The sequence below is a fragment of the Epinephelus fuscoguttatus genome, linkage group LG7 (assembly GCF_011397635.1).
Source record: "Epinephelus fuscoguttatus linkage group LG7, E.fuscoguttatus.final_Chr_v1".
NCBI classification, from domain to species: domain Eukaryota; kingdom Metazoa; phylum Chordata; class Actinopteri; order Perciformes; family Serranidae; genus Epinephelus; species Epinephelus fuscoguttatus.
Window position 1 is genome coordinate 736,340 of NC_064758.1, and position 72,089 is coordinate 808,428.

Consider the following 72,089-nt stretch of genomic DNA (forward strand, 5'->3'; position numbering starts at 1 on the left):
AAATGTATGGCTTTATTCTAATAACACTGACAGTTTTTTTCAAAATACTTCAGCTTAGGAAAAACAGGAAGAATTTTCAAGATTAAAGTATATAGTGTTGTTCACAACTTTTAAAAACTGTATCATGCATACAGTATTATGACTAATAAATCAACTTTTGCTTTTAAAATTCAACTGTATTATATCACCAATATCCTCACAGATTAATGACTCTTTCTTGAAATATTCTACGTTTTTAATTGGAAAACCAAAGGTATTCTTATAACATTACAGCTGCATTTGTCTCAAAAAGGGTGAGGCTTTATTTCTTTAAGATTTCCTTCATCCTCACTGTGGCCTTAGTCCTTTCATTATCATTAACTCTGCATATTAACCTCCATACCCTGACATTACAGTATTTACTAAATTATTACAGTCTTGCCATTAAAAGTGGTAGTCATCGTTATCATAATTCTTTGTAAAAAATCCAGTGAACCTTGGGTTTATTATATCCTTTATTTTCTAAAACACTGAGCAGTGTATCTGTAAAACACAACAATGTCATAAAATCACAGTTCATTCAATCTGTATGAAACAAAGTCCTCCTGAACTGTCTCTCAGACATAATATTTGGACTGGAATTTAGCAACTTTTACAATTCAGGTATAAATGTATATACCTTCCTATGGAGTAATATATATATATATATATATATATATATATATATATATATATTTATGATCTGTGTGAAGAAACAGAAGCAGCAGCAAATCTGTCGAATACAGCTCAGAAAAATAGAATATACACAAAAAATTAGTATTTTAACATACATTTGTTTTAAATATTGTGCCTTTCTATAAATACAGTAAAAATAAAATGTAAATAAAACAGAAATGTATCTGTGAATATCATTTATTGATTATGCAGTACATATACAGACCTGAGCTAAAATATACAGTAAATATGACTTTGTAGCTCTGCAGGTGCGACACTCTGACCTGTGGATTCTGTTATCATGAGGCCCATCTTTTCAAGAAAAATACATAAATTGGTTGAAATTAATAATGACAGAATAACAATTAACAAAGAGAGGTAAAAAAGAAAGAAAAAAAGGATAACTTAAGCAAAGAGTTAAAGTTAAAGGTTTTTTTTTGGTTATTCTTTATCCACTGTGAGGGTCCAAGGTCCTGTTGCAAATTGTAATTTGTGATATTGGACTTTATAAATTAAATTGAAAGCTTGAATTGAATCATTATTATCATGAGTTATTACATACATGTAAATATTGTTGGTTCTGAGGAGTTGCCAGTCAGGCAGTGGACACTCAGCAAATGATCTGTCTCAGCAAATAAACCCCCCAAATCAGATTACAAGTCATTTGTATTTGGCTTTTACATACACTTTGTACATATTAAACAAACATGATACAACATGCTAATCAGTAATGTTTTGGAACAGTATTGGTGGGAGGATTTTGAGGGGATTTTGTAACCTTTAGACTGAGCTAGGCAAGCTGTTTCCACATTTCTACTGTTTGTGCTAAGTTGAGCTAACCAGTTCTATTTAACAGACAGATATGAAAGTGGTATCAATCATCTTAAGTAACTCTGCAAAAAAAACAAACGTGCTTTTTCTCTAAAATATTAAAATATTTGCTGTATAAATGAGGGTGAAATTTGTCTGTAAGTACCATTGTGATTTACTTAAAAACTGACAGATACCCAGTGAGAAAAGGGGTGGAAGCGCTGCGTGGATCTTCAAGTAAAATCACGGGTCCCCACACTCTGGGACAAGTTGGTTCAGAGCCATCTGCCCTCCACCCTCTCAGGGTCCTCCTGGCTGCAACGTCCAGTCAGCAACTTCAGGTGTGGCAGCTGCCATCATTGCATGAATATCATCAAAACTGACAGATTCAAAGATGTCTTCAGTGAAAAAATCTACCATTTTAAAAGCTTTGCCAACTGTAATACTACTTATGTGGTTTATAGACTTGAATGTGAGTGTGGCTGCTTTTATATTGGATGAACGAAACGTAGGCTTAAGGATAGATTGGCTGAACATAAATATGCTATACGTACTAACAATCCTAACTATCCCGTGGCCAATCATTTCAAAGCTGCTGGACATACAAACTGTAACTCATTGAGAATTATGGCCATTGAGGTCATCAACAAGTCTTTCAGAGGAGGGGACAGACTTAAACATCTTCTCCAGCAAGAAACCTTCTGGAGACTCTGAGAGCGACCACCTTTCCAGGTCTGAATGAAGACACTGACTTCTCTCCATTCCTATGAGTTCATAGCAGATGGTTCTGTACTCTACCCAGTTATTCTGGTTCCATCTAGTGTACTTAGTGTTCTTTATAGGGCTTCTGTAAAGTTCCTCTTTTATGCTCCTTGTCTTTTTGTAAACTATGAGTATCCTCCCTCTGTAAAATAAGTATTCTCTTCCTTTGGTCTACAGTTGACATCACCCTTGGAGGGCATTGTTCCCTCCCAGGATTCCCTCTGGACATTGCCTCCAGGCACTGCTTCCAGTTAATTTCAAAGTTTTTCTCCTTTTTTTCTCTATTTTCAGTGTTATTATTACTTTTTATTTTTTATTTTTTTATTGGATACCCAATCATTGTTGTTATGATTATTTTGTTTTTGATATTTTCACATTTTATTTAATTTTTCATGGGTTCGTATAACTGTCTGCAGATGCCATTCAGCGGTTTAAGTCATATCTGGAGGAACGACAACAATGTGTCAAGGTAAATGGGGAAAAATCCCAACTTCTCACCAACAACATGGGCGTACCACAGGGGTCCATACTTGGACCACTGTTGTTCACTATGTACATTAATGACCTGCCGCTAAGTTGTCCAGGTGTCAGCTGCCAAATGTACGCTGATGATACTGTCATCTATGTATCTGCTAAAACAGCTAGCAAAGCAGCTGACCACCTGACACAAGCACTTGAGAAAGTCACTAATTGGCTTGAGTTGTCTCATTTAACCCTGAATGTTAAGAAAACTGTTTCTATGTGCATTTCTATCCGCAATAAGCCTATGTGCGACTTGTTTGAGGTGAAGATTAAAAATGAAATAATTACTGAGGTGAATGAGGTCAAATATTTGGGGATTATATTAGATAAGAACTTAAAATTTGATAAACAAGTACAGTACATCTGCAAGAAGGTTAAACCAAACCTCAACTGTTTTCGTTTTATCCGAAGAGACCTGTCATGCAAAGCTGCACATCTTTACATGCATGCTATGATTTTCTCCCATTTGTCATACTGTATCACGTCATGGTCACAAGCTTCTCAAGTCACTCTGAAACCCGTAGTAGCAATATATAAGCAAGCAATAAAAATTATGGATCAAAAACCCATGAGATGGCACCACTGTGGCATCCTGAGAAAACACAACCTTCTTGCATTTGAAAATCTCATAATTTACATAAATATCAGACTGGTTTTTAAATGTCTTTATAACTATGTATCACCCCTGTTTTCTGCACTGATAAAAAGACGTTTGAGCTCAAGTCAAATGAACACACGAGCCTCCTACAATGGTGACTGCATTGTTCCCAGGTGTACAACATCATTTGGACAATCTGCCTTCTCAGTAAAAGGCGTTAACCTATGGAACACTCTACCCACTCACCTGAAACTGGAGACTGATACAATTGCTTTTAACAGAGGACTAAAAGCATGGTTAAAAGCAAAACAACAATGTTCACATGTATAAATATGGACTTAGTTTAATATTGTTACTAATACCACGGTTGCGATCATGAATTTTGTTTGTTTTATCTCCTACTGCTGATCATATGCTCTGTGATCTTTGAATACTACTGTTTGCAATCATAACATCTGTTTGTTTTATCCCATTTGTTAATTATATGCTCTGTGTTTTCAGAAAAGCCGCCTATGGACTGGTGTTGAAAATTAGCACGTGTGCTACACACACCTAAGCAAAGGCATCTGGTCTGTCCACTGGGACAGTCTCAATTTAATTGTGATGTCCATATCAAATAAAATAAACCTTCCTACCTACCTGTCAGTGTTCTGTCACTGATTGATGATGTAAGCAGCCTACCAGCAAGACACAGGTGTGCCCCATGTTCTAATCACTAATTGATGTCACATTGTCAGTATGTATTATATACTTGTGTTCAGACTGTTTGGACCTCAACCCTGATGAAGGCTCATTTGAGGAGCTGAAACACGTTGGTCCCTGTTTTTAACTTTGTACCAGCCATGCCACAATAAAGGCTTTTTAACTTTTTTCTAAAACAGAGCTTCCTTGGTTTTTCAAGTGTTTGTCCTGCATTTAACTCTGACTGCTTCCCTTTTTGGTATGTGCAAGGATTCAACTTGATACATTTTTTGAAACTGACAGATACCCTTTTTACAACACATTCTATTTAGTCATGGACTTTCCATGTCGATATATGATGTCCAAGGTACCCTGGGTGTGTTGGTTGTTGATGTTGTGGGATGTTGTGTCAACTTCAGCCTGTTACGTGCATTGTCTGTTTTCAAAATTCATTATTTATCTGATCGTTTTTAGTTCGTTCATGTTAATGATGAATCATCTCTACGTACTAAAGTTTGCTTTGGAGTTCCACAAGGTTCTGTGCTCGGACCAATCCTATTCACTCTATATATGCTTCCCTTAGGTAACATCATTAGAAATCACTCTGTAAATTGCCATTGTTATGCGGACGATACACAATTGTATTTATCGATAATTTTGTACAACATCTTTTGTTTCAAAGAAGAGGAGAACTTGGATGTATTTTACGTGCCTTTATTCACAACACTGAAAAAGCTCATCTGAACAATGAAAATAGTAGTATATATAACCCCACCCCCAGTTAATCAGTTCATTGATAACTTCTGTGTGAACGGCAGGCGTCACTGAAGGGGTGCGCTTGTTTTAGGCACCGTTAAAGCTGTAACAGACTCCCAGCTGATGAGGCTGACAGAGGGTAGCTCATCACAAATCCAGCTCCAGAGGATAAAGAAGTTGTACAGGTCTTCTTACAGGAAGTCTGGAAGGTAATATGACAAGGCAGTAACGTACCTTTCCATCTCTGCCCACATAAACTTCACGCATTCTTCCCATTTTCCAGAAACTTTTGGGCAGTTTTTCCTCATGGATTAACACCACAGCTCCAGGTTTTAACTCCGTGACCTTTTTTACTGGAGAAGAGCAATGAGCAGAACGTAGCTCAAGGAGATATTCCTTTTTCCATCTCGTCCAAAATTTGTTCATCAACAACCGTCAGTATTTCCACCTTTTTGTTCATAGACATCGTTCGGTGTCAGGGACCGCTGATGTCTTCCCAGCTGATGGGAGCGCAGTGAGACGCTGGCCAATCAGAAAGTGAGAAGGAGTCAGTGGTTCAGGTTCTTTGCTGCTGGTGTGGGTGAAGGTAATAGGACGTGAATTAACAACTGCTTCCACTTCTGTCAAAACTGTTTCGATTTCTTCATACCTCAGGGATGCTTTTCCAATCACTTTGCGCAGGCAGGTCTTCACAGACCTCACCATTCTCTCCCACATTCCACCCCACCAAGCAGCTCTTTCTGCAATGAACCTCCAAGTGATTCTTGTTTTAGCGAAGAATTCCTGCAACTCTTTAGAGGACAGGGAATCCCATAATACTTTTAACTCCTTATGAGCTTGTTTGACCATTTTTGCATTGTCAGAATATATGATTTTACACAATCCTCTGTGTGACACAAAACGTCTGAATGCCAGCAAAAACTTTTCAGTTGTCAAGTCAGTCACTAATTCAAGATGAAGAGCTCGGGTTACTCCACAGGTGAAAAGAGCAATGTAGACTTTGTTTTGGTCTTTAGTGTACAGAGGGCTGGCAAAATCCACTCCTGTTATTTCAAATGGAGGTGCTTCCTCGATGCGCTGCACAGGTAAGGGAGCTGAAATCTATGAGCGGCTTTGACTTTATATTTACGACAGATTAAGCAAGCATGCACCAACTTTTTTGTCAGCTGTCTTCCTTTAATTAACCAGAAGCGCTCTCTCACCTGGTTGAGGATGTCCTGTAGCCCAGAATGCAGCACCTGCTGATGACAGTTTTTTACTATCAACTCAGATAATGTTGAATTTGTCAGGAGGATAGAGGGGTGCTTTTGCTCAAATTTTAAGACGGACATTTGTAACCTGCCTCCCACTCTCAGCACTCCTTTTTCATCCAAAAAGGGGTTTAAAGGCTTGACTTTTGAGTGAAAGTTTACTTCTTGCCCTTTCTTCAGTTTAGCAGTTTCCTCAGGGAAACTCTGACTCTGTGTCACATGGATCCAGTAAAGCTCTGCGTCCGCGATCTCCTCAGCTGTTTATGCTCCTGTGTGTTTTGGTTGTGTTCTGGTGTTGTGAGTGAATTTTCGGACCCAGGCAGTTACATGTAAGACTTTGTCAAGGTCACTGTGTTTTTTTATCTGCAATATTTCTCTTTTAGCTGGACTTTCAGCACTGGTCAAACTGGTAATTTCCAGAGCAGTTAGATTTTCTTTTACAGCATAATCATTTTCATGTGGCTCGGCGTCATTGTGACAATAATTAATTTCTCTCTTTGAGCCACTCTGCCACTTTCTTGCAATTTGGTTACACTTATTCCTCTTGTTGCAACATCTGCAGGATTGTCTTTTCCACTGCAGAAATTCCACTCTGCAGGTTCTGTAAAACTCTGGATTTCTCTGACTCGGTTTTCTACAAAGGGTTTCCACTGTTTCGCAGAACTCTTTATCCAGTGTAAAGTTATCATACAGTCACTCCACATTTTCACTTGGCTCTTATCCATATCAAGGTGCGTAATAATATACTGACTGAGTCTAACTCCAATTAGCGCACCGAGAAGTTTAAGTCTGGGTAACGTAACTTTTTTAAGTGGCGCTACTCTTGTTTTAGATGTGATAAGGGTTACTGTGCACTCACCATTTTCAGGGATGACTTTCAGGTAAGCAGCTGCGCAGCATGCACTTTCACTTGCATCACTGAAGACGTGCACTTCTTTTTTTCTCTGATCTGTGAGCGCAACATGGTAACATCTGGGGATGTTTATTTTTCTGATGTTGGGCAATTCTGAGCTCCACTGCTGCCAAAGATGTAATAGATCCTCAGGTAACTCACTGTCTCACTCAAGTCCACATTCCCACATCTGTTGAAAGAGGCATTTTACTCTGATTGTGAATGGAGAGAGGAATCCAATAGAATCAAAGATACTTGTAACAGCTTATAACACCCCTCTTTTTGTGTTCCGTAAGTCAAAAACAAAGTCATCTTGTTCAGTTGTCCCTGTCAGTCCAAGAACTTTTAACACATCATTTTTCACTTCAACATTTCCACTCACTGTGTTTTCCATTTTTTCATCCCACAGGTTTTTTAGCTCCTCAGCATTCGTGCTCCATTTACACAGATTCATCCCTGCATCTTTCAGGATACTTTTGGCTTGCATGGAGAGGTCGGCGGCTGCCTGTAAGCTGGGAGCATTGCAGATTAAATCATCAACGTACAGACATTTATCAAGTATTGATGTCACAGTGGGATATTGTTGCTGATATTTTTTCAAATGATGTCTGATAGTTGCTGCCAACAGAAGGGGACTGGGGGATGCGCCAAAAGGTACTCGGGTCATGCGCATGATGGTTCCATCAGCCTTTTCACGGAGTTTTGGCAAGTTGTTTAACCAGAGGAATCTTAATGCATCTCTGTCTTGCTCTCTGACTGAGATCTGTAGAAAAGCTTTCGTGATGTCAGCCATAAATGCCACTTTATGTTGTCTGAACTTTAACAAAATACTTAATAAGTCAGGATTCAGATTTGGGCCCGTCATTAAGCAGTCATTCAGAGACAGACAACCAGCTGCATGGGACCGGCACAGTTGGGAAAAGCCCATGGCTTCCCTCTATTATGCTCGCCAATGTGCGTTCGTTACACAATAAACTGGACGAACTACAGGCAAACATATCATGCCAGTGGGTGTACAAGGAGGCCAGCCTGATCTGTCTCACTGAAACCTGGCTTGACAACACGATCGCGGACTCCGAGCTCTTGCTGGACGGATTCGGTACTCCGCTCAGATTGGACCGGGACACTGTGAGTTGTCAGAAGAAACACGGGGGCGGGTTGTGTGTGTATTTCAATAAAGACTGGGGCAGAACTGCTGATGTGAAAGACTCTTGTTGTACACCTGATCTGGAGATGCTGGCTGTGTCATTCAGACCCAAGTATCTTCCCCGGGAGTTTGGTCAGCTGGCTCTAGTTCTTGTCTACATCCCTCCCTCTGGCAACATCATACGCGCGTCAGAGGCTATAGCTGCTTGCGTCCACCAGATTGAAAGTGCATCCCCAGACTCCCCTGTTCTCATTTTAGGGGATTTTAATGGCTGCAGGCTAAATAAGACTCTTCCAACTTACCAACAGTATGTTACATGCGCTACCAGAGGTGACAAAACAATCGACCTCTGTTATGGAAATATAAAGAACGCATATATAGCATACAAAAAACCACCTGTTAGTACTGCAGACCATAATGCTGTCCATCTGATCCCTGCCTATCGCACAAAGCTGCAGAGAGAGGGCGTGGCCAAGAAGTTGGTGAAAAGGTGGAACGGGGATGCAGTTGAGACTCTACAGGGCTGCTTCCAATGCACGGACTGGGACGTGTTCACTGATAGGAGCAGCCTTGAGGATGCCACTGAGGTGGTTACCCACTATATCACCTTCTGTGAGGGAATGATTGTCCCTACAAAAACTGTAAAGGTGTTTTCTAACAACAAGCCCTGGATCACAAAAGCCCTGAAAAAAACTCTAAATGAAAAGAAGATAGTATTCAACTCAGGAAACAGAATCAAGTCTAAACTCATCCAGAACAGACTGAACAAAGAAATAAAAGCAGCCAAGAGAGGGTACAAGGAGAGGGTCGAGAAACTTTTTCAGGAAGGCAATGCCAGGGACGCCTGGCAAGGCGTTAAAACACTGGCTGGACTCCCCAACAATTCAGCATCATTAAATACAGGGACAAGAGACCCGTTAACATGGCAGAGGACCTTAATCAATTCTACTGCAGGTTTGACCAGTCTGACTTCTCACAGGAGAGGAAGGAGCTAATAGCTGAGCTCACTCCAGTGACATCCACCGAAGTAAACCTGGAGCTGCAACAGGTAGAGGTAGAGCTCATGCTAAAGAGGATGAAACCAAACAAAGCACCAGGACCTGACCAGATCTGTGGGCGGCTGCTGAAGTCCTGCTGTAGTCAGCTGGCTGGTGTTTTTTGCCATCTCTTCAACTGCTCCCTGGCTGAACATTCAATCCCGTCACTCTGGAAATACTCCATCATTTGTCCAGTAGCCAAAAAGAGCAATCCCACCTGCGATAATGACTATCGGCCAGTAGCATAAACATCTCTGGTAATGAAAGGCTTTGAAAGGCTTATTCTTTCCCAGCTTTGGAAGGAGGTCAGTATGCATGCTGACCCCCTTCAGTTTGCATATAAACAACACAGGGGTGTGGATGATGCTGTACTGACGCTGCTGTTTCCACAGGAGCCCCACAGGGCTCTGTAATTTCACCTGTCTTGTACACTCTGTACACTGATGACTGTAGAAGCACTAACCCAGGTATAACATACATTAAATATTCTGATGACACTGTGATCATGGATATCACAAACACACCAGGACAACTACAGTCTGAGATGGACATTTTTGCAGAGTGGTGCAGGCGGAACTGCCTTGACCTCAACTCTTCAAAAACTAAGGAAGTGGTTGTCGACTTCCGCAATAACCCCACCATCATCCCCACCCTGTCAGTTAATAACCAGCTGATAGAGAGGGTTGAGTCATACAGATACCTCGGGACAATAATTGATCACAGACTCACCTTTCAATCAAATAGTGAAACCATCTTTTCCAAATGTCAGCAGCGTCTCTTCTTCTTGGGAAAGCTTCGCAGACTCCAGGTTCATCAGTCAGTCCTGACAGCTTTTTACAAATGCTTCATTGAATCTGTACTCACCTTCAACATATCAGCCTGGTTTGGTTCACTATCTAACATCCATCGCAACCCACTAAACAAAATCATAACAATGAGCAGTAAAATAATCGGACTGGAGCAGGAATCACTCATCAACATTTACAACAGAAGGGTTAAACTAAAAGGTACACACATAGCCTCAGATATCACTCACACACTGCACAGCCACTACAGTCTGCTACCTTCAGGCCAGAGATACAGATCACTTGCATTCAGGACTAAGAGAGCCATGTCAAGCTTTGTACCCACATTCATCCGGCTCATGAATGCCTGACCTATGTGTGTATATGTGTATGTATGTGTACATGTAATTTGTATGTATATATATGTACATGGCTCATGAATGTCTGATTTATGTATGTACATGGTTGTTTACACCACTCCTTTAACTTGACCATGGATTGCTTTTATGTATTTATTTACTATCCATATTTTTAACAATTGTTTTTATCATTACCTATTCATCATCATTCTCATTGTGCTGGCAAGCTTTCTTCTCTCCAATTTTTGACTGTTAACTGATGGTTGATTGTTGGTATTTGCTGAATGCATGCGGTATATTATGTTGCGTTGCTGGTTATGTGAACTGTACACGCACTGATGCTCTGCACAAACGAAGTTCCTAACGGATAAATAAAGTTCTTTGAATTGAATTGAATTGAATTGAAAGAAGCATCAAACACCACCCTGAGCTTTGTGGTTAAACGCTCTTCTTTACTGACAGCTCTGTGGGGGAGATAGTACGTGGGATTTTCAGTGGCAATATTTTTCACACTCTCCACGATGCCCTGACTGACATAATCTTGAAGTACATCAGTGTACTGATCATAAAGTGGCACGTTACTTTGAAACTTTTTAACAAGCTAATCAAAACATCTTTTGGCAACATCATAATTAGAGGACAGATCATTGTATTCATTCTTCGAAGGTAAGCTCACCTCATATCTTGAATCTTTAAACTGGACAGACTTTTCAAACAGCTGCGGCGTCTCCTCGTCAGTTTTCTTTGATTCTCGTTCTGTGACAATCCCAATGGATTCAGTTTTCCAGAAGGAGCGCAGTGCGTGATTTATTTGTTCATCTAGTCCAACACTCACGTTAAGGAGTTCCCACCTCTGTGTGTTCTGTTTCAGGTGTGGCATTAAGCATGCACACGGTGCCTTGGATAAGCCATCCAAACTTACTGTCTAGCGCTACCATTGATTCAGAGAGGCACTCAACTTTTCCAGTCACAACTTCCCAGTAATGATCACCTCCGATTAGGACTCCCAGCTCCTGCATTTCCATTCCGCTCACAGCTGTGTCAGCTAGTTGCATGCCTTTGCACTCCAGTCCTCTGCGTAATTCTTCTCCTGCTACTCTCATTATGGAGGAGCACATGCAAGGTGTTTCTAAAACGACTAAATCTACACTTTGGCCATTTCTGATGTTACTTAGTCTTAATTTCACTTGATTACCAATAATATTTTGTGGTACATGTGGTACATGTAACTTTAGAGTCTCCTCACCTATTTTGGGGAGGTTTAGCGCACGGGAGATGTCTTTCCGCACAAAGCTTCGTTGGCTCCCCCTGTCTAATAAACAGCAAGTGAGCTGGTGTTTTACTGGGGTCTCTATCCAAACTGTGGCAGTCTGTAGAAGAACAGTCTCTCATTTAGAATCACTGGGAGAAACTGAAATCACTGCATCTGCTGGCTCATTTTCTTTTGTGAACTCATTTCCATAACTACACAGGGCTTTGTGATGGCGTCGGTTACATTTCTCACAAGAAATGCCTTTTGTTCTGCAATCTTTGGCTACAAGTCTTGTTCCAAAACACACAAAGCATCTTCCTTGTTCACTCACAACAGGCCTGTGCGTAATCGATGTACACTGTCTGCTAAACCTTCTGGTTCTTCTCCTTATCTGGTTAATGTCAGCACTCTCAGAGGTAATCATGTCCCCCTCATCCTCCTGCCAACCTCAACTGTGCACTACTAAATGTAAGATTTCTCTCTAACAAGACCTTTCATATTAACAACATTATTACTAAATATGGTTTGCATTTCTTCTTCCTCACTGAGTGCTGGCTGTCTTCCACTGCCAATGTTGTTCTTAGTGAGGCGTCACCCCCTGACTATAGCTTTTTATTTTCTGCTAGGCAAGACCAATCAGGGGGTGGTCTTGCAGTCATCTGCTCAAACTCATTTTCATGTACTGTATGCTCATTTGGTGCTGCGTCATCTTTTGAGTACCTGGCCATGGTCATTGGAACCCACCAACATGTTTTGGCATTGGTTATTTATAGACCACCTAGGCATAACCCCAATTTCTTATTTGAATTTTCTGAGCTCCTATCAATTGCTTTGACTAAATATGACAACATAGTCCTCCTGGGCGATCTGAACTTCCATATTAATGACAGTTCTGATTCCAAAGCACCTGAATTTCTGGATCTTCTCTCTAGTTTTGATTTATCCAACATGTCAAAAATGCCACCCACAATCGTGGTAATACATTGGATCTTGTTTTTACGAAAGGCGTCACTGTTGGCATTTCATCCATATTGCAGTTCCCTGTCTCTGACCATTCCTGTATCTTTTTTAATATTGCGTCCTGTGTGCTGAGTGTACACTCTGAAACTAACCCCCGCTCCTTTCGCCATATGAATGACCATGTTAAGTCCCTTTTAGCTGACAGTCTGCCTGATAAACTTGAATCAGCTTCCTCATGAACGTGTCTCTCAACTGCCTCACTGATAACATAAATAGTGCAATGCTAGAAACACTTGAGTCTTTCGCCACTCTTAAAACCAGTAAAGGCATGTGAACTAAATCTGTGCCCTGGCTCTCAGACCACACTTGCTCGCTAAAGCGGACTTGTCGCAGACTTGAACACAGGTGGCGTGCTATTAAATCTGAATCCTCTCGCCTTGCCTGGTCCCACGGTTTTAAATGTTATAAACGTGCACTTTCTGCTGCTAGGACGGCTTATTTTTCCAAGTTGATTGAGATGAATAAGAATAATCAGCGGGACGACCGGTAAGCTGACCCGGTCGTCCCCTGTTTTAAGCTCATCTTTTACTGCTGATGAGTTTTTCACTGATAAAATCTCTTTAATCAGAAATGAGATTATTAATCAGCACCCCTCTAGCAACATAGTTGATCTACACCCTGAGACCCTGTTCACCAGCTCTCTTTCACAGTTTGAACCAATCTCCTCTGAGGCCTTACTAGCCTCACTGGTAGCAGCCTTTAAGCCCACTACGAGCACATCAGACCCTATCCCATCTGCCCTCTTTAAGGAAGTCTTTCACATCTTAAATGGTCCTACACGCACCATCTTCAACATGTCTCTATCCGAGGGGTCTGTCCCATTAGCATATAAATCTGCAATCATTAAACCGCTCCTCAAAAAACCCAACTCTGACCCACTGGTTCTTGCCAACTATTGACCTGTCTCCACTCTTCCTTTTTCATCTAAAATACTTGAGAGAATTGTTGCCAATCAGCTGACTGCTCATCTTGCCACTAATAATTAATTAATTCATTCATTCATTTATTCATTCATTCATCTTCTAACCGCTTCATCCTCTTGAGGATCGTGGGGGGGCTGGAGCCTATCCCAGCTGACATCGGGCGAGAGGCAGGGTACACTCTGGACAGGTCGCCAGACTATCACAGGGCTGACACATAGAGACAGACAACCATTCATGCTCACATTCACACCTACAGACAATTTAGAGTTATCAATTAACCTAGTCCCCAATTTGCATGTCTTTGGACTGTAGGAGGAAGCCGGAGTGCCCGGAGAGAACCCACGCTGACACGGGGAGAACATGCAAACTCCGCACAGAAGGGATCCCACACCCGGGATCGAACCTGCAACCCTCTTGCTGTGAGGTGACAGTGCTAACCACCACACCACTGTGCCGCCCGCCACTAATAATCTTTTTGATAAATTTCAATCTGGCTTCCGATCCTGTCATTCCACCGAAACTGCCCTGACCAGAGTTGTTAATGATCTGCTGATCACAGCTAATACTGGGTCTGCTTCCATACTTTTAATGCTTGATTTAAGTGTGGCATTTGACACCGTAGATCACACTTTCCTCTTACATAGGCTAGAGCACTGCTTAGGAGTATATGGGTCTGCACTTTCATGGTTCCACTCTTATTTATCCAACAGAACCCAATGTGTTAACTTCAATAATTCTTTCTCTGAATGCCCCAGTGTGAGCTCTGGTGTGCCCCAAGGTTCTGTCCTTGGCCCTCTTTTGTTTTGTGTTTATTTGCTTCCTCTAGGAAGGATCATCTCAGAATGTGGCATCAAATATCAATGCTATGCGGTGACGTCTGGCTGTACATGCTACTACAGCCTGATGACCCCAAGAAGGACCTAGTAGTGATCAAGCCCTCTAATTACAAGCAGTTGTCTCTCAAGTTTTGTTGTAATGTTGATGGATGTATGATCACGGAGAGTTTGTGCGTAAGAAACTTAGGAGTCACCTTTGACCATACTTTATGTTTTCAGCCTTATATCAGGGAGATCACCAAATCAACCTTTTTTCATCTCTGTAACATTGCTAAAATTCACCTGTTTTGTCTCGTTGCAATGCTGAAATCGTCCTCCATGCTCTTGTGTCTTCTAGATTAGACTATTGTAATGTTCTTTTCTCTGGCCTCCCTGCATCTGCTACTCATAGTCTTCAACCTGTGCAGAACACTGCTGCTATAATTTTGACCAGAACCAGTAAATACAGTCATATAACTCCTGTCTTAGCATCTCTGCACTGGTTGCCTGTCCAGGCCAGAGCTGATTTTAAGATCCTTCTTTTAACTTACAAGGCATTACATGGTCTGGCCCCATCCTACCTATCCGAATTACTTACACCCTATATTCCGCCTCGTCCCCTGCGCTCTTTGAACTCTCACCTTCTGGTCATTCCCTCTGTAAATAAAAAATCAACTGGTTGCAGGGCCTTCTCCTACCGTGCACCTTACTTATGGAATCGCCTCCCACTACATATTAAAGAATCCACTTCCATTGCAATTTTTAAAACACTTCTTAAAACATACTTTTTTACCCAATGTTTTGGAGAAATTTGAGTTTTCTAACTGTTATATCCTTGTCTGTTTTCCTTTGTCTTTTTATGTGTTTTTGCTTATTTGGCTGTCTACTCTTTCCCTTGATCGTTTTTATTGTAATTGATTCTGTAAAGTGTATTGAGACCATGTTTTTACCATGGTGATTTTACACTCTAAATAAACTGAAACTGAATTGAGACAGTCAGTATTTTGTGATGGTGTGTCATTGCATCTTGTTGATAAAGGGACTTAAAATTAACGTGTTCACCCGGGTGTTGTGTTCCCATCAATGCTGATCGAAGTTGGAGCCTATAAATGCCTGTGACTACTACACAGTCATTTTATCTGAGTGTGAATGCCAGTTATAATCTTTCCAGTACATTAAAAAGCCAGATGTTTTAATTGGTGGACTTTTTTGTGCAGTGAAAAAGGGACTTTAGTCTACCAAGTGACAATAGATTACTATAGGAGAGGATCATTATTACAATTAGTTCTAAGAAAAAAAGAACAGTACAGTTCTTTGCCTCCATGATTACATATACAAGGATGATGTGCTGTTTAGCACAAAGTCAAAAATTGTTGGAGAAAGTCATAGGTTGCTTATTTACACAGTGTTGGCCAATGAGCAAACTGTTGACACACCCACAGTGACGAGCGAGACATGGCAGCTGCAATTTTGAGCTATTTGTTTGTAGTAAACAAACATGGACTCAAAAACCTTAAGTAAGTTTGAATTTGTACTTAGATATCGCTCATAATTTTGAAAAACTAAGTCAGAAGTCAAGTTTCCATCCAAATATAGCACAAATTTGACCCACATTTCTAAAAAACTAGCAAAAAATATTAATGTGTGTTTCCATCCAATACCGTTATGTGAATATTACGAGTTGGTTGATGGAGATAAATGGTTGATGGCACAGTTGGATGACCTAATGACTTCAGTCAAAATTAAACAGCAGAGATTTTCTATCAGTTGTCAAAACCAGAACAACTTGTTTGGCATCACTGTTTGGGACGTGGCTACAGAGCCAACATGCTTCAAAGACAAGTACTTGTAGTATCACACTGCATCTTTCTGCACAGTGAGATACTGTGGTTCACTTTATCACCATGACCTTGTGGACAGCAGAGAAAGTTGATATCAGTTTAAACAATTATTCTACCACTTTAAAGCAGACCATTTTAACTCCATAATAGAAAATGGATCTACATAACAAAAGTTAAAAAAGGTACAGAGACTCTCCAATTATGTTCTGAGGGTTCAGTTTTCTGCTTTGAATAAAAATATTACTTCACAATATGAATATTGTAGTAATATTACACCCTAGTATGCTGATCTGTTCCGTACGACATCTATTGCACGTCTGTCCGTCCTGGAAGAGGGATCCCTCCTCATTTGCTCTTCCTGAGGTTTCTACCGTTTTTTTTTCCCCGTGAAAGGGTTTTTTTGGGGGAGTTTTTCCTTATCCGCTGCGAGGGTCATAAGGACAGAGGGATGTCGTATGTTGTAAAGCCTGTTGTAGAGCCTGTGGTAACTAACAGATATCCTCAGTCAGGTCATCTGTCTTTATTACAATCTGTGTGAACACTAAATCTCTTCTGTAATACTGACCCTAACATTAGCTTATGGGTATTTGACTCACATTAGAAGTGTCCTAAAAGTGTAAGTGGTACCTTTGCAGCACATGAGTGTGTGTATGTACAGCAGCTTTCAAAGGTCAGGGTCATCCCCCCTGAGGGTGTTGAACTCTTCAGGGGCTGAGTACTTGTCAGCACCCTGACCAGCTGACTGGCGGAAGCCTGCTGCAATCTCGTCAAAGGTGCGGCCCTTAGTCTCTGGCACCTTGAAGTAAGTGAAGCCGAAGAAGCCGAGTAGCAGGACAGTGAAGATGATGAAGACGTAGGGACCACAGAGTTGCTGTGGGACATCAAAGCCAAAACATCACTTTTTTTTTTTAATTATAGGCACAACTTATAGTAGGTGTGCAACAGTCAACAGTTAGGAAGGTGTAAACATGGTGGTTGTTAGAAATCGCACTCATAGTTCCATATTTAATCATTTCAATCGTCTTACAGGAGGTGCCCCCTTTCAGTTCTCACAATGGTCTACAAGAGGTATTGATACATTGTCAGATGTATGGGCTGACAAAGGAATACGATATTTTAATGATTTGTGTACTATGTACAATATCCCTAGAAGCTCATTTTTCTTTTACCTTCAGCTCAGGTTAGCTTATGGGGTCCTGTGGGGTGTAGCTTTAACAATTAATCCACTCCATTCTTTGCTAGATGTGAGAAGTTGAACTAGAGGTTTAGAATCTAAGATTTATTTGCTCTTAAACTCTGTCTGCAAACCTCTGGCAATCCATCAAATCTGGAGGAGGACTCCAGATTTGATGGATCTTTGCTGTTCTGTGGACGACATTTGCTGGTTAACAGTCTGGAACAATTTGGATGGTACTTCCAAAAGTCCTGACCACAGGCTAATACACTTTAAATTTCTCTCTATTTTCTTCTACAGTTGGTTTACTAAAGCCAAATTGTAGTTTGTTACCTATGTTAACTTATGTTAACCTATGTTAACACAATAAAAAACAAAGCAGTTTGGACTGAACTGAGGATAAATGTAACATTCTAATATCATATTAAATTAAAGCTGTCTTACCTCAATGTACTGAAAGCACATTCCCACTAAGAAGTTGGCAGACCAATTGGAGAAACCAGCAACTGCAATGGCAGCAGGTCGGGGCCCCTGGCTGAAGAGCTCGGCCACAATGAACCAGGGGATGGGGCCGGGGCCAATTTCAAAAAAGGCTACAAAACTGAAGATGGCCACAATGCTGACATAGGACATCCATCTGAACTGGTCCTGAGGGATGCAGCACAGCACAAAGGCTTTCAGTCACTGTATCTAAAAAGCCAAATAGATTTAGATAATCTTAAACACTTACCAACAACGCCATGGCAACAGTAAGAAAAACTGCTGAAACTGCCATTCCCATCAAACCAATGAGTTGCAGAGGTCTCCTGCCCATTCGCTCCACCACAAACAACTGCACAAACAAAAAGAATGTATCTTAGTACAAAATGAAATGTAATGCTGTAGAGATAAACACCTAAGCCTTTTTGTTTTTGGTTCTTTTGGGACTTACAGAAACCACAGTGAAGGCAGTGTTGACCACTCCTGCACCAATGGTTGCATAGACAGGCTGAGACACACCTGCTCGCTCAAAGATCCCAGTCGAGTAGTAAAACACCTAAAGATGATGACATCACACAGCAAACATTCACTTTATATTCGTTAGAATTTGAGTTAGTATGTTTGCACAGTTGTTCCCACTACGCATGCCCTTCAGCTCTTTCTGGGGGTTCTTGAAATGTTCCCAGGCCTGACTTCATCTATCTGACCCTGAATAGGACACACCAACACCTGTTTGTTGCTTTGACTTACAGCGTTGATTCCAGATAGCTGCTGTGAGAGCTGCAGCATGATGGCAACAAAGATAGGCTGGCGGTACATGGGGGAGCGGAACAGCTCAGGGATGGTCACTGTCTTCTCCCTCATCATCTGCTGGCTCTCCTCCTTCATCTCTTGCATGTCCTCACTGACATCATCAGTGCCCCGCAGCTTCACCAAGACTGGAAGACAGTAGATCAAGTTAGAGCTGTGCCAGCCTGGAGAAGGATTTATAAAGCTGCCTTACACGGAGGGTGCCAGATGGGTTTGGCAGGATATATGTGGTCAAAAGATAATGCATTACCAACCTTTCTGCCAGCTCATTTTACTGCAGTAACTTTTAGAGAAGCATGACCGAGTTGGTATCGAGCACAGTAAACATCACAGTTCCTTAAACTCTTGCCAAAGTTGTGATGTTTTATAGATGTGTGTTTTGTGAAATGTATCTGTGTGAAAAATGTGTTAATTCAAATGTCTGTGTGAGTGTGTGTGTGTGTGTGTGTGTGTGTGTGTGTGTGTGTGTATCTCACTGCTGTGGGCTTTGCTCTCCTCGTTGCAGTTAATGAGGAGGTAGCGGGGGCTCTCAGGGCAGAGGGGCAGCAGGACACACTGCAGCACAGCAGGGAGCAGAGTGAAACCCAACAGGAGGGGCCAAAGGGCAGCGTTCCCCATGATGGATTCAATCCCAAAGATCTACACAGCACACACAACACACTGCTTACACATACCGTGTAACACTGTACACTATATTGAGTATCAAAGTAACACCAATGTATTTTGTGATTTATACATAACTCACTCTCTCTGCAAAAATATTTTTCAATGCACACTAAAATGGTTATTGTTATTTATAAATGGATGCACATCCAGCAGACACAAAGAAACAGTCAAGCAACAGCACCAATCAAGTTTCTCTTACAGTTTACATCCTTGTCTGTGAAAACGTGGACGCTCCACACTTATTGTCCCCCCTGGCAGCGCAGAAGGCTGTGGCACCATTTTATCCCAGTAGAGATTTGTGAGAAATTTTGTAATGATTAGCATATTAATTATTAAGTTTTGGACAAAAACATGGTTGTAAGGTCACGGTGACCTTGACCTTTGACCACCAAAATCCAGTCAGTTCATCGTTGAGTCCAAGTGAATGTTTGTGCCAAATTTGAAGAAATAACCCTCAAGGTGCTTGAGATACCACATTCACAATTCACATTCCGCTTAAGGGGACACGCAGACAAAGGAACGGACAACCTGAAAAGAAGGTTCACAAATATATTTCTGATGCACACACAAATATTTCTTGTTTTGTATAAATATAACTCCCATGCTGCAGCTCCACTTACAAATGCATTTTTTCAAAAGGGAATTATCTGTTGCCAATCAGATGTCTCCTTCAAATTCAGCAAATTACATGAGTAGATTGGAGATTTAATTTAATCACATAATATCACATCTGGGCAGTCTACAATTATAAATTAGAGGATGAAGGAGAGAATGAAGGTCAAACAGCTGCCTGCAGGTCAGAGGTCAACCTCAACATGGTGTGTTGTAGCTGCTCTGTGAGTGTAAGAGAGGCATAACAAGTTTAGCTTGTTTGCCCCTTAATGAAATGTTCTTGAACTATGAATGAAGTTGTCTCGTTGGCTCAGTCAGTTAGAGAATGTGTGAATAACCTGTTGATGACTTCAGTGAATGCACTACTTTGCACTGACTGAGTCTGCTGTGTGTTTTCCAACACTGGACAGATACTGGATTAATATGTTTATATAACTCAGCATTATCACATTAGCATAATGACAATGTGGTGCCTTCGCCCTACTAAAGTTAAAACCTTAATCATATCAGGAGTGGATTACTGTGTGCATGTTAACATAGTTGTAGTAAAATGTAGTCAATATGGGGTGTTGGTGGCTTAGTAGATAGAGCAGGCGGCCCATATACAAGGCTGTTGCCACAGCGGCGTGGGTTCATGTCCAGCCTGTGGCCCTTTGCTGCATGTCATTCCCTCTCTCTCTCCTCCTTTCACGCTTTCCTGTCAATTAAAGGCAAAAAATGCCAACAAAAAATATGTTAATGTGGTTACATACATTAGAGTTACAGGAACTAGAACTCAAGCATGAATGGCATCTCATGTTGCAGAAACAATAGACTATTATGTTGTTTCCTTCTGTTACCTGTGGTACACCCAGGATTTAAATAGTGCAACATTGTCTTCTGTTATCTCAATCATCAATGTGATCTCCTAATTTTTGTGTTTCTTCTGGATAGCCTCAATTTGTCATTTGGATGTTTCAGCAGTGCTCTCAACAATCTGTCCTTCAGCTTTGTCCATACAGGAACTCAGTATACCTATTTTCCCTTCTATGTCCTTGACAGTAATTCAGTTCTCTTGTATCATGCTCAATATTCTGCATGAACACACAGATTGCTCTTATGTATGAGGCAAGAAAACATAAGGGTTTACATTTGGTGTAGCCAGTGAATCTGTGGGTGGCCTGTTAACAAAGGAGTCTTGGTTGGTATAGACAGCTGCAACAGTGGTTAATCTTTGGCTCTGTTTATACCTGGTGTTAACATGCATTTTGAATGATCCGATCAGAAGTGGACAGCGCTAACCACAAGTGTAACTGACCACCAAGAAGCACTGGGATCTGATCACTCACACAATTGCCGAGGAAGTCTGGGACATATTTGACCACATATCTTTTGAGGTGCAAATGCTAATGTGTCCTGGTGCATCCTGACAAGGACTAGGTCATCAGTGCAGGACGTGGTGGTTGTTTTGTTGACAGCACACAAAGGCTCTATAAACTTGCTCATTCTGTGATAAGTTGGATTGAGTGTTGCTGTACAGAAACAACCACAAACATGACTAGCGAGCATGATAGCAGCCAGTGGTAGAGTGGTAGAGTGTTGACATAATAACTGTGTGACCTTGTAGCGTAAGTGACGTAGGCAACTGCAATATCTGAACACGTGGTCTGCTGGAGACACATAATAGACACAGGTGTGAACGGCAATGTGTCTCAGCTGTCCACTTGTGTTCAAGTCACCATAACAAATACCAGGTCTGAATACGCTTTTTGACATGCTAAGGAATTTTCCAAGTTTTTAGATCAGGCATTGATATTTTTAGTTGTGAAGGGTTAATAAATGATTCTTATTGCTGGGTCGGGTAGCATTACTCGTTTGTTGGAAATTATTTTTCAGGGTCGTGTTTCAACTTTCTAAGCTTCCATCTTCATTTTGAGTCCATGTAATAGGTCAGTGTGAAGCTTGATATTATCAAACTTCAGGGACATTTCCTTTTATTCTAAAGCAACTGAAAAATGGAAATGAAGAAGTCAGTTGTGTTATAAATGTTAAGGGTCTCACCTGTGCCATGAGAATGCCGATCACTACACCAAGTTGATGCAGAGTTCCTAATGCTCCTCGGAGAGACGTGGGTGAGATTTCCTCGACATACATGGGCACAAAACCAGTGCAGAGGCCACAGAAGAGACCAACTATGAAACGTCCAATGATGAGCATCTCAAAGGAGGCAGCCAGCTTGGAGAAGCCCATAAACGCAGCAGCAATAAAGGCCAGCACATTGGCCGTGAGCATGGAGTTCTTCCTTTAGAGAGCAGAGGAGTAGTCATTAATCGTCTGTTTTTCTTTTAAGGGAAAGCGTGATAATAATTAGTAATGTTATTGGTCATAGGAAGAGCCATACCTGCCAAAGCGGTTGACAAAGAGGCCAACAGAGAAGGAACCGAACATTCCTCCTACAGAGAAGATGGCCACAGAGAGTGACCAGAGAGCTGTTAAAGTGGTCTGAGAGATGGGCTCTGAAAACCTGCTGCTCCAAGTCTCATTGTAGAAGCTCTCAATGATCTAAACCACAAAACAACACACAGTAAACTCAATGTGTTGGATGAATGAGGACAACTTGCTTGTCTCAAGGTTTGTTATGTGGCTGTCCACAATGATGATCAGTCACTCGGTCCACACTGGAATAATTTAACAACTGCTGACTTCAGTGATCCCCTGACTATTCCTGTAGAAGAGCCATCATCAGGTTGAAGTTCACGCTACACTATCATAGTGCTAATCTGACAATGCAAAACTAATATGGTTAACATTATATCTGTTACACACCAGTAGGTAAACATTGTCATTGTGAGCATGTTAGCATTTATCTCAAAGCTCTGCTGTGCCAAAGTACAGATCCATTTCTCACCTTTAATAGTGATTTTTGCCTAGGACAATGAAGTCTAACCTTAATATTGATCCATAGTTTAGGACAACTGTTGTAAATCAATATGCATGGTAGAGTAGATTAGATAACCATAACACTATAGCAGCATACACATTATTTATGGTAAAATGTCCCAATAGGGAAAAAGGACATTTAGCAGAGGATCACCAACACACAATGCATCTTGCTGTTTGTGATTTTCCCACATTGGGTCATTACATATTAAACTAAAGGGGTCAGTTGAGATTAGGCAGCAGTCCACCTGCAAGCACTACATCTTAACCTGCCTTCTAACCGTGAGCTCCTTACTCCTTAATACCTTCAACAAAGTGCTGCATAATCTCATTAACGTGCTCAGTGTCATTTCAGATATCTGTGACATAACCTTCATTTGATGGCCTTGGTAGCTTGTCAACTGCCTTTGAAATGTAGGTGAGTATGAAAAAACAAGGGGACTCCTTATATATATATATATGATAATTAGTATTGCATCCTTTTTAATTAAATAATATATTTGTAAGATCTTCTTTGTGTGCGAAATGTGCTTCCTTATGTATCTTTATCTATTTTGTGCACCCCCAAAATTGTCTTGTGTGCACAAGATTTAAAAAAAAATTACCTTTTGTGACTTGAGAGGTTCTGTAGATGATAAGTCAAAGATGATGCAGTAAAAAACAACAGTCTCAGTAGTGAAGATGTGGCTTTGTTTCTGGGGTATACTAACATTATTATGGAAAGCATAATAACCACTTACGAGAAAACTTCAATCAATATTTTTTTCTTAAATCACTAAAATCAATAGGCCTATATTTAAACAGGCATCTATATGGGACAGGCCTTTAATTCCCTTCGCACAAAACTGTTACTCATCAAAGATCAGGAAATCAATCAAATTGTTTATTTAAACCAGTATGAATATTACTTGTTTAAAAATTAGGAAATTAGGCTCCAGATAACATATCAGTTACAAAAGAGAGAGAGAGAGAGAGAGAGAGAGAGAGAGAGAGAGAGAGAGAGAGAGAGAGTGAGTTCCAGCACTCAAGGATTAAAAAAAAATACTCACAACTTCAATGAATTTTTATGAAAAACTGTGATTCTTTTGATCTGAGGACCCTTACAGACTAAAACAATATGAATAACTTACAGGGTAATTGAGGAATGGACACATAATTTGAGGTAGCCAACAACCTGGTTTTATACAACCAAAGAACTTCTATGAAATAAACAGACCAGGCATCTAATTGAGACAGTCATTTATTTGTGTAGCCACACCAGGCTAGTAAAAGGGACTGTGCATTTTGTTAGGACCAGGCTTTTAATTGAAGTTTTACGGTAAATTATAACTTCTTTATTTCCTAGATTATATAAGTCTTAACCTCTCTAACTCCACTAGGACGCCAACGTCCTCGCTCCCTCCCTCCTCTGTTAAACGGTATCTTTTACCAGTTAGTTAGTTAGTTAGTGCATGCATTATTGTATGGCTCTCCTATTATACCGCATTATTATTCTCACACATTTCTTTGTATGTTCCTTGTCCTTTTCCCTCCTTCTTCCTCACTCTTTTCTCACACAATGAAATACTCACATTCTGGGGAGCATTGATAACACCAGTGTTGTAGCCAAACTGGAGAGAGCCAATCACAGCTGTCCCAACAGCCATCATCAGCTGGGGTGTCACCTGTTGATATGAGCAGGAAACAGATAAAGGTGCAACTGACATATGCATGTGGTCTTAACATTTGAACATCTTCTGTTTAAACAAGAGCCTGTCACACTCCTACAGTGTGATCTGTAGATTTAGACATTCCACAGAAATGTAACAAGCTAACTTTGAAAAATGTCTAATGTTATAATGTTTTAAAGATGCAGCTATCCTTTATGAAGACAACAAGAAGATGAGATAAATACATTTTTATACATGCCAACATTTAGTTTGTGTACTGTATGAATTGGGTCAGACAGATGAACACTGAGACAACAGGACAGATCACCTGACTTTTTACTTTTTGCACAAAACCGGGATTTCCTTTTGTATCAGCCACTGACTGCAGAGCGTAAACGCAAGCATTTGTTACACTTGTCATGCTATAGCTTCTTAACAAATAACTATCACTCAGCAGTCTCTGACATGTTATTCAGCCCAATTTGAGCCATAGAGCCATTTCCACAAACACATACAAATGTAAATACGTTTACCATATAGCACAACACATCATTGTGTTGTGGATGAATTACCAAACCAGCCTGCTAGACACAGGGCCAGGGGCCTTAGGGATAAGTGGGCCCTAAGCCGGACGTGTTGTCTAAAGCAGGAGTGGCCAAACTTATTTGATTGTGAGCAATATACAGAAAAATATAAGGAGTCACAGGACAAATACCAGTAAATGCACAGTTTCCAGTCACTAACACAGCAAGAAAATCAGTCAGTTTACAGGCACAGTTAAGAGGAGCTACGGTTATAGCTCAACTAAGCCGTTTAATTGAACTGCTCTCCTTGTCCCAATATACAAACACAGGAGGGGGATCAATTTATTGACCAAAGTATGTCTGACTACGATAGGTGCTGATATGCCCCCTTTCAGCTTGTTGGTTTGAACCCTTTTCCAGTTGACCTATTACGTCACAGACCGAACGGTCTGTTCCACCACTTTTTCAAACAAGACGCCATTCCGTGTTTTCCTCCTGTTCATGAAATTTAAAATATTTAACTCTTTCAGCTGACACAGCATGAACTGTGTCTCGTTGTTTGTCCAAAAATGTACGGATGAAATGTAGATTTGGCCATGTTGTTACTGGTTTCTTCTTTCTGTTACGCATTCAGTGCTACTCGACCTCAGAAACTGTGGAGCATATGCAGAGAGTAGGCCAGTTTGGGTCCAATTTACTGTAAACATGCAGGAGGAATTCCACTCTCAGTCGCAATATCTGGGTGTGTCAGTCCGACTTTGAAATTAGATTTAGTATGATTTCAGTTAGACTAACATTTTAAGATGTATTTCAAAAGTCCGGTTTTATTTGAGCTAACAAAATAAATAAATTTTCTCTAATGTTGTGTATAGAAAATTTTCTGTCAAAATTACCACAACACTAGACAGTTTAACATTTGACATAACAGTACTTTATTATTGCACCCACATATTACAAAGAATATTTATCTATCTTCTGTCTGTGCTTACAGCTCAGCATCACAGACAGCACGTCGCTCAGAGTAGCTTGGAGTAAATATACCTCTGAGCTAAATTGATCAATTAGGCACAGGCTGAGTGGCCTTGCTGTTGATTGAAAGTGAAGGAGCCATAAATGCAACAGTTAGCTGAGTGGCTATACTTAGCAACATGGCAATCAGTTTTTTGGCAAACAGGCTTCCATGTCAGCTGTAGTGCTTGTGTTGGACATACACACAAGTACTGTCTCCCAACTCCACACAAAAGCAACTTAGTAGTGTCACACAGTGATGTGTACTGTTCTACATTAAATTAAACAACTTTCCATAAAGTACTCCATCTTGACAAACTACAAGTGTAAAATTCTGCTATTAATGCATCAGTATCAATTAATGCAACAGGGCCTAGTGTTGCCATTCTGCTGGTAGCCTACCACATCTAGTAGGCTAAGTGCCTACTGCACAGCCTACTTCAAAGTGCATTTTTAAATGTAGGACTTTTTTTTTGTGGTAATGTATGTGGTCATACTTTTAGATATACGTCCATATGTCTAGATATAGATATGACTTGGAAAACACAGGTATACTTATCAAAGCTTTAGAAATACATTCTCTTTGTGAATTTGACTTGGCAGTGTTCATTTTGCATTGTTGCCTATAAAACAGTATATATGTAAGTATGTAACCATAGTATAAGTATGTTGACTACTTATATAAAAGTGTAATGATTGCTTGTGTGTGTGTGTGTGTGTGTGTGTGTGTGTGTGTGTGTGTGTGTGTGTGTGTGTGTTCTACAGTGACCATATTACTTTGTAGAATAACTTTATATAGACTATAATCTGATCAGAGATGTTTTACTCACTCCATATGACACTATTGCTTTGCTATTACCTACCACACAGAACATGAGAAGCTGGAGTTCCACCATTGTTGGCCTCTTTGTCCCACAACTAGTGGGTTTATAATCTTGTCATGTGTGATGGTGTGATGGCGCAGCAGTTACCTGGCCGCTGCACTCCATTCCGGCTGCTTGGATCACTCACAAACCCCAGACTTCACTTGAGTCTAGAAAAAAAAATCCAGATGGTAGTAATCCGTTAGGCCAGGGTACTCTACTTTCTACAAAAACATGTCTGCAATATCATTTAGTCCAACACTGATGTAAACAAATCTTTCTCAGTTCCTCCCTCCACTCACCTGCTGCAGTAAGCAGCTTAGTGACGTCAGCACTAAGTGGATCTTAATGGGCTGTCACATCTCCAGAGGAGTAGTAGAATCAATGCGCTGATTCGCTCAGAGGGAAACACAGCAAGACAAACACGTGTATCATCAGACTGGTAGGCCTGATCCTGGCATAACTGTCAGATATGGATCAAATATTCATCAAAATTGTAAATATGTAAATATTCCCCTTGACATATGAAGCACCTAGAGCATGGAAGAAGATGACAACCCCTTTAAAAAGATATACATTTTCCAGTATAAATCTGACAGATACATTTTATAAACAATTGGTAAAATGATAGTAATAATAATAATAATAACAGGCAAAAATATTTGTGTGCATATAGGCACTATTTAAGCAAGTATAAAAAAAATTAAAATGTAACAATTTTTTTCCTTGTAATCATGGCCTCATTTACCTCTTAAGCCCCTTTCCCACTGCACAGCAACAAACATAAAAACACACAACAAAAAAACCCAAAAACAGCTAACAACAGCTAACATCTAGCTTTTTAATGTAATGGGAAAGGTTACAGTGGACATTCATACCCAGGTCAGATGACTCTGCAGTAGCTACAGGTATTAACCGACTCCAACCCTGATCCGCATTAATTATTAAGATCCGAGCGCTGGCCACAGGCGGCTGCGAAGGCCCTATTGAGATTGCTCTGTTTATTAGGGCCGGAGCGCCTAGCAGTGCTAGGATCCTATTGAAACGCAAGGAAGTTTTAGGGCCCCAGCACTTAGCGGTGTGAGGACCCTTTTGAAATGCAAGAAATTTTTCTTCTTCTTCTTCTTCTTCCTCCAAAGGATTTGCCATTTTGGGAGCCTTAACATACCCCAAAACTCATCAAACTTTGCAGATATATCACAACTGGTAAAAATTTTGATATTTTAAGGGTCTTGCTCTTGCCAAAAAAATGCCTAAGTAGCGCCCCCTATGAAATTTTGAGGAAATGACATTTCCTGTTGCCAGTAGGGCAACAGGAAATGTCATGTTTTAGACTTTGATGGACATCTCCTACAAAAATGACCAGATCCACCTCAAACTTGGTCAAAAAAAAGTCATAAGACGTTGATGACGCTTTATTGTGGAAACTGTGAGTTTTCGTTGAAGGGCATGGCCATGGCCTGGCGTCGAACTTTGATGTTTCGTCGTGATGATAAACGTTGCTGTAACTTGACTCCACGTGGGAATATCTTGCCAAAACTTCACACATATGACGACAGTCCAGCCCTGAACACATGTACAGAGGAGTTTTTAATCACCGCCATAGCGCCACCTACTGGCAACAGAAAGTTACTTTATATATTCTTTGATGTCCCACTTCTAGCAGGTTAATCAGACCTACCTTAAACTTGCTAATCTCCTCAGATGTTGATGATACTTAAAAATGAAGCTCTTGAGTTTTCATCAAACGCTGTCACCGTGGCGCTGCCTTGTTCACCATTAAACACAATGTTGTTTTGAAGGGACAAGGGATGCTTGAAAACTCACCAAACATGGCATACACATCACAGGTCGCACGTCCTGTTGTCTGATGTGATTTTGATTTTGTGATGGCTCAACAGCGCCCCCTAGAATATTTTAATTAAGCAGCCCCAAAGCTGGTTTGACCTGCATGTATGAAAATTGGTAGGCACCTGTAAAAGTCTATCATGTACAAAAAAGCCTCTTGGAGCCATGCTCCAAACCCAACAGGAAGTCTGCCATTTTGAATTTACTTGTGCCACTTTTGTGCATTTTTGACCATTTCCAGGGCTTGTAGATTAACGAACATGTCCTACGGATTTAATCAAATTTGCTCCAAACTTGGTTTATGTGAGCCTGACTACATTGGACCAAAAGTTACTACAGGATCTGCCCAATATTGAATGGCGTGCCGCTGCGAGTGTTGGATTTTGCGGTTTTGCCATGAGAAACGAAAGTGCTATAACTTTGGCGTAAATGGTCTGATATCCACCAAACTTCACATGATTCATATTAGTCCTGCCCTGAACACATTTACATAACCATATTTCTTGATACTCATAGTGCCACCTAGTGGTGACAGGAATTAAGTCTCATCAAACACTTATCTTTCAATTTATCTGAAAGTTGTGGTGTATATTTGATGTATAAACGCATGATGAATCATTAGTGCACTCTCCAACTCCCTTTAGTGGAAAGAGGAAGTGATACAAAATGTGAAATATTGCATTCTAGCACTGTATCAAGGATATGCCAAGTCACTCCTGCATGCGATGTCTAACATTGACATAAATGAACTGACACACCAGAAGGCGTCCTGCCAGCCCCCCCCGAGTTGCGTGAAGGTGCTCGGGCCTGTTCATAGCTGCTTGCAGCTTTAATTAGGGCCCGAGCAACTAGCGGGTGCAAGAACTTTATTGAAATGCAAGGATTTTTAGGGCCCAAGCACTGACTGAAGGCCGGGCGAAGGCTCTATTGAAACTGAAGGAATTATTTGGGCCCAAGCGACGACAGAGTCGTCCATGAGGACACTATTGTAATCACGCTGTTTATTATTTTTTATTAGGGCCCAAACGACAACGAAGTCGTCCGTGAGGACCCTATTGTAGTCACGCTGTTTATTAGGGCCCGAGCGACAACGAAGTAATCCATGAGGACGCCATTGTAATCACGCTGTTTATTATTATTATTATTATTATTATTATTATTATTAGGGCCCGAGCGACGACGAAGTCGTCCGAGGACCCTATTGAAATCACACTGTTTATTATTAGGGCCTGGGCGACGACAAAGTCATCCGAGGACCCTATTGAAATCGTGCTGTTTACTATTATTATTATTATTAGGGCCCAAGCGACGACGAAGTCTTCCGTGAGGACCCTATTGTAATCTCACTGTTTATTATTATTAGGGCCCGAGCGACGACAAAGTCTTCCGTGAGGACACTATTGTAATCGCGCTGTTTATTAGGGCCTGAGCGACAACGAAGTTGTCCGTGAGGACCCTATTGTAATCACGCTGTTTATTAGGGCCCAAGCAACGATGAAGTCGTCCACGGAGGACCCTATTGAAATTGTGCTGTTTAATATTATTATTAGGGCCCGAGCGACGACGAAGTCATCCGTGAGGACCCTATTGTAATCGTGCTGTTTATTATTATTAGGGCCTGAGCGACGACAAAGTCGTCCGTGAGGACCCTATTGTAATCACGCTGTTTATTAGGGCCCAAGCAATGATGAAGTCATCCACAGAGAACCCTATTGAAATCGTGCTGTTTATTATTATTATTATTATTATTATTATTATTAGGGCCCGAGCGACGACAAAGTCGTCCGAGGACCCAATTGAAATCGCACTATTTATTATTAGGGCCCGTGCGATGACAAAGTCATCCAAGGACCCAATTGAAATCGCGCTGTCTATTATTATTATTATTAGGGCCGAGGCGGCGAAGTCGTCCGTAGGACCCTATTGTGTCGCGCTGTTTACTATTATTATTAGTGGGGCCCGGCGGCGGCGAAGTCGTCTGTGAGGACCCTATTGTAATTGTGCTGTTTATTAGGGACCTTGGCTGAAGGGCAAGGACCCTATTGTTTTTGTAGTGCTTATTAGGGACCTTGACTGAAGGGCGAGGACCCTATTGTTTTTGTAGCGTTTATTATTAGGGACCTCGGCTGAAGGGCCTCTCTCCCAAAATATATTTACTCCTACACTGTTTATCGTAACTGCTTCAAACTCACACACATGACAGCTCTACCTCTGGTGAACATTACTTGTACTTTGCTGAGTGGTACAAAGCGAAGGGAGCGCCGATTTTTTCCTCATTCACTCCAATGTAAACTGAGAGGAGAAATTTTGGAAACAGCTGAGGTGCAACACATTTGTAACTCGCTCTGGTGACCACATTTTTGAATCTAGAAATATAAAACATGACACGTGCGTTCACAAGAAGTGGCTCTCTCTCACAATCACTTTATTTTCATTATTGGACCAACGGTTTGGGTATGGGAAGAATTTGTTTGAGGAGTTAAATCTCCTCTAAAACAGGTCTCTTCTCTGTGTTCTGTCTGTCTCTCTTTGCTCTTCTGCCAGGTGCACCTAGTTTATTACCATGGCAACCAGCTGTGTTACAAACTCACACAAACATGATGTGTGTGTGTCTACATCTTACATGCAGACATGACAGGCACAATCTCCATTTTAACCCTTTAGTTGCCAGAGTTATTTGAGGAAAATATTAATTTCAACATTTCAAAAGGCTTTCGCATGAAAGTGGTGAGAGATAAAGGCATACTGTAAATGAGAAAACTGTTCATCATGACCCAAAGTTTGTGATGGGAGTAAATTAACTCATCTAATTTGCATATCGTGGCGTCACTAGGTGGCGGCCATATTGGATTTCATAAATCTCAGTAAAACAGCATTTTTAACATGTTTACACAGTACATTTCTTTTGTTTTGTGCTGTTTTTGCCGTCTCTTCCTCAAAATAAAGGAAGAGGAATCTGATGGGAGTAAAGTAACTCATCTAATTTGCATATTGTGGCGTCACTAGGTGGTGGCCATATTGGATTTCATAATTCTCAGTAAAACATTCAAATATTCAAATCATTCAAACTTTATTTTATAATAGGCAGCTATTCAGTGTGGCGTCAGCTTTTCAACAAACTTTCAAACATTCAAATCATTCAAACCTTATTGTATTCAAGGCCTATACTTTTTGCTGCGTTTATTCTCACAGACCAGTCCTCGCCGAAGACACTATTGTTTTTGCTGCGTTTATTATTATTATTAGGGACCGAGCCTAGAGGCAGAGGACTGCTCAAGGAGCAGTCCTCGCCGAAGGCGAGGACCCTCTTGTTTTTGCTGCGTGCGTTTATAAGTGACCGGGCCCAACAGTAGTGGACTACTCACAAAGGCGAGGACCCTCCCTATAGTTTTTGCCGCATTTTTTCTCACTGACCAGTCCTCGCCGAAGGCGAGGACACTATCGTTTTTGCTGCGTTTATTCTTTATTAGGGACCGAGCCCTAAGGCAGAGGACTGGTCATAGAGCAGTCCTCGCCGAAGGCGAGGACCCTTTTGTTTTTGGAGCGTTTATTATTATTATTAGGGACCGAGCCTAGAGGCAGAGGACTGCTCAAGGAGCAGTCCTCGCCAAAGGCGAGGACCCTCATGTTTTTACTGCGTGCGTTTATAAGTGACCGGGCCCAACAGTAGTGGACTACTCACAAAGAAGTGACCTATACCTACCTATAGTTTTTGCCGATTTTTCTCACTGACCAGTCCTCGCCAAGGCAAGGACACTATTGTTTTTGCTGTGTTTATTATTAGGACCGAGCCTAGAGGCAGAGGACTGCTCAGGAGCAGTCTCGCCAAGGCGAGGACCCTCTGTTTTTGCTGCATGCGTTTATAAGTGACCGGGCCCAACAGTAGTGGACTACTCACAAAGGCGAGGACCCTCCCTATAGTTTTTGCCGCATTTTTTCTCACTGACCAGTCCTCGCCGAAGGCGAGGACACTATTGTTTTTGCTGTGTTTATTATTATTAGGGACCGAGCCCTAAGGCAGAGGACTGCTGTGTTTATTATTATTCTTTATTCTTTATTCTTTATTCTTTCTTCCGCCGCCTCTTTGAACTGGAATTTGACCCCCTAAACATGCTCAAAAACTCACCAAAATTGGCACGCACATCAGAACCGGTGAAAAATTTTATAAAATGGTGACATTAACCCCTAAAGTGCCAAAATGGGCTCTCTAGCGCCACCTAGGCACACAAAAATGGCCGCCACGGCCTGTAGGAACGTCGTGGAAACATGAAACCAAAAGTGGCGTGTTCGTTTCATCAAGACCTAAAAATCACGCGCTGACACCCCTGACCTAAATCCAACAGGAAGTGACATATTTGCCCTTTCAAAGTAAGATTTTGCCTTAAAACTGCCTTTCCTAAAAAAATCATCTTCTCATACAGCGTTTATCCTATCGACTTCAAACTTGCACAGATTACAGATCAACTCCTTCTAATCAAAAGTTAACTTTTCATTACTCGCGTATTTTGTGGCCTCCATAAGGTGAGATGTCAGAAAAACGTCCTGACGATCTTCCAAAGCTGTCCCATAGAAATGAATGGCAGCGGGGAGAAAGAGACCAATCTTGGGCTTTTCTAGCATTTACAGCGTCTCCATACTTTGTGCTACAGACTCCATTCCAACTCTCAAATGTTGCCACAGGTCTCATCTATTCACTCATGTTTTCATCTTTTCATATCTTTTACCGTTTTGATCTGTGCCTCTCAAAGTACCATGAGCAAAAGTGGAGAAATTCTCACTTTACAATGGGTGTGTATTGCATGGAATGCTGTGAGCTAGAGTGGAGAGGGCTCTAAAAATCGTCTAAAACTTTTGTCTTTAACTCGCTGCCATGGCCACAATTTTCACTGTACAGACACAATTTATACCACAAAACGTAGGAAAATTTGTCCTGCTCACAGATATGTTGACATGGAATCTCTCACACGTACACATTTTTGCTGAGTGGCTCCAAAGTGAAGGGAGCGCCGATTTTTTTCTCATTCACTCCCATGTAAACTCAGAGGAGAAATTTCTGGAAACAGCTTAGGTGCAACACATTTTAAACTCGCTCCCCTGACCACATTTTTGACTCTAGAAATATAAACGCGACACACGTGCGTTCACGAGAAGTGGCTGTCTCTCAAAATCACTTTATTTTCTTGCTTGGACCAACGGTTTGGGCATGCGAAGCATTTGTTCGAGGAGTTAAAACCCATTATAAACAGCCTTTGGTGAGCTGCTCTCCTTAGCTGTCTGTGTGTGCCACAGGTGCTGACAAGTCATTAATCGCCATGACAACGGCTGCACACACACACACACAGCCACACGGCTCTCTCTGTCTGTGTGTCTCACAATCTATAAAGGACAGATTACAGCAGCAGAAACTTCATTTGAAACAGCAAATACACATTATTAACCCCTACAGTGCCAAAATGGGCTCTCTAGCGCCACCTAGACACACTAAAATGGCCACTACAGCCCGTAGGGATGTCGTATCAAGATCAAACCAAAACTGGTGTGTTTGACTTACAAATCACGCATTGACACCCAGGACCTGATTCCAACAGGAAGTGAGCTGTTTGACCTTTCAAAGTAAGATTTCGCCTCAAACGTGGTCTCAAGAAAACACATCTCCTCCTACACTGTTTATTTTATCAGTTTTAAAGATGCACACATGCCACCTCAACTGCTACTAAACAGATCTTCTGTATAACTTTATCTCTCTCATCATCACATTATTTTCATGATTGGACCAACAGTTTGGACCAACATTTACACAGTAGATTTATTTTGTTTTGTGTTGTTTTTCTCTTCCTCAAAATAAAGGAAGAGGAATCTGATGGGAAGAAATTCGCTCATCTAATTTGCATAATGTGACATCACTTGTACATACCTACAGCTACAGAAAGCATTCAAACATCAAAACGTTCAGCTCTGTAAGGATTTTCTGATGTTTGTGGCAATATGTTTGATATTTCGGGCGCGCGTAGGTCCGCCAAACGCTGCTTGCAGCTTTAATTATTATTATTATTCTTTATTCTTTATTCTTTCTTCCGCCGCCTCTTTGAACTGGAATTTGACCCCCTAAACATGCTCAAAAACTCACCAAAATTGGCACGCACATCAGAACCGGTGAAAAATTTTATAAAATGGTGACATTAACCCTAAAGTGCCAAAATGGGCTCTCTAGCGCCACCTAGGCACACAAAAATGGCCGCCACGGCCTGTAGGAACGTCGGAGAAACATGAAACCAAAAGTGGCGTGTTCGTCTCATCAAGACCTAAAAATCACGCGCTGACACCCCTGACCTAAATCCAACAGGAAGTGAGATATTTGCCCTTTCAAAGTAAGATTTTGCCTTAAAACTGCCTTTCCTAAAAAATCTTCTCATACAGCGTTTATCCTATCGACTTCAAACTTGCACAGATTACAGATCAACTCCTTCTAATCAAAAGTTGTGCGTAACTTTTTCATTACTCGCTTCGTTTGGATTTTGTGGCCTCCATAAGGTGAGATGTCAGAAAAACCCTGACGATCTTCCAAAGCTGTCCCATAGGAAATGAATGGCAGCAGGGGGGAGAAAGAGACCAATCTTCGGGCTTTTTCTAGCATTTACAGCGTCTCCATACTTTGTGCTACAGACTCCATTCCAACTCTCAAATGTTGCCACAGGTCTCATCTATTCACTCATGTTTTCATCTTTTCATATCTTTTACGTTTTTGATCTGTGCCTCTCAAAGTACCATGAGCAAAAGTGGAGAAATTCTCAGTTTACAATGGGTGTGTGTTGCATGGAATGCTGTGAGCTAGAGTGAGAGGGCTCTAAAAATCGTCTAAAACTTTTGTCTTTAACTCGCTGCCATGGCCACAATTTTCACTGTACAGACACAATTTATACCACAAAATGTAGGAAAATTTGTCCTGCTCACAGATTTGTTGACATGGAATCTCTCACACCTACACGTTTTTGCTGAGTGACTCCAAAGCGAAGGGAGCGCCGATTTTTTTCTCATTCACCCCCATGTAAACTCAGAGAAATTTCTGGAAACAGCTTAGGTGCAACACATTTTAAACTCGCTCCCTGACCACATTTTTGACTCGAGAAATATAAAACGCGACACGTGCATGCTCACGAAGTGGCTGTCTCTCAAAATCACTTTATTTTCTTGCTTGGACCAACGGTTTGGGCATGAAGCATTTGTTCGAGGAGTTAAAACCTATTATAAAAAGCCTTTTGTGAGCTGCTCTCCTGAGCTGTCTGTGTGTGCCACAGGTGCAGACAAGTCATTAATCGCCATGACAACGGCTGCACACACACACACACACACATAACCACACGGCTCTCTGTCTGTCTGTGTCTCACAATCTTTAAAGGACAGATTACAGCAGCAGAAACTTCATTTGAAACAGCAAATACACATTATTAACCCCTACAGTGCCAAAATGGGCTCTCTAGCGCCACCTAGACACACTAAAATGGCCACTGCAGCCCGTAGGAATGTCGTATCAAGATCAAACCAAAACTGGTGTGTTTGACTTACAAATCACGCATTGACACCCATGACCTGATTCCAACAGGAAGTGAGCTGTTTGACCTTTCAAAGTAAGATTTCGCCTCAAACGTGGTCTCAAGAAAACACATCTCCTACACTGTTTATTTTATCAGTTTTAAAGATGCACACATGCCACCTCAACTGCTACTAAACAGATCTTCTGTATAACTTTATCTCTCTCATCATCACATTATTTTCATGATTGGACCAACAGTTTGGACCAACATTTACACAGTAGATTTATTTTGTTTTGGGTTGTGTTGGTGGTCTCTTCCTCAAAATAAAGGAAGAGGAATCTGATGGGAAGAAATTCCCTCATCTAATTTGCATAATGTGACATCACTTGTACATACCTACAGCTACAGAAAGCATTCAAACATCAAAACGTTCAGCTCTGTAAGGATTTTCTGATGTTTGTAGTCCTCTCCCAAAGCGAGGACCCTCCTATAGGACGCACTCCCTCCTAGCTCCACCTGCTATGTTTTTATGTGTGTTTATTATTATTATTATTATTATTATTATTCTTTATTCTTTATTCTTTCTTCTTGCTCTTTGAACTGGAATTTGACCCCTAAACATGCTCAAAACTCACCAAAATTGGCAACATCAGAACCGGTGAAAAATTTTATAAAATGGTGACATTAACCCCTAAAGTGCCAAAATGGGCTCTCTAGCGCCACCTAGGCACACAAAAATGGCCGCCACGGCCTGTAGGAACGTCGAGAAACATGAAACCAAAAGTGGCGTGTTCGTCTCATCAAGACCTAAAAATCACGCTGACACCCTGACCTAAATCCAACAGGAAGTGAGATATTGCCCTTTCAAAGTAAGATTTTGCCTTAAAACTGCCTTTCCTAAAAATCTTCTCATACAGCGTTTATCCTATCGACTTCAAACTTGCACAGATTACAGATCAACTCCTTCTAATCAAAAGCTGTGCGTAACTTTTCATTACTTGCTGCGTTTGGATTTTGTGGCCTCCATAAGGTGAGATGTCAGAAAACGTCCTGACGATCTTCCAAAGCTGTCCCATAGGAAATGAATGGCAGCAGGGGAGAAAGAGACCAATCTTCGGGCTTTTCTAGCATTTACAGTGTCTCCATACTTTGTGCTACAGACTCCATTCCAACTCTCAAATGTTGCCACAGGTCTCATCTATTCACTCATGTTTTCATCTTTTTCATATCTTTTATCGCTTTTGATCGGTGCCTCTCAAAGTACCATGAGCAAAAGTGGAGAAATTCTCAGTTTACAATGGGTGTGTATTGCACGGAATGCTGTGAGCTAGAGTGGAGAGGGCTCTAAAAATCGTCTAAAACTTTTGTCTTTAACTCGCTGCCATGGCCACAATTTTCACTGTACAGACACAATTTATACCACAAAACGTAGGAAAATTTGTCCTGCTCGCAGATATGTTGACATGGAATCTCTCACACGTACATTTTTGCTGAGTGGCTCCAAAGCGAAGGGAGCGCCCATTTTTTTCTCATTCACTCCCATGTAAACTCAGAGGAGAAATTTCTGGAAACAGCTTAGGTGCAACACATTTTAAACTCGCTCCCCTGACCACATTTTTGACTCGAGAAATATAAAACGCGGCACGTGCGTTCACGAGATGTGGCTGGCTCTCAAAATCACTTTATTTTCTTGCTTGGACCAACGGTTTGGGCATGCGAAGCATTTGTTCGAGGAGTTAAAACCCATTATAAACAGCCTTTGGTGAGCTGGTCTCCTTAACTCTCTGTGTGTGCCACAGGTGCAGACAAGTCATTAATCGCCATGACAACGGCTGCACACACAGACACAGCCACACGGCTCTCTCTGTCTGTGTGTCTCACAATCTTTAAAGGACAGATTACAGCAGCAGAAACTTCATTTGAAACAGCAAATACACATTATTAACCCCTACAGTGCCAAAATGGGCTCTCTAGCGCCACCTAGACGCACTAAAATGGCCACTGCAACCCGTAGGAATGTCGTATCAAGATCAAACCAAAACTGGTGTGTTTGACTCACAAATCACGCATTGACACCCATGACCTGATTCCAACTGGAAGTGAGCTATTTGACCTTTCAAAGTAAGATTTCGCCTCAAACGTGGTCTCAAGAAAACACATCTCCTCCTACACCATTTATTTTATCAGTTTTAAAGATGCACACATGCCAGCTCAACTGTTACTAAACAGATCTTCTGTATAACTTTATCTCTCTCATCATCACATTATTTTCATGATTGGACCAACGGTTTGGGAATGGGAAGAACTTGTTCGAGGAGTTAAATCTCCACTAAAAGAGGTGTCTGTCTCTCTCTGCTCTTCTGCCAGGTGCGCCTACTTAATTACCATGGCAACCGCTGTCACACACAAACTCACAGAAACATGATGTCTGTGCGTTTCTAGATCTTACATTCAGACATGACAGAGGGAGCATCTCCATTTTAACCCTTTAGGTGCCAGAGTTAATTGAGGAAAATATTCCATTTTCATTTCAACATTTCAAAAGGCTGTGGCTTTAAAGTGGTGACAGATAAAGGCATACTGTAAATGAGAAAACTATTCATCATGACCCAAAGTTTGTGATAGGAGTAAATTAACTCATCCAATTTGCATACTGTGGCATCACCAGCAGGCAGCCATATTGGATTTCATAAATCTCAGTCAAAAAACATTTTGAACACATTTACACAGTATATTTATTTTGTTTTGTGTTGTTTTTGTCATGTCTTCCTCAAAATGAAGGAAGAGGAATCTGATGGGAATAAATTCGCCCATCTAATTTGCATAATGTGACATCACTTCTGCATACCTACAGCTACAGAAAACATTCAAACATCAAACCGTTCAGCTCTGTAAGGATTTTCTGATGTTTGTGGTAATATGTTTGATGTTTCTAAATAATTCACAGTGACGACATATGCTGGGGCGGAACGCGAGTGCGAGGTCCCGCCAAACGCTGCTTGCAGCTTTAATTAGGGACCTCGGTCCCTGAAAGGGCGAGGACCCTCTTGTTTTTGTAGTGTTTATTATTCTCATTATTAGGGACCTCGGCTGAAGGGCGAGGACCCTCTTGTTCTAGTAGCGTTTATTATTATTATTATTATTATTATTATTGTTTCTTTCTTTCATCCGCCGCGACTTTAAACTGGAATTTGACCCCCTGAACATGCTCCAAAACTCACCAAAATTGGCACGCATGTCAGGACTGGCGAAAAATTTTTTAAAATGAAAAAATTAATCTGAAAAGTGCCAAAATGGGCTCTGTAGCGCCACCTATCTGTCTAGACCACTAAAATGGCCGCTGCAGCCAGTAGGAACGTCGTAGGAAGATCAAACCAAAACAGCCGTGTTCGTCTCATCAAGACCTACAAATCACGCACTCGCACCCATGACCTAAATCCAACAGGAAGTGAGCTATTTCCTTTCAAAGTCAGATTTTTCCTAAAAAAAAAAGAAATTCCTTTAAAAAACATCTCCTCCTACACCGTTTATCGTATCGGCTTCAAACTCGCACAGATTATTGTTCAACGTGTCCTTGTGCGTAACTTTTCCATTACTAGAATGGTTTGGATGTTATGGCGCGTTTCAGGTGATGTGCTCCAAAACCTCCTGAGGATTTGTTGTGCTTCCTAGACACACTAAAATGCCCGGTGCGACGGGTAGGAACCACTTAGAAAGACCAAACCAAAACTGTCTCGTTCGTCTCATAAAGACCTACAAATGTCGCACTGCAACCCCTGACCTAACTCCAACAGGAAGTGAGCTGTCGGTCTTTGAATGTAAGATGGCGTTTTGACAAATTCTGTCGATCAAAAATTATTTGCTCCTACACCGTTTATCATAACTGCTTCAAACTTGCACAAATTACAGCTCTACCCTTGCTGAACATTACTTGTGAAGGACTTTGTCATAACTTGAACAGTTTGGATTTTAGAAGCGTTAGAAGGTGCAGGACACAACTCCTCATGATGATCTCTGGAAGAAAAGATGAGGGCCAACACACTGTAAACTTGTGATTAAGGTGACATTTTTCAGGCCATAGACATACAAGCTTTATATGTTTGCGTTCAGAACAAATTTATCTATCTGGTGATGTTTTCAGATTGAAGATGGGACCCACGGTTTGGCATCTGGAAGCATTTGTTTGAGAAAGTTTCAAGCCATTCTGCTCTGTGTCTGAGCTGCATGCAGTCCTTAATTAGCATAACAAAGGCTTCACTCTGACCACTGTCAGAGTGAAGTGTGTGTGGTCACACAGACATGACAGTATAACATTTACCAAACTCATTCCTAAAACTTTGTCATACTTATGTGACAATAATCATATGTGTATAATAACAGTAGAATTATGGCACACACAGACAGACACGGACACACAGAGACACACAGACAGACAGACACCCACACACACACTCCACTCCCTTTTATTATACACATATGATTAGTGTCACATATGTATACAATCAGATATTAATTCAACATATTGTACACACACTCCACTCCCTGCACCCCCCCTCTCTCTCTCTGTCTCTCTCTCTCTCCCCCCTCTGTCCTCTTTCTCCCTTTTCTCCCTTTCTGCATGTCTAACTCGGTCGTCTATGTCTGTGTGTGTTATACTTCTACTGTTATTATACACATATGATTATTGTCACATATGTATACTATCAGATATTAATTCAACATATTGTACCACAATTGCTAGAATTATAATTTTAATATTATTGCTTTCATTAATGTTGTTGTAAGCTACTGTCATGATCATCTCTCCTGCATCTCTCTCTGTCTCCCCTTCTGTCTCATGGGGTCCTGAGGATAGAGGGATGTTGTATGCTGTAAAGCCCTGTGAGGCAAATTGTGATTTGTGATACTGATTGATTGATTGATCGATATTTGTTTCTTGACTCAACAGCATTCAGTGACAGTATTTCAGTTACAGATGTAGTAAATTTAAAGACTCTGCAATGTTGCACCATTGCTCACTCAGAAATATTAACAAATAATTTGCAATATTAGGCTATAGGAATTATGTTCCATCAGTGTGACTAATAACATCATTGATAGAGATTATTAGTCATTGATAGTACGTCTTTGAAGCGTCATAAAGATTTTTAAAATGTAAACAATAAGACCTACATATTATGAGCATTAAACATTTCAGAGCTGATCTGACAGACTGACAGTCTGGTCCTTGTGCACAGTGTTATTAAAAAAAATAAATATAAACACGACAGAGGTTTGATTTGATCATCACACATGTCAACGTTTCATTAGGTCACATGGCTTATGTCTACAAATTGCAAAATATATGCTCACACCACCTTCATAAGAACCCTTTACAGTTTTTAAAACTGAGTTTGACTTATGATTCTGGCTATTGTGGTACAACATGGGAAGTATATATTAATATCTGAGGGTATACCTATGACAATAATCATATGTCTACAAGAGCAGTAGAAGTTTGCCACACACAGACAGACACAGACAGACACACCACACGCCGTGTTCTCTCTCTCTCTCTCTCTCTCTCTCTCTCTCTCTCCCCCCTCTGTCCTCTTTCTCCCTTCTCTCCCTCCCAACACACTGTAAACCTGTGATTAAGGTGACATTTTTCAGTCCATAGACATACAAGCTTTATATTTTTGTGTTCAGAACAAATTTATCTATCTGGTGATGTTTTCAGATTGAAGATGGGACCCACGGTTTGGCATCTGGAAGGATTTGTTTGAGAAAGTTTCAAGCCATTCTGCTCTGTGTGTCAGCTGCATGCAGCCCTTAATTAGCATAACAAAGGCTTCACTCTGACAGTCTGTGTGTCAGAGTGAAGTGTGTATGTGTGTGGTCACACACACATGAGGTTTTAAATTACTTTAAAAATGACCTTAAAAGTATTTCCATGTATTTTATCAATTTTATGTCTCTGAAACCCAAGAGACTGACCTGGAGGGTTGCAGTAAATCACCTCATTTCAAGTACAAGTCAGTAACAGTGTTACAAACATCAGGAAAGAATATACATCTTTGAGGAAATGTTACATTCAACAACACAGTAGTCTCATCAAACACCTTTCTTTTGATGTAATTGACAGAAAAATTAAATGTAGTCTTTTTGATGCATACAACATTATGTATACTGAGTGCAATCTGTAACTTTGTCTGCCACAAACAGGAAGTATGTGAACATGTGAGATATGTCAAAATGTCAGCAAACACTCTCTCTCTCCCTCCCTGTCCCCCCATCTCTCTGTCTCGTGTCCTGTTACTGCATGTCACTAACTCGGCCATACTGCATGTCAGTAACTCGGCCTCTTCTCCAGAGCCTTTGTGCTCCAGTGTCTCGCAGGTTGACTTCTATCACAGCGGTGCCTGGATAGTGTGATGTGTGAGGAATTTTCAAAATATAAGCTCACAATACCTTCAAAAGCACCCTTTACATGTGACATTGAGCTTGACAATGATTGCATACATTAGTTGTATACCCAAGCTTTTAACAGATGAAGAGGTTTTAAATTATTGTAATATTAACCATAAATGTATTTCCATTTATTTGCACTAATTTGATTTCTCTTAATTCAAGTGATTGACGTGGAGGGTTAGAGCAAATTACATAATTTCAAGTGCAAGTCAATCATAGGAAAGAATCTATTTCTTTGAGGAAATGATATATGAAAAATTACAAGCTATTTTGTTTAATAACTGATGAGTCTTTGTAAAAATCATTGTCTTTTGTTATTCACTGTCCTTTATAATTCATGATTTTTTCCATGGTAATGTTATGGTATTGTGTTAAAATTTTGTTTGTAGTTATGCATTGTTATATTTGCAGTATAATGTTTACATAGCAAACCAGAGTGAAGTGTGTGTGTGTGTGTGTGTGTGTGTGTGTGTGTGTGTGTGTGTGGTCACACAGACATGACAGTATAACATTTACCAAACTCATTCCTAAAACTCTGAAAGAAATGCCTGATACCAAAAACCTGTAAATACAAGATGTCCTGGTGAAAGTCTTTTAACTCATGAAGAATGGGAATATATGTAGTCCTGCTCACTTTCTCCACTGACATTAACTAGTATATATTTGTGTGTGATTGCTGCACCTAGATCCTCAAAGCAGCCAGTTCACATCACTCAAACTTTCACTAGGTGACATGAATTCAAGTGAATATGTATGTGTTGTTTGATCATCACACATGTCAAAGTTTCATTAGGTCACATGGCTTATGTCTACAGCTTTCAAAATATACGCTCACACCACCTTCATAAGAACCCTTTACAGTTTTTAAAATTGAGTTTGACTTATGATTCTGGCTATTGTGGTACAACATGTGGGAAGTATATATTAATATCTGATGGTATACATATGACAATAATCATATGTCTATAATAGCAGTAGAAGTATGGCACACACAGACAGACACAGACACACACAGATACACAGAGACACACACACACACACACACACACACACACACACACACACACACACACACACACACACACACACACTCCACTCCCTATCCCCTCTCTCTCTCTCTCTCTCTCTGTCTCTCTCTCTCTCTCTCTCTCTCTCTCTCCTCCCTCTGTCCTCTTTCTCTCGTCTCTCCCTCTCTGCATGTTGAGAACTCGGCCGTCTATGTCTGTCTGTCTGTGTGTGTCATACTTCTAGTGTTATTATACACATATTATTAGTGTCACATATGTATACAATCAGATTTTAATTCAACATTTGTAGGTCTTAGTATATATTTGTGTCTGTTTGCTGCACTTAGATCCTCAAAGCAGCCGGTACACATCACTCAAGCTTTCACTAGGTCACATGATTTCAAATGAATTTGGATGTGTTGTTTGATCATCACACATGTCAAAGTTTCATTAGGTCACATGGCTTGTGTCTACAAGTTTCAAATTATAAGCTCACACCACCTTCATAAGAAACTTGCATTTTTAACCCTGCGGGCCCCTTATAATATATGACACCTGTCCTTCGAACGGTGTGAACAACAGAAAAATATTAAATATTAACATATTTCTCTACATTTTTTTGCTTAAATCTTTTAAGCAACTTGTATTCAGATTATGCATATCTAATATTCATTCCTTTTGAGGATTTTCACAATATATTTGCCATTTTATTTATATAAAGTCACTGTTACTTTAATGAAAAAAAAACATGAATTAAGATTAACTTTATAATAAATGTTGGATGGATTTTTTTATTTTATTTATCACAGTCTGTGATATGTGAATGATAAATAACAACACCAATTTTGATGCATTATCATTTTTGGGGGCAGGTTCTATTTTTTCAATAAAAATACACACTGTTCCCCTCCAGGACTTTTTTTGTCCTTGTTGAAAAACAACCATAAAAATATTAATTTTTTTGATCTTTAACTCCAAGTCAGAGTATACATACCAAATATTCATTGTGGGTGTATGTATGAGAGAGAACGACAGGGAGAGAGAGATAAAGAGAGAAAGAGAGGAGAGGGAGAGAGAGAGAGAGAGAGAGAGAGAGAGAGAGAGAGAGAGAGAGATGGAGAAAAATAATAATGTAACCTTAAAGCAACCTGCAGCTCATAATTTGTAATTTTTAGCGACACAATTACACACACATACATACACACACACACACACACACTCGACTCCCTGTCCACCTCTCTCTCTCTCTCTGTCTCTCTTTCTCCCCCCTCTGTCCTCTTTCTCCCTTCTCTCCCTCTCTGCATGTCGTTAACTTGGCCGTCTGTGTCTGTGTGTGTCATACTTCTACTGTTATGATACACATATGATTAGTGTCACATATGTATACAATCAGATATTAATTCAACATTTGTAGGTCTTAGTATATATTTGTTTCTGTTTGCTGCACTTAGACCCTCTCAACAGCCGGTACATATCACTCAAGCTTTCACTAGGTCACATGATTTCAATTGAATATGGATGTGTTGTTTGATCATCACACACGTCAAAGTTTCATTAGGTCACATGGCTTATGTACACAACTTGAGCTGGGAGATGACGGCGTGGGGGGACGACGGCGGGGGGCCGAGGTCCCTCCCAACGCTGCTTGCAGCTTTAATTAGGGACCTCGGCTGAAGGGCGAGGACCCTATTGTTCTTTTAAGGTTTATTATTCTTATTATTTCTTTCTTTCATTATACGCCACTTTGAACTGGAATTTGACCCCCTGAACATGCTCCAAAACTCACCAAAATTTGCACGCACGTCAGGACTGGCAAAAATTTTATAAAATGAAAAAATTAATCTGAAAAGTGCCAAAATGGGCTCTCTAGCGCCACCTATCAGTCTAGACCACTAAAATGGCCGCTGCAGCCAGTAGGAACGTCGTAGGAAGATCAAACCAAAACAGCCGTGTTCGTCTCATCAAGACCTACAAATCACGCACTCGCACCCATGACCTAAATCCAACAGGAAGTGAGCTATTTCCTTTCAAAGTAAGATTTTTCCTCAAAAAAAGAAATTCCTTTAAAAAACATCTCCTCCTACACCCTTTATCGTATCAGCTTCAAACTTGCACAGATTATTGTTCAACGTGTCCTTATCAATTATTGTGCGTAACTTTTTCAATCCTTGACTGGTTTGGATGTTATGGCGCGTTTCAGGTGATGTGCGCCAAAACCTCCTGATGATTTGTTGTGCCACCTAGACACACTAAAATGCCCGGTGTGACGGGTATACAATCAGATATACAATCACATATGTATACAATCAGATATTAATTCAACAATCAGATATTAATTCAACATATTGTACACACACTCCACTCCCTGCACCCCCCCTCTCTCTCTTTCTCTGTCTCTCTCTCTCTCCCCCCTCTGTCCTCTTTCTCCCTTTTCTCCCTTTCTGCATGTCTAACTCGGTCGTCTATGTCTGTGTGTGTTATACTTCTACTGTTATTATATTATATTATATCAACATATTGTACCACAATTGCTAGAATAATAATTTTAATATTATTCCTTTCATTAATGTTGTTGTAAGCTACTGTCATGATCATCTCTCCTGCATCTCTCTCTGTCTCCCCTTCTGTCTCATGGGGTCCTGAGGATAGACGGATGTTGTATGCTGTAAAGCCCTGTGAGGCAAATTGTGATTTGTGATATTGATTGATTGATTGATCGATATTTGTTTCTTGACTCAACAGCATTCAGTGACAGTATTTCAGTTACAGATGTAGTAAATTTAAAGACTCTGCAATGTTGCACCATTGCTCACTCAGAAATATTAACAAATAATTTGCAATATTAGGCTATAGGAATTATGTTCCATCAGTGTGACTAATAACATCATTGATAGAGATTATTAGTCATTGATAGTACGTCTTTGAAGCGTCATAAAGATTTTTAAAATGTAAACAATAAGACCTACATATTATGAGCATTAAACATTTCAGAGCTGATCTGACAGACTGACAGTCTGGTCCTTGTGCACAGTGTTATTAAAACAAATAAATATAAAACGACAGAGGTTTGATTTGATCATCACACATGTCAACGTTTCATTAGGTCACATGGCTTATGTCTACAAATTGCAAAATATATGCTCACACCACCTTCATAAGAACCCTTTACAGTTTTTAAAACTGAGTTTGACTTATGATTCTGGCTATTGTGGTACAACATGTGGGAAGTATATATTAATATCTGATGGTATACATATGACAATAATCATATGTCTACAATAGCAGTAGAAGTATGGCACACACAGACAGACACAGACAGACACACACTCCACTCCCTGTTCTCTCTCTCTCTCTCTCTCTCTCTCTCTCTCCCCCCTCTGTCCTCTTTCTCCCTTCTCTCCCTCCCAACACACTGTAAACCTGTGATTAAGGTGACATTTTTCAGTCCATAGACATACAAGCTTTATATTTTTGCGTTCAGAACAAATTTATCTATCTGGTGATGTTTTCAGATTGAAGATGGGACCCATGGTTTGGGATCTGGAAGGATTTGTTTGAGAAAGTTTCAAGCCATTCTGCTCTGTGTGTGAGCTGCATGCAGTCCTTAATTAGTATAACAAAAAACTCGCACACATTATTCTTCAACGTGTCCTTATCAATTATTGTGCGTAACTTTTTCAATCCTCAAATGGTTTGGATATAATGGCGTGTTACAGGTGATGTGCTCCCAACCCTCCTGAGGATTTGTTGTGCCACCTGGACCCACGAAAATGCCCGCTGTGACGGGTAGGAACCACTTAGAAAGACCAAACCAAAACTGTCTCGTTCGTCTCATCAAGACCTACAAATGTCGCACTGCAACCCCTGACCTAACTCCAACAGGAAGTGAGCTGTCGGTTTTTGAATGTAAGATGGCGTTTTTCACAAATTCTGTCGATCAAAAATTATTTGCTCCTACACCGTTTATCATAACTGCTTCAAACTTGCACAAATTACAGCTCTACCCCTGCTGAACATTACTTGTGAAGGACTTTGTCATAACTTGAACGGTTTGGATTTTAGAAGCGTTAGAAGGTGCAGGACACAACTCCTCATGATGATCTCTGGAAGAAAAGATGAGGGCCAACACACTGTAAACTTGTGATTAAGGTGACATTTTCAGGCCATAGACATACAAGCTTTATATGTTTGCGTTCAGAACAAATTTATCTATCTGGTGATGTTTTCAGATTGAAGATGGGACCCACGGTTTGGCATCTGGAAGCATTTGTTTGAGAAAGTTTCAAGCCATTCTGCTCTGTGTCTGAGCTGCATGCAGTCCTTAATTAGCATAACAAAGGCTTCACTCTGACAGTCTGTGTGTCAGAGTGAAGTGTGTATGTGTGTGGTCACACACACATGAGGTTTTAAATTACTTTAAAAATGACCTTAAAAGTATTTCCATGTATTTTATCAATTTTATGTCTCTGAAACCAAGAGACTGACCTGGAGGGTTGCAGTAAATCACCTCATTTCAAGTACAAGTCAGTAACAGTGTTACAAACATCAGGAAAGAATATACATCTTTGAGGAAATGTTACATTCAACAACACAGTAGTCTCATCAAACACTTTCTTTTGATGTAATTGACAGAAAAATTAAATGCTGTGTATTTGATGCATACAACATTATGTATACTTCGTGCAATCTGTAACTTTGTCTGCCACAAACAGGAAGTATGTGAACGTGTGAGATATATCAATATGTCAGCAAACTCTCTCTCTCTCCCTCCCTGTCCCCCCATCTCTCTCTCTCTCTCTCTCTCTCTCTCTCTCTCTCTCTCTCTCTCTCTCGTGTCCTGTTACTGCATGTCAGTAACTTGGCCTCTTCTCCAGAGCCTTTGTGCTCCACTGTCTTGCAGGTTAACTTCTATCACAAACTGTCAAAGTTTCATTAGGTCACATGGCTTATGTCTTCAACTTGCAAAATATACGCTCACACCACCTTCATAAGAACCCTTTACAGTTTTTAAAACTGAGTTTGACTTATGATTCTGGCTATTGTGGTACAACATGTGGGAAGTATGTATTAATATCTGATAGTATACATATGTGACAATAATCATATGTGTATAATAACAGTAGAAGTATGGCACACACAGACACACAGACAAACACACACACTCACACACACATACTCCACTCCTTATTCCCCCTCTCTCTCTCTATCTCTCTCTCTCTCTCTCCTCCCTCTGTCCACTTTCTCTCGTCTCTCCCTCTCTGCATGTTGAGAACTGGGCCGTCTATGTCTGTCTGTCTGTGTGTGTCATACTTCTAGTGTTATTATACACATATTATTAGTGTCACATATGTATACAATCAGATTTTAATTCAACATTTGTAGGTCTTAGTATATATTTGTGTCTGTTTGCTGCACTTAGATCCTCAACGCAGCCAGTACACATCACTCAAGCTTTCACTAGGTCACATGATTGCAAATGAAAATGGATGTGTTGTTTGATCATCACACATGTCAAAGTTTCATTAGGTCACATGGCTTGTGTCTACAAGTTTCAAATTATGAGCTCACACCACCTTCATAAGAACCTTGCATTTTTAACCCTGCGGGACATCTTATAAAAAATCACACCTGTCCCCTTTGGAACGGTGTGGACAACTAAAAAATATTAAATATTAACATATTTCTCTACATTTTTTTTGCTTAAATCTTTTAACCAAGTTGTACTCAGATTATGCATATGAAATATTCATTCCTTTTGAGGATTTTCACAATTTATTTGCCATTTTATTTACATGAAGTCACTGATAATTTAATGAAAAAAAAACATGAATTAAGATTAACTATATAATAAATGTTGGATGGATTTTTTTTATTTCATTTATCACAGTCTGTGATATGTGAATGATAAATAACAACACCAATTTTGATGCATTATCATTTTTGGGGGCAGTTTCTATTTTTCAATAAAAATACACACTGTTCCCCTTCAGGACTTTTTTTTGTCTTTGTTGAAAAACAACCATAAAAATATAATGTTTTTTTTTTTTGATTTTTAACTCCTAGTCAGAGTATACATACCAAATATTCATTGTGGGTGTATGTATGAGAGAGAAAGACAGGGATATATATATATATATATATATATATATATATATATATATATATATGTGTGTGTGTGTAGAGAGAGAGAGAGAGAGAGACATGGAGAAAAAAAATAATGTAACCTTAAAGCAACCTGCAGTTCATAATTTGCAAATTTTAGCGACACAATTACACTCACACACACACAGACACACACACTTGTCCCTGTCCTCTCTCTCTCTCTGTCTCTCTTTCTCCCCCCTCTCCCCTCTCTCTCCCTTCTCTCCCTCTCTGCATGTCACTAACTCTGCCGTACTGCATGTCAGTAGCATACATACCAAATATTAATTGTGGGTGTATGTATGAGAGAGAAAGACAGGGAGAGAGAGATAGACAGAGAGAGAGAGACAGAGAGAGAGAGAGAGAGAGAGAGAGAGAGAGACATGGAGAAAAAAAATAATGTAACCTTAGAGCAACCTGCAGCTCATAATTTGCAAATTTTAGCGACACAATAACACTCACACACACACAAACACTCCACTCCCTCTCCTCTCTCTCTGTCTCTCTTTCTCCCTCTCTCCTCTCTCTCCCTTCTCTCCCTCTCTGCTCGTCACTAACTGCCGTACTGCATATCAGTAACTCGGCCTCTTCTCCAGAGCCTTTGTGTTCCACCGTCTTGCAGGTTAACTTCTATCACAGCGGTGCCTGGATAGTGTGGTGTGTGTGGTTGTGTTGCTGCTGTGGTGTCAAATCGTCCTGCTGATTCTGTTATCATTAGTCATTAGTCAAACTGAACTTGAAGTGCCTGTGCTGTCACCTAAGTACGTGGTTATTAATTAGCATAACAATGGCTTCACTCTGACAGACACAGGCCTGTGTGTGTTTGTGTGTGTGTGTTGTTTGATCATCGCACATGTCAAAGTTTCATTAGGTCACATGGCTTACGTCTGCAACTTGAGCTGGGGGACGACGGGGGGGGGCCGAGGTCCCTCCCAACGCTGCTTGCAGCTTTAATTAGGGACCTCGGCTGAAGGGCGAGGACCCTCTTGTTCTTGTAAGGTTTTTTATTATTATTATTGTTTCTTTCTTTCATTATACGCCACTTTGAACTGGAATTTGACCCCCTGAACATGCTCCAAAACTCACCAAAATTTGCACGCACGTCAGGACTGGCGAAAAATTTTATAAAATGAAAAAATTAATCTGAAAAGTGCCAAAATGGCCTCTGTAGCGCCACCTATCAGTCTAGACCACTAAAATGGCCGCTGCAGCCAGTAGGAACATCGTAGGAAGATCAATCCAAAACAGCCGTGTTCGTCTCATCAAGACCTACAAATCATGCGCTCGAACCCATGACCTAAATCCAACAGGAAGTGAGCTATTTCCTTTCAAAGTAAGATTTTTCCTCAAAAAAAGAAATTCCTTTAAAAAACATCTCCTCCTACACCCTTTCTCGTATCGGCTTCAAACTTGCACAGATTATTGTTCAACGTGTCCTTATCAATTATTGTGCGTAACTTTTTCAATCCTCGACTGGTTTGGATGTTATGGCGCATTTCAGGTGATGTGCGCCAAAACCTCCTGATGATTTGTTGTGCCACCTAGACACACTAAAATGCCCGGTGTGACGGGTAGGAACCACTTAGAAAGACCAAACCAAAACTGTCTCGTTCGTCTCATCAAGACCTACAAATGTCGCGCTGCAACCCCTGACCTAACTCCAACAGGAAGTGAGCTGTCGGTCTTTGAATGTAAGATGGCATTTTTCACAAATTCTGTTGATCAAAATTATTTGCTCCTACACCGTTTATCATAACTGCTTCAAACTTGCACAAATTACAGCTCTACCCTTGCTGAACATTACTTGTGAAGGACTTTGTCATAACTTGAACGGTTTTGATTTTAGAAGCGTTAGAAGGTGCAGGACACAACTCCTCATGATGATCTCTGGAAGAAAAGATGAGGGCCAACACACTGTAAACTTGTGATTAAGGTCACATTTTTCAGTCCATAGACATACAAGCTTTATATGTTTGCGTTCAGAACAAATTTATCTATCTGGTGATGTTTTCAGATTGAAGATGGGACCCACGGTTTGGCATCTGGAAGGATTTGTTTGAGAAAGTTTCAAGCCATTCTGCTCTGTGTGTGAGCTGCATGCAGTCCTTAATTAGCATAACAAAGGCTTCACTCTGACAGTCTGTGTGTCAGAGTGAAGTGTGTATGTGTGTGGTCACACATACATCACTTTAAAAATGACCTTAAAAGTATTTCCATGTATTTTATCAATTTTATGTCTCTGAACCCAAGAGACTGACCTGGAGGGTTGCAGTAAATCACCTCATTTCAAGTACAAGTCAGTAACAGTGTTACAAACATCAGGAAAGAATATACATCTTTGAGGAAATGTTACATTCAACAACACAGTAGTCTCATCAAACACCTTTCTTTTGATGTAATTGACAGAAAAATTAAATGCTGTGTTTTTGATGCATACAACATTATGTATACTTCGTGCAATCTGTAACTTTGTCTGCCACAAACAGGAAGTATGTGAACATGTGAGATATGTCAATATGTCAGCAAACTCTCTCTCTCTCTCTCTGTCCCCCTCTCTCTCTCTCTCTCTCGTGTCCTGTTACTGCATGTCATTAACTTGGCCTCTTCTCCAGAGCCTTTGTGCTCCACTGTCTTGCAGGTTAACTTCTATCACAAACTGTCAAAGTTTCATTAGGTCACATGGCTTATGTCTTCAACTTGCAAAATATACGCTCACACCACCTTCATAAGAACCCTTTACAGTTTTTAAAACTGAGTTTGACTTATGATTCTGGCTATTGTGGTACAACATGTGGGAAGTATGTATTAATATCTGATAGTATACATATGTGACAATAATCATATGTGTATAATAACAGTAGAAGCATGGCACACACAGACACACACAGACAAACACACACACTCACACTCACTCTCCACTCCTTATCCCCTCTCTCTCTCTCTCTCTCTCTCTCTCTCTCTCGTGTCCTGTTACTGCATGTCATTAACTTGGCCTCTTCTCCAGAGCCTTTGTGCTCCACTGTCTTGCAGGTTAACTTCTATCACAAACTGTCAAAGTTTCATTAGGTCACATGGCTTATGTCTTCAACTTGCAAAATATACGCTCACACCACCTTCATAAGAACCCTTTACAGTTTTTAAAACTGAGTTTGACTTATGATTCTGGCTATTGTGGTACAACATGTGGGAAGTATGTATTAATATCTGATAGTATACATATGTGACAATAATCATATGTGTATAATAACAGTAGAAGCATGGCACACACAGACACACACAGACAAACACACACACTCACACACACACACTCCACTCCTTATCCCCTCTCTCTCTCTCTCTCTCTCTCTCTCTCTCTCCTCCCTCTGTCCACTTTCTCTCGTCTCTCCCTCTCTGCATGTTGAGAACTGGGCCGTCTATGTCTGTCTGTCTGTGTGTGTCATACTTCTAGTGTTATTATACACATATTATTAGTGTCACATATGTATACAATCAGATTTTAATTCAACATTTGTAGGTCTTAGTATATATTTGTGTCTGTTTGCTGCACTTAGATCCTCAACGCAGCCAGTACACATCACTCAAGCTTTCACTAGGTCACATGATTTCAAATGAATATGGATGTGTTGTTTGATCATCACACATGTCAAAGTTTCATTAGGTCACATGGCTTGTGTCTACAAGTTTCAAATTATGAGCTCACACCACCTTCATAAGAACCTTGCATTTTTAACCCTGGACATCTTATAAAAAATCAGACCTGTCACCTTTGGACAGGTGTGGACAACTTAAATATATTAAATATTAATATATTTCTCTACATTTTTTTGCTTAAATCTTTTAACCAAGTTGTACTCAGATTATGCATATCAAATATTCATTCCTTTTGAGGATTTTCACAATTTATTTGTCATTTTATTTACATGAAGTCACTGTTACTTTAATGAAAAAAAAACATGAATTAAGATTAAGTATATAATAAATGTTGGATGGATTTTTTTATTTTATTTATCACAGTCTGTGATATGTGAATGATAAATAACAACACCAATTTTGATGCATTATCATTTTTGGGGGCAGTTTCTATTTTTCAATAAAAATAGACACTGTTCCCCTTCAGGACTTTTTTTTGTCTTTGTTGAAAAACAACCATAAAAATATTATTATTATTATTTTTTTTTTTTAACTCCTAGTCAGAGTATACATACCAAATATTAATTGTGGGTGTATGTATGAGAGAGAAAGACAGGGAGAGAGAGATAGACAGAGAGAGAGAGAGAGACAGAGAGAGAGAGAGAGAGAGAGAGAGAGAGAGAGAGAGACATGGAGAAAAAAAATAATGTCACCTTAGAGCAACCTGCAGCTCATAATTTGCAAATTTTAGCGACACAATAACACTCACACACACACACAAACACTCCACTCCCTCTCCCCCCTCTCTCTCTCTGTCTCTCTTTCTCCCCTCTCTCCTCTCTCTCCCTTCTCTCTCTCTGCTCGTCACTAACTGCCGTACTGCATATCAGTAACTCGGCCTCTTCTCCAGAGCCTTTGTGTTCCACTGTCTTGCAGGTTAACTTCTATCACAGCGGTGCCTGGATAGTGTGGTGTGTGTGGTTGTGTTGCTGCTGTGGTGTCAAATGCGTCCTGCTGATTCTGTTATCATTAGTCATTAGTCAAACTGAACTTGAAGTGCCTGTGCTGTCACCTAAGTACGTGGTCATTAATTAGCATAACAATGGCTTCACTCTGACAGACACAGGCCTGTGTGTGTTTGTGTGTGTGTGTTGTTTGATCATCGCACATGTCAAAGTTTCATTAGGTCACATGGCTTACGTCTGCAACTTGAGCTGGGGGACGACGGCGGGGGGCCGAGGTCCCTCCCAACGCTGCTTGCAGCTTTAATTAGGGACCTCGGCTGAAGGGCAAGGACCCTCTTGTTCTTGTAGTGTTTATTATTATTATTATTATTATTATTATTATTATTGTTTCTTTCTTTCTTTCAGCGTACGCGACTTTGAACTGGAATTTGACCCCCTAAACATGCTCAAAAACTCACCAAAATTTGCATGCCTGTCAGGACTGGCGAAAAATTTTATAAACTGACGAAATTAATCTGAAAAGTGCCAAAATGGGCTCTCTAGCGCCACCTAGAAACACAAAAATGGCTGCTGCAGCCAGTAGGAACGTCGTAGGAAGATCAAACCAAAACAGCCTCGTTCGTCTCATCAAGACCTACAAATCACGCACTCGCACCCATGACCTAACTCCAACAGGAAGTGAGATATTTCCCTTTCAAAATAAGAGTTTTCCTCAAAAAAAAAAATTCCTTTAAAAATCAACTAGTCCGACACCGTTTATCGTATCGGCTTCAAACTCGCACACATTATTCTTCAACGTGTCCTTATCAATTATTGTGCGTAACTTTTTCAATCCTCGACTGGTTTGGATGTTATGACGCGTTTCAGGTGATGTGCGCCAAAACCTCCTGAGGATTTGTTGTGCCACCTCGACACACTAAAATGCCCGGTGCGACGGGTAGGAACCACTTAGAAAGACCAAACCAAAACTGTCTCGTTCGTCTCATAAAGACCTACAAATGTCGCGGTGCAACCCCTGACCTAACTCCAACAGGAAGTGAGCTGTCGGTCTTTGAATGTAAGATGGCGTTTTTCACAAATTCTGTCGATCAAAAATTATTTGCTCCTACACCGTTTATCATAACTGCTTCAAACTTGCACAAATTACAGCTCTACCCTTGCTGAACATTACTTGTGAAGGACTTTGTCATAACTTGAACAGTTTGGATTTTAGAAGCGTTAGAAGGTGCAGGGCACAACTCCTCATGATGATCTCTGGAAGAAAAGATGAGGGCCAACACACTGTAAACCTGTGATTAAGGTGACATTTTTCAGTCCATAGACATACAAGCTTTATAGGTTTGCGTTCAGAACAAATTTATCTATCTGGTGATGTTTTCAGATTGAAGATGGGACCCACGGTTTGGCATCTGGAAGCATTTGTTTGAGAAAGTTTCAAGCCATTCTGCTCTGTGTGTCAGCTGCATGCAGTCCTTAATTAGCATAACAAAGGCTTCACTCTGACAGTCTGTGTGTCAGAGTGAAGTGTGTATGTGTGTGGTCACACACACATGAGGTTTTAAATTACTTTAAAAATGACCTTAAAAGTATTTCCATGTATTTTATCAATTTTATGTCTCTGAAACCAAGAGACTGACCTGGAGGGTTGCAGTAAATCACCTCATTTCAAGTACAAGTCAGTAACAGTGTTACAAACATCAGGAAAGAATATACATCTTTGAGGAAATGTTACATTCAACAACACAGTAGTCTCATCAAACACCTTTCTTTTGATGTAATTGACAGAAAAATTAAATGCTGTGTTTTTGATGCATACGACATTATGCATACTTCGTGCAATCTGTAACTTTGTCTGCCACAAACAGGAAGTATGTGAACATGTGAGATATGTCAATATGTCAGCAAACTCTCTCTCTCTCCCTCCCTGTCCCCCCATCTCTCTCTCTCTCTCTCTCTCTCTCTCTCGTGTCCTGTTACTGCATGTCAGTAACTCGGCCTCTTCTTCAGAGCCTTTGTGCTCCACTGTCTTGCAGGTTAACTTCTATCACAAACTGTCAAAGTTTTATTAGGTCACATGGCTTATGTCTACAGCTTGCAAAATATATGCTCACACCACCTTCATAAGAACCCTTTACAGTTTTTAAAACTGAGTTTGACTTATGATTCTGGCTATTGTGGTACAACATGTGGGAAGTATATATTATTATCTGATAGTATACATATGTGACAATAATCATATGTGTATAATAACAGTAGAAGTATGGCACACACAGACACACACAGACAAACACACACACTCACACACACACACTCCACTCCCTGCCCCCCCCCCCTCTCTCTCTCTCTCTCTCTCTCCGCCCCCCCTCTATCCTCTTTCTCCCTTCTCTCCCTCTCTGCATGTCGCTAACTCGGCCGTCTATGTCTGTCTGTCTGTCTGTGTCATATTTGTACTGTTATTATACACATATGATTAGTGTCACATATGTATACAATCAGATATTAATTCAACATTTGTAGGTCTTAGTTTATATTTGTGTCTGTTTGCTGCACTTACATTCTCAAAGCATCCAGTACACATCACTCAAGCTTTCACTAGGTCACATGATTTCAAATGAATATGGATGTGTTGTTTGATCATCACACATGTCAAAGTTTCATTACGTCATATGGCTTGTGTCTACAAGTTTCTAATTATGAGCTCACACCACCTTCATAAGAACCTTGCATTTTTAACACTGCGGGACATCTTATAAAAAATCACACCTGTCCCCTTTGGAACGGTGTGGACAACTAAAAAATATTAAACATTAATATATTTCTCTACATTTTTTTGCTTAAATCTTTTAACCAAGTTGTACTCAGATTATGCATATCTAATATTCATTCCTTTTGAGGATTTTCACAATTTATTTGCCATTTTATTTCCATGAAGTCACTGTTACTTTAATGAAAAAAAAACATGAATTAAGATTAACTATATAATAAATGTTGGATGGATTTTTTATTTTATTTACCACAGTCTGTGATATGTGAATGATAAATAACAACACCAATTTTGATGCATTATCATTTTTGGGTGCAGTTTCTATTTTTCAATAAAAATAGACACTGTTCCCCTTCAGGACTTTTTTTGTCTTTGTTCAAAAACAACCATAAAAAAATTATTTTTTTTTTTTGATTTTTAACTCCTAGTCAGAGTATACATGCCAAATATTCATTGTGTGTGTATGTTTGAGAGAGAGAGAGAGAGAGAGAGAGAGAGAGAGAGAGAGAGAGAGAGAGAGAGAGAGAGAGATGGAGAAAAAAAATAGTGTAACCTTAAAGCAACCTGCAACTCATAATTCGCAATTTTTAGCGACACAATTACACAAACACACACACACACTCCACTCCCTGTCCCCCCCTCTCTCTATCTCTCTCTCCCCCCACTGTCGCTCTCACATACCTGACATAATACCATAGACCAAATTGACCAGCTCATGTGTGTCGTTTCTACATTTTCCTAAATAAATGCCTAATAGCAAAAACTTGTAAGAACAAGATTTCGTGGTGTAACTCTTTTGCTTCATTAACAATTGAAATCAAATCTGTAGCTACAACTGTGCTGCAGCACCACACCATCAAATACATGTAGTCCAGATTTGTATTCCAGGTAGGAGGTTCAACAAACTCTGAGTGTAACCCTGAACTTGAAGTGCCTGTGCTGTCACCTAAGTACGTGGTCATTAATTAGCATAACAATGGCTTCACTCTGACAGACACAGGCTTGTGTGTGTTTGTGTGTGTGTGTTGTTTGATCATCGCACATGTCAAAGTTTCATTAGGTCACATGGCTTAGATCTGCAACTTGAGCTGGGGGACGACGGCGGGGGGCCGAGGTCCCTCCCAACGCTGCTTGCAGCTTTAATTCTTCTTCTTCTTATTCCTTATTTCAGCATGTGCGACTTTCAATTGGAATTTGACCCCCTAAACATGCTCCAAAACTCACCAAAATTGGCACGCTTGTCAGGACTGGCGAAAAATTTTAGAAAATGTAAAAATTAATCCAAAAAGTGCCAAAATGGCCTCTCTAGCGCCACCTAGCAGTCTAGGCCACTAAAATAGCCGCTGCAGCCAGTAGGAACATTATAGGAAGATCAAACCAAAACAGCCGTGTTTGTTTCATCAAGACCTACAAATGACGCACTCACACCCATGACCTAAATCCAACAGGAAGTGAGGTATTTCCTTTCAAAGTAAGATTTTTCCTCAAAAAAAGAAATTCCTTAAAAAATCAACTAGTCCTACACCGTTTATCGTATCGGCTTCAAACTTGCACACATTATTGTTCAACGTGTCCTTATCAATTATTGTGCATAACTTTTCAATCCTCAAATGGTTTGGATTGTATGGCATCTTATGTGTTGTGTTCCCAACCCTCCTGACGATTTGTTGTGCCAGCTAGACATACTAAAATGTCCGGTGTGACGGGTAGGAACCACTTAGAAAGACCAAACCAACACTGGTTCGTTCGTCTAATCAAGACCTACCAATCTCGCTCTGCAACCCTGACCTAACTCCAACAGGAAGTGCGCTGTTGCCTTTTGAATTTAAGATGACGTTTTTCTCAAATTCTGTCTCGCAAAAAATATTTGCTCCTACACCGTTCATCATAACTGCTTCAAACTTGCACACATTACAGCTCTACCCCTGGTGAACATTACTTGTGAAGGACTTTGTCATTACTGGAATGGTTTGGATTTGAGAAGCGTTCTACGGTGCAGGACACAACTCCTCATGATGATCTCTGTAAGAAAAGATGAGGGCCAACACACTGTAAACTTGTGATTAAGGTCATATTTTTGAGTCCATAGATACACAAGCTTTATATTTCTGTGTTCAGAACAAGTTCATCTATCTGGTGATGCTTTCAGATTGAAGATCGGACTCACGGTTTGGGAACTGGAAGGACTAGTTTGATAAACTTTCAACCCATTTTGCTCTCTGTGTGAGCTGCAGTTCTCATTAATTATCATATAAAGCTTCACTCTGACAGTCTGTGTGTCAGAGTGAAGTGTGTGTGTGTGTGTGTGTGTGTGTGTGTGTGTGTGTGTGTGTGTGTGTGTGTTTGTGTGTGTGGTCACACACACATGACAATATAACATTTACCAAACTGTCCAGCTCATGGTGGTCATTCCAAAAACTTTGAAAGAAATGCCTGATACCAAAAACCTGTAAATACAAGATGTCCTGGTGAAAGTCTTTTACCTCATTAAGAATTGGAATGCATGTAGTCCTGCTCAGTTTCTCCACTGACATTTACCAGTATATATTTGTGTCTGCTTGCTGCACTTAGATCCTCACAGCAGCCAGTACACATCACTCAAGCTTTCACTAGGTCACATGATTTCAAATGAATATGGATGTGTTGTTTGATCATCACATATGTCAAAGTTTCATTCGGTCACATGGCTTATGTCTACAACGTTCAAAATATAAGCTCACACTACCTTCATAAGAACCCTGTACTTTTTAACCCTGCGGGCCCCCTTATAAAAAATCACACCTGTCCCCTTCGGAACGGTGTGAACAACCATAAAAATATCAAATATTAATATATCTCTCTAAACATGAATGAAGATTACCTATATAATAAATGTTGAATGGATTTTTTTTATTTTATTTGTCACTGTCTGTGATATGTGAATGATAAATAACAACACCAATTTTGATGCATTATCATTTTTTTGGGGCAGTTTCAATTTTTCAATAAAAACAGACACTGTTCCCTTCAGGACTTTTTTTTGTCTTTGTTGAAAAACAACCATAAAAATATTTATATTTTTTTCTATTTCTACTGTTTCTTGTGTTTTTTTGTACTTTATTTTGCATGCCTAGTTTTTTGCATCTTTAAATAATGAAATCTTTTATCTGACTCTTTCCCCTTGACTGCTGTAACAGTCTCAATTGTGGTGTATCTTATCGTATCTTACCTTATAACACCACACTCCTTAGCTAGGACTCCTTGATACAGATTTTTAGACTAATTAAAGCTCAGTTTAGACCAAAGATTTGCGACAAGATTAAACTGTTAAGGAACATTGCAGAGAAAAGCTGCAGTGGTGTAAACTTGCCTGTCAGAGCTTAACTCAAGCCAGCTTGTATTGCCTTCGCAGCGCATGTACTTATACCCAGCTAGACAGCAAGTTAACAGACAAAGTCCACCAATAAAAACTACAAGGCTTGACTTTTCTTGTGTTTTACCAGTCTTCTTTGTTGATTTTGCTTTTATCTTTTTTGTCAAACTGAAAAACAAAGCAGAAACAAGAACATAAATTAGCATTACATAAAACACATCACTATGAATCATCAATCACACAATAAATGAACATAGCTAGCGCCTGTTGCTAGCTAGCAGAGCACATGTTCTACCAAATAATCACATTAATTTTCCACTCTGCTATTTAGAATAAAAACACAAACATCTACTAATTTACAGATTATTACAGAATAGTTTACAGAATACTTAGATAAATATTCTCCAAGGCCGAAGCACAGAAAACTCTCAGCCCAACATGAATGTGGCTGTCTGCGTAACCTGTGTGTGCTCAAGCAAGATGCAGGCCAAACTAACTACAAAGAGCAGCAGAGCTGAAAATAAAAGTGTGAGCACTCACTCTTATGCTACTTCTAAAACCAAAAAACAGAGCGCTCACTCTGACACTTTTAGAGGCAGCACACTCCCCGCTTGATATAATAACATTATATCACTACAGATACAAACAAATTTAAAGGGGAATGTCTTCTGGCAGCAACATACATTAGAGTCCTTCCACCAAGTCTCTGAGAGAAGGACTACAGTCTCGGAGACTGGCCTTAGAAACACCTTGGCTGTCCCGTCCTTCATAATCCGCACCTCTACCTTGCAGACCCTGTTGTCACTGCTTGGCAGTGCCTTAACAACTAGTCCCATCGGCCATTCATTTCTGTGGGCCTGGCTGTCTTTCAGTAAGACAACATCTCCTTCTCTGACATTTGGCTTGTCTTCCGTCCACTTCCTGTGGCTCTGTAGAGTAGACGGATACTCTGCCCTCCATCTCTTCCAGAACATATCAGCAAGACACTGGACTTGCTTCCACTGTTTTTCGTACAACTGAGCCGTGTCAAAGTTTCCAGAGGGGGCTGAAACTGCACTCAACTTCTGAGTAAGGAGCATGGCTGGGGTGAGAACTGTAGGCATATCTGGGTCAGTGGATATGGACACAAGAGGCCTTGCATTCATGATCGCCATCACCTCCGCCATGAAAGTGCTCAGGATTTCATGTGTGAGACGTGTCGGTCCTGTCTGAAGCAGCATTGCGTCCAGAATGCGCCTGGCAACTCAGATGAGCCTCTCCCAGGAGCCACCCATGTGGGAAGCATGAGGGGGATTAAAAACCCAAAAGCAGCCTTTCTCCTGGAGGTACTTTCTGACTGTTGTGTCGTCTGTGCTTATATTCAACTCCTTACAAGCTCCCACAAAATGAGTCCCTTTGTCGGACCGTAGAAGTTTGGCAGGACCGCGAATTGAGAAAAACCTCCTAAGGACGTTGACAAAACTGTCTGTTGACATGGTTTCAATTAGCTCAATATGCACTGCTCTAGCTGACATGCACGTAAACAGCACAGCTCAGCGTTTGCTGTCTGCATATCCTCCTCTTGTCCGACGTGTCATGATGGACCACGGTCCAAAGACGTCAAGGCCAACAGTGGTGAATGGAGGCTCAGGACTGAGTCTGTCAGCAGGTAGCTCTGCCATTTTCTGGTCCTCCAACCTCCCTCGCAGTTTGCGGCAGGTAACACACTCATGGATGACAGAAGACATTAGACGCTTGTCCCCAATTATCCAGTATCCAGCAGGTCGGATAGCTCCTTCTGTAATATGCCGCCCTTGGTGAGCTACTTGTTCATGAAAGTGTCTCACGAGTAGTGTGGCAATGTGATGGGTATGTGGAATGAAAAGTAGGTGCTTTTCTTCTTTTGACAGGTCAGCATTAGAGAGACGACCTCCAACATGAAGCAGACCATCTTTATCCACAATCGGATTGAGCTTTTTGAGCATGTTTTGTTTGGGGAATGTCTGTCTTTGTTCAAGACATTTAAATTCTTCCTTGAAGGCTTCATGCTGCACAGAACGGATGATCACAGCTTTGGCTTGTGAAAGCTCACTTATGCTGGATGCGTCTCCGAAACATTTCCATCCTTTCCTTTCAGCCTTGTCTGACTTCCCTTTGAAAGATGCTGCAACATGAATGAGTCTGGCCATGGTTCGATGGAGTGTTCTCCAGCTTGAGCATTGCTCAAAGTGCTGTGAGCCAAATGTTGTGAGCCCAACTGGGACTCTGATGCCTTGGTTACCAGAGTAGTAACCTCTGGACGAAACCCATCATCAGCTTTAGGTTCAATGAGGGTGAAGAGATTGGATTCAGATGTCTCCACTGCTTCGTTATGATACAGGAAGGCCGGGCCTGAGAACCAGTTGCTGTGTTGGAGTTGGCATGCTGGTACCTGGTTGCATGATCTGCAGGATTCAGGTCTGTCAGCGCATAGTACCACTGGTCAGGGTGTGTGGACTGTCTGATCTGAGTTACTCGGTTAGACACATACAGATAAAACCTTCTTGTAGAGTTATGTATGTAGCCAAGCACAATCTTGCTGTCAGTCAACAACTTTACAGCGTCCACCTCAACTTCAATCTCATCTCTGATCAGCTCATATAGTTCAACAGTAAGCACAGCTGCACAGAGCTCCAGACATGGAATGGTGTGGGCAGGGCGAGGAGCCAATTTTGACTTCCCCATGACAAATCCAACATGATATTGTCCCTCAGTGTCTGTAGCTCTCAAGTAGGCCACAGCTCCTATGGCTACTGTGGAAGCATCTGAGAAGATGCACAGTTCCTTTCTTTGTTTTGAAGCCAGCAAGACTGGTATGTAGCACCTCTGTATGTGCAGGTCTTCCAGAGCCTTTAAAGAGTCCTTCCATGCGTTCCATTCTGCTTCCTTTTGTGGGAGGAGAGGAGCTTCCCATTCGCTCTGTTCAGATGACAGTTCTCAGACTAGTGCTTTCCCTCGCATTGTTATAGGAGCTACAAAGCCCAAGGGGTCATATAAAACTGTTGACCGTTGACAACACACCTCTTCGTGTAAATGGCTTCTCTTCGTGGGACATCCAGTAAGTAAAGCTGCCTATTTCTAAGCTCCAGAAGAGCCCCAGGCTCCTCTGAAGAGGGAGGGGATCCACTCCAAGGTCCAGATCCTTCAGATCCTTGGCACGGTCCTCTGCTGGGAAGGCTTCCATTACCTGGCTACTGTTTGATGCCACTTTGTGCAGTCGCAGGTTGGATTCTGCTAACATCTCTCTGGATCGTGTGAGGAGATCTGCCTCTTCAGATGTGGCAACTGAGGTGAGACCATCGTCAACATAAAACTGCCTCTCAACAAACTGTCTTGCATCAGAACCATGTTCTTGCTCACCTTTTTTGGCTGCTCGTCTTATGCAGTAGATGGAAACAGCAGGTGAAGGGCTGTTTCCAAATACATGGACCTTCATCCTGAACTCTGCCATGTTCTTGCTGATGTCATTGTCCTCATACCAGAGGTACCGGAGATAATCCCTGTTGTCTTCTCGGACGATGAAGCAATAGAACATTTGCTCCACACTCACTGTGAGAGCTACGGGTTCTTTACGGATCAAACTTGAATAAAACCCTGTTGGGAGTTCTTTTGTGACTTCTTTACGGAACCGCAAAAGAACTCTCATCAGGGTATTATCCAAGACTGGTGCACTGAGGACAGCATTGAGAGATGTTCCATCACGCTCAGCACTTGAGTCAAATACAACCTGTATCTGGTCGGGCTTCTGCGGTGATAAACACCAAAGGTCGGCAAGTACCAGTGTTCTTTCCCTTTGTCCAAAGGTGGAGCAGGCTCAGCTTGATCATTGTCCAGTATCTTCTGCATGAACTTGATATAGTGATCTTTCATTTCTGGCTTTTTCTTCAGGGTTCTTCGCAGTGAGCATAGACATTTCAAAGCTTGCTCCCTGTTGCTTGGAAGGCGTCTTCTAGGAGAGCAGAAGGGTAAAGGAGCCACCCAGCTGTTCTCTTTGTTTTGATAGACTTCTGCATCCATGATAGCCAGGAAAGCTTTGTCATCTATGGATAGTGCTAGTTTGTTGTCATCCTTGGACCTGTCAAACACAGAGCTCCCTAGGTTGTCCGTGCTCACGTGGAGACTTGTGTTCCCCTCATATGCCGGGAAGGTTGTACTGTGATGCTGTGTCGTGCCACTGTAGTCTTTCTTCAATCAATCAATCAATCAATCAATTTTATTTATAAAGCCCAATATCACAAATCACGATTTGCCTCGCAGGGCTTTACAGCATACGACATCCCTCTGTCCCTAGGACCCTCGCAGTGGATAAGGAAAACCTCCCCAAAAACCCCTGTAACGGGGAAAAAAACGGTAGAAACCTCAGGAAGAGCAACTGAGGAGGGATCCCTCTTCCAGGACGGACAGAAGTGCAATAGATGTCGTACAGAACAGATCAGCATAATAAATTAATAGTAATCCGTATGACACAATAAGACAGAAAGAGAGAGCGAGAGAGAGAGAGAGAGAGAGAGAGATGCAGGTAATGACAGTAGTTTACAACAACATTATTGAAAGTAATATTATAGTTATAGTTCTGGTTACTGTGGTACAATATGTTGAAAGTATATATTAATATTTGGCAGTATACATGTGTGACAATAATCATATGTGTATAATAACAGTAGAAGTATGACTAATGACTAATGATGGCAGCAGCAGCAGGAGGCATCTGGCAGGACCACGGCAGCAGCACAACCACACACGTCACGCTGTCAAGGCACTGCTGCGATATGAGTTAATCTGAGAGACAGTGGAGCACAAAGGCTCCAGAGAAGAAGCCAAGTTAGTGACATCCAGAATGGCAGAGTTAGCAGAATGGCCGAGTTCACAAGGATACTGTTCGGACAAGGTCTGAGAACGGATGCACGATCATTGTGCAGGACGTTTGCTTTGTAAACGTGCTTTGCTGTGCATAAGGTGTGCTGTGAGGCCCGTTGATTTGCTCGCGCACCTTGTGTACACTGAGGATATCCCTACCTAAGAGCAGGAGGATTGGAGCATCTCGGTCCACAGGCTGAATCTTGTTAGCAACTGGCCGTAAGTCGGGGTGATGGTGCGCAACCTCTGGGGAGGGAATTTCTGTCCTATCATCTGGCACCATGTCACAATCTAGGGGGTTAAGGGAAGCTTTAGTTTCCCATCCATGGACTCAATGATGAAATCAGCAGCTTTCCTACCTGAAGTCTCCAATTTCCCGGAGCAGGTTTTCAGGGTGTATGGGGTGGAGCTAGTTGTAACTTGGAATAGTCTAAAAAACTCTGTCTTGGCAAGAGACTTTTTACTTTGCTCATCTGGCACCGCATACATCTTAATTGCTCTCTCCTTTTTTCCCAGGATATGCTTTCACCAAGCAGATTTTGGAACATAAACGTAAACCATCTGTGTTTCCACAAACCTCCATACACTTGGAGGTAACTGAAGAAGAGGATGGCCTTTCACTTTGCTCCCCGCTGTCATCTTCGTCAGCCACAGCACTCTGTGTGGTCACGAGCGGAGGACCCAGGTGCAGTGCCGCAATGTGTTTTGTCACTGTTGGACTCAAGACACTTGACAGTCAACTTACAATCTTTTGCCATGTGTTGAGTAGACCCACAACATCTATAACAGATGCGATTCTCTCTGAGATATGCTTTGCGCTCTTCTGAGGTTTTGTCTCTAAAGAGCTTGCATTTTTTCAGCGGATGGGGCTTTTTATGAATCGGACACTGACGATCTGGTTCCTCCATTTTCCTTGGAGCAGGGCTGGTTTGAATGCTTGATGGCTCTGCAGGGATGTCAGTTTTGTGTACAGCCACAGCGCTTTAATTGCTGTACTTTACAGGCTTTTCGGTCCTGGAAGAGGCATGACTGCTGGAGGGGGTAATAGTGAAGCTCGGATCGTTTCTTATCTTTGCCTGTTGTTGGACAAACTTAGAGAAGACAGAAAAGGGAGGAAAGGTCACTCTATGTTGGCCAAAGCTGCCCTTTTTACTGTTATTTCTACAGTCAATTAATTGGGATTGTCCAAGATACTATAAACTAGTGAACTAAACTAAACTCGGTCAGCCTTGGAAAGTGTTCAGTCTTTTTGAGCAGTGCGTCTTCGATGACCTCAGGTGTCTCATAACACTCTTCGAGACTTTGCCAAACCATGGCAACACCTGCTGCGGGATTGAGGACGTGCACGGCACGAATTCTCTTTGTTTGTGCTTCCTGCTTCTGAAGAGTGCAGACGCTTTCCTGCTTGCTCCAGCCTGCTTCCTTCTTTACTCTGCTTTTTAATCATTTTACTCCTTCTACAAATCCTGGAAAATCTCTATATCCAGCATTTCATGAATTATTTTAAGTAAACCAAGACTCTGAAGAACATTTTTATATTTTTAACCGATCTGACGAGCCAGCAGCATGTCCGGGGGAAGAAACCAAACAAATTCCTTCTGTGAACGCTGTTGGAGATATCAACAAGAAATTAATGAGCTACAAGCACGGATTTTTGCTTTAGAATCTGAAAAAAGACTTCACAAGACGCTCCCAGTGACATCCGGTGGTAAGAAGCCCACAGTTACTTTCAGTAAAAAGGGTGAAAAACCCGCTACTTTCATTTTAAACCTGAGTGATACTGTGTCTTTTCCAAAACTCTGTAAAGACCAAAATGCCTCATCCTGGAGAGAACTTGGTGCTAAGCCAAAGCAGCACAAAGTGATGAGAGACAATGTTAATACCTACGTAACATCACCCAAAATACAGCTTACAAACAGATTTTTGCCACTGTCAGAGACTGAATTTAATGTTTCTAATGAACAAAGAGAAAATGGATTATCTTCAAACTGGAGCCATAAAGTCGGCAAAAGACAGCAGGCAAACAGACAATCTGGACCAAACGTCAAGGTCAGAGATACGCTGCTGATAGGAGACAGTGCTATCAGTGGCATAAACCACAGAAGAATTCAAACATGCTGCTGTCCCAGTGCCACTGTCTCTGAGATAACAACACTCCTCCCAAAAGTTTTGTCTACACACCGAGGAGTCAAACAGCTGATTGTGCACGTGGGTGCAGTGGACATCAGAAAGGAACAGACTGAAGTCTTGAAAAGGGATTTCACTAAGTTCTTCAAGGAGCTTGATAAAGTGGAGGTCAAGGCATTCATTAGTGGACCTCTTCCAAACATAGACAAGAAGATAAACAAGTTCAGCCGGCTGCTTCAGCTGAACACATGGCTGTCAAAGAGTGTGTGCACAGAGGATTGCACTACATTGAGAACTTTTATCTGTTCTGGAAAAGAGAGGACCTGTTCAAGGGAAAGGGCCCACACCTGTGCAGAGGTGGGAGGAGAGTGCTGACGGAACACCTCCTCCACGCTCTGAGGCATCAGAATGGGCCGGGACAGGGTCCTGAGCGACCAGTGAGAGAAAAGAGGAACGAGAGAAGCATCTCTGTCGCAGAAGCCAGAGACCGAGCCAGTGTTTCAGCACCAGCTGCACCACAACAGCCTCCACCGCCCCCAGTGAAGGATTCAGCTCCAGCACCACAACAGCCTCCACCGCCCCCAGCGAAGGATTCAGCTCTAGCACCACACCTGCCTCCCCGGCCCCAGTGAAGGATTCAGGCCCGCCATCGGTTTCACCTCCCCCCGGGCCCTCATCACAGGCCTTGGACTCGTCTGTGACGGCCCCAGCAGAAGACCCGGCAGCACCCCCGTCACCTCCTCTACCCACAGACCAGCCCTGGGCCCCCCCTGCCACATCTACCCCCTCTAGACACTTGTCCCTCTCCTTTTCATCCCCACCTTCCCCCATGGGCCTTCCCAACCATCTTGAAAGCCTGATCAAATCAGGGATTAAGATGGTTCCCCTCACCCCTAATATAGCAAGGTCAAGACTTCTATCACCAACTATGCTGAACTCTTCCCCGTATAAAACTGTGCCCCTCAAGTCACACAGGAGCTTCAACTCTCCTGCTTCACAAACTAAAGCTCCTCCAGCTCGTCCCCCTCAGTTTTCATCTGGTCCATCACCCAAACTTTCCCCTGCTCGCCCCCCCCTGCCTGCCCCCAGAGCTGGTATCCCTAAGAGCTAGGATGCACAGGGCCTCTGCTGTCCCAGGACTTACAGCCATGATAAAGGTAATATCAAGCTGGGGCCCTGTGAGACAATATTCTCCCTAGTGCTATATCTACAGCCACACCACATAGACCAGATTACAGAAGGACAGTTAGACTGTCCAATCAGAGAAATTTAATACATATCCTGTGTAAGAAGATAATGTCCAGTCCTACTGAAACTAATCTGAAACTTGCTGTGCTTAATGTCAGATCCTTGTCTAACAAATCATTTTTAATTAATAATTTGATCTCTTCGTATAATCTTGATTTTATGTTTTTAACTGAAACATGGCTTGACAAAAACACAGGTAATGCTGTTCTAACAGAATCAGCTCCACCCAACTACAAATTTGAATCTGAAACACGAGAAACAAAAAGGGTGGAAGTGTCTGTGCAATATTTAGAGATCATATGGTTATGCACAGGTTGTCATTTGGGGTGTTTTCATCATTTGAGTATGTATCCTTTAAAATGGAGCTAAAACAATCTCCGTCCATACTCTATGTAGTCATATACAAGCCTCCCCAGCACCGTCAAAGTTTTATTGATGATTTTACCGGGATGCTTTCAATTGTATGCACAGACTTTGATGGTTTGGTCATTACAGGTGATTTTAATGTACATGTGGATAATGTCTGTGACAGAAATGCTAAAGAGCTCAGTGCTGTCCTTGAAACCTTTGGCCTGACTCAGCATGTGTGTGAGCCCACACACAGCAGAGCGCAGCACACTCTGGACCTGCTCATTACAAATGGGGTTAATATTTCAAACGTCAGTGTGGTTGATGTTGCTCTGTCTGATCATTTCTGTGTCTTCTTTGACCTGTCTGTTTCTCCCAAACCACCGGCTGGTCCTGCAGTTGTTCGGAGGAGACACATAAATAACAGTACAGGTGCTCTGTTCATGGAAATGATAAACTTTGAAAATGCCTCATGTTCTAATGTTGATGATTTGTTGAACTCTGTTACTTTGAGTGTTTTGAATGTTCTGGACACCATTGCCCCTGTGAAGGTTAAAATAGTTAAAAAATAAGCAGAAGGCGCCATGGAGGAATGACGACTCGGTCAGGGCACAGAAAAGGGAATGCCGGAGGGCCGAGCGGAAATGGCGCAAGTCGAAGCTTCATGTTTATTATGAAATTTATAAAGAAAAGTTGTACGTGTTCAACCGGATGTTACGTAGAACAAGGGAGAGGTACTTTTCTGAAATTATTGGAAACTGCAGTAACAACTCACGTGTCTTATTTGCAACAGTGAACAGATTAACAAACCCTCCAGCTCAACTGCCGTTGGAACTGATCTCCACATCTAAGTGTAATGAGTTTGCAGTATTCTTTTGCGACAAGGTTCAGACCATTAAAAATGCCATCAATTCCACAACACCAATAACAACCCTGCAGCCACCTAGACACTTAGAGCTGACTCATTTTGCACCTGTAACTGACAAAACTGTCCAAGAGATCATCACCAGTCTGAGTTCGTCTACATGCTGCCTCGATGTGTTACCCACTAGATTTCTAAAGTCTGTGCTGAGCAGTTTGTTACCACCACTCGCTCACATAGTTAACATGTCACTACAATCTGGAACATTCCCAAATGCCTTGAAAACTGCGGTCATAAAGCCTCTCCTAAAGAAGAGCAGTCTTGATGCCATAGTACTGAACAACTACCGGCCCATTTCAAATCTGCCTTTTTTAGGCAAAGTCCTTGAGAAAGTTGTTTACCAACAGCTTACTGACTTTCTCCTAAAGAACAACTCCTTTGATGTTTTCCAGTTAGGTTTTAGACCCCATCACAGCACTGAGACCGCTCTTATTAAGGTGACAAATGACATCCGCCTCAACACTGACGCAGGCAAAGTCTCAGTTTTAGTCCTGCTAGATCTGAGTGCTGCTTTTGACACTGTCGATCATGAGATCCTTTCACAGAGACTAGAAGACTGGGTGGGCATCTCTGGCACTGCCCTAAATTGGTCCTATCTAGAAGACAGGAAGTACTTTGTTGAAATTGGTAACTGTGTCTCAGACCACATGGCCTTGACCTGTGGGGTGCCCCAAGGGTCAATCCTGGGACCCCTTCTGTTCAATCTTTACATGCTGCCTTTAGGCCAGTTAATACAAAGTAATAATGTGTCCTACCACAATTATGCAGACGACACTCAGATCTATGTCTCACTGACAGCAGGTGAATATGGACCAGTGGATTCACTCTGTCACTGCATCCAACAGGTCAGTGTGTGGATGCAAAACAACTTTCTCCAGCTAAATTCAGACAAGACTGAAGTCATCGTATTTGGTCCACTGAAACAAAGAGAAAGTGTCAGCAGTCACCTCCAGTCTCTCTCTCTAAAACCTACAAATCAGGTTAGAAATCTCGGGGTAATAATGGACTCAGACTTGAACTTTAACAGCCATATCAAATCAATAACATCAGCAGCTTTTTACCATCTAAAAAACATTGCCAAAATCAAAGGTATAGTGTCTAAGCCTGACTTGGAGAGACTTATCCATGCATTTGTCTCTAGTAGGGTTAGACTACTGTAACGGCCTGCTCACTGGCCTCTCCAAACGGGCCGTAAGACAGTTGCAGTACATCCAGAATGCTGCTGCTCGGGTCCTGACCAAAACCAGGAAGTACGAGCACATTAGTCCTGTGCTCAGGCCTCTACACTGGCTTCCTGTTGCTCAGAGAATAGACTTTAAAGCAGCTCTGCTTGTGTACAAGTCTCTCCACGGCCCAGCACCAAAGTACATCTCTGACATGTTAGTGCCATATGAACCATCTCGGACTCTGGGCACCAGCAGAAGGCCAGTCCCTGAGGTCCTCAGAGTCAGGACTAAACATGGGGAATCAGGATTCCAGTTTTATGCAGCTAAAATCTGGAACAGTCTTTCTGAAGATGTGAGACAGGCCTCTACTCTGACAATGTTCAAATCTAGGCTCAAAACAGCTCTATTTCACTGTGCATATGACTGAAAGGATCTTATCTTATCTGCACTCTTCTCTTTTAAAGTTCATTTTATAATGATTATTTATGTTTTTATTTTGGATTGTGATTTTAATGCATTTTCTTGTTCTGTAAAGCACTTTGAATTACTTTGTGTACGAATTGTGCTCTACAAATAAACTTGCCTTGCCTTGCCTTGCCAATTCAGCTCCCAGCCATTTGGTTAGCAGGTCCTTTCTGTTTCGGATTGTCGCAGACAATCCTCCTACAAAGGAGAGGCCAAATCATTCACACACAATTGGATCCCAATGACAGAAGCAAATGACAGAAGCCAAAAAACCAAAACCAAAACCCCCTTGATGCTCCTGTCTCCTGCCACCCCCCCACACACACACACATTGTGACAAAGTGCCGCCCTGGGCAAACGCCCATTCGGACCATATCAGGATCCGCTACTACAGTAATGTG

General features: G+C 41.1%; 1 protein-coding gene across 2 annotated transcripts; it reads right to left on the reverse strand.

Annotated features, from left to right (window-relative positions):
- Nucleotides 1–16,807: 16,807 nt before the first annotated feature.
- On the reverse strand, nt 16,808–27,061 carry LOC125892010 (solute carrier family 2, facilitated glucose transporter member 1-like). 2 transcript variants are annotated; one of them, XM_049581716.1, is made up of 10 exons: nt 26,957–27,061; nt 24,376–24,468; nt 22,266–22,426; nt 21,926–22,166; nt 19,084–19,246; nt 18,548–18,735; nt 18,249–18,353; nt 18,048–18,149; nt 17,762–17,965; nt 16,808–17,014 (listed from the first exon to the last, which is right to left on the reverse strand). In XM_049581716.1, exons 1-10 carry the CDS (start codon nt 26,972–26,974, stop codon nt 16,808–16,810), a joined length of 1,482 nt encoding a protein of 493 aa, XP_049437673.1. In that variant the 5' UTR covers nt 26,975–27,061. The 2 variants fall into 2 exon arrangements, with proteins under 2 accessions (XP_049437673.1, XP_049437674.1); XM_049581717.1 differs by lacking the exon at nt 26,957–27,061 and adding an exon at nt 25,439–25,462.
- Between the last annotated feature and the right edge of the window lie 45,028 nt (nt 27,062–72,089).

Bases quoted from the DNA above. Each gene is read 5' to 3' on its own strand.
- LOC125892010 (XM_049581716.1), bottom strand. The intron at 18,736-19,083 runs GTGAGATACACA...ACTGTCTTCCAG, and splicing joins GGAGAGCAAAGCCCACAGCA to TCTTGGTGAAGCTGCGGGGC. The intron at 18,354-18,547 runs GTAAGTCAAAGC...CATCATCTTTAG, and splicing joins AGCTATCTGGAATCAACGCT to GTGTTTTACTACTCGACTGG.